Raw genomic sequence first — 72,089 nt, forward strand, 5'->3', positions numbered from 1 at the left:
TCCTCTGGGTATCTAATGAATTTTGAATGTAAGATGCAAAAATAATCTGCATAGTGAAAGCTGAAGATAAGAGTCAAAGATTATCCAGAAGGGAAGCAGATTAAAAAGAAGTTTTAAATGAGGGATGTATTCGAATACACAGTACTCACACACACACAGGGCTGAGGCAGCTGATACGATTCCATTGTCTTGTGTGCGAGTACTCTTCCCTGAAGGTGTGATGGCGTGCATTTTAAATCAAAGCGCACTGAAAGAAATAAAGCTTTTGCAGTCACAGATAAAAGCAAAAATGCTGCACATAAGAACAAAAGCGGATGGGACACATCTGTGTCTCTGGGGATTAAGTGACATATGGTAGCAACATGCTTTACATTCTCAGAAATTGGAAAAATATACAAAATAAGGCAAGTGCTTTTTAATAGCTACCAAAGCAGTGTAACTATACCATATTTGTGTAAGTGTTGTTGCCATTCCAATTATTTATGTCAATGAAGTTGCCTGTGAAACAACTTGCTTTTAATCTACTCCTGTTACTTCTCTCATAATTCATAGCTGTATGTAGTTTGTATCTTCCTGTGATAATTCTTTTTGCATTCCCGCAGGAATAGTTAAAATCCCCGAAAGCACACAGTGATAAACTATAAAGAAAATAAATACTGGTAGATTCTGGAAGAATCTGCAGTTTGTTAGGAAAATACTTGAAAATTCCAGGAGCTAGCTGTGATACTCAAGGGTTTTCCTAATGGCTTTTGCTGTATAAATGTCCCAGTCACACTCATATTTAGGTAATCATGATACAATTAAATGTAAAAATACCTACCATTATAATGACACTGGTTTTCATAAAGTCCAAAACTCCGTGAGTTTCTTTTGCAAAACAATAAAAAACAAAACTAACAGAAACACACCCCCCAAAAGGGAATGTGGCAAAAGAACAGTACACGGAGGAAAATGCTACAAAAAATGGTGGAATACCTGCAGAAAATACAAGAAAAGTGAATAAATACCACAAACACAATATTTTTGCAGTTTTGGACCTTTTCTGAAGCAGTAGGGAGCAAAATGTTTTAAAGCAACACGTAATCAGCCAGGAATACGCTGTTGATTTTAGTGGCTGTGCTTATGCAAATGCTTATTGGAATGGTTTATGAAAAATGTAAGAAAAAGGCATGTTTTGTAAGTCAGAAACACATCAGCATGCAGATGTGTCAATAAAAATGGCATAGGAAGAATATGACGTTTGAACTGAAAATACTTTAGGTATGAATAGCTCCCATAGTCCCTTATGAATGAAGTAATAGCTCAGGGCTGTGCCAAGAGAGATGAGCAACAATCAGAAGGAGTTCAGCTAGAAGCTTGCTCAGTGCAGACAAAAAAATTCAAGAGCTTATCAAAATAAATCCAGGGAACAACATTAACAAGAGGAAGAATGATCAATAAATGTAAGTAGGATTGCTCAGATCAGCTTGGAAATCCCTGTACTTCCGTCTACCCTCCTATTAATGTTTCATTATTTAGTTGCTCTGCACAGCAAGCAATTCTGTGGCCCACACCAGAGATTTTCGGTCAAGGAGTTGGCCCCTTTTGGAGCAAACCTGGGGAGCTGGCAAGGCTGGGCTGCCTTGAAGCTCAGGGAGTTCTGTGTGCCAAGCAGAGCAGTAGGATCTAGGAGCCAAGATATGACGGCGCTGCTCCTAGGAAAGGAGGGAGCATCTGACCTTCCTGGGGATAGCATAGGGGCAATCTCTCCAGAGATAGTTGTGATTGTATCAGCCTTTCTTATCGGACAACACTGAGCAGCCTGCAGACCAAACAGCCACTTTGCCAGCTCTGAAGCCAAACCCACGGAAGGTGCAAGGAGTGTTCTGTTGGCACAGTGAGAAGTCAGGATGCCACTCCAGCACAGAAGAGGCAAGCCAAGTCCAGAGAAACCAGGCAGACAGAGAGGGTAGAAGAGGTCTACCCTACGTGGTCAGCCCATAGCCACTTGTCAGGAGCCCTGTGTTTCTTCAGTAGGACAAGCAAACTGTTAGTAGAGGAAGCCAGTGCAACCCATCAAACCACACGCAGTACACAGGGTAGGGGTAGTGGCTTCACTAGTTTTGGTCAGATTAATGTCTTTTTATTTTTCTTTTTTTCCTACAGAGAGGTTTGGGGTCCTTTAAACATCTAATTTTAATTTTGTAGAGAGCACAGATACCTCAATCACACTCAGGTTAGCACGTCTTATGTCAGCTGCCAACTGAGGTGGCTCTCCTTGCCGTCACTGGCAGCAAGACATTCTGTGCTCGGACATAGGCATGCCCAGCTGCTGACTTGGAGCTGACATCTGACAACACCAGCTTGATCTAATCACGCTATCTCAGAAAATTCAAAACCCTTTATAGATTCCGTGATGGCTCGCAGTCAGTATAAGATAACATCTGTGTAAATCTTATCAGAGATGCCTCCCTCCTTCTAGCTGTTAAGCCACACTTTATCCAGATTCCTGGATGCAGTTATTAACTTGCTTCTAGACTTGCTCCAAGGAGATCTCTGCAGCTTAGCTACTAAAACTTGTCAGATGTTTATTTGATAACCAAATATTTCATGTTTCATTCCTACCGTCTCTGCCTAACCTGTTTGGGGCATAGCAACCTGTCTGTATTTAACAGTGCTGAAATCCTACATGCAAAGTGTGTGTGTGCAAAGAAAGATAGAGCCCAGACTGTGAGCTGGTAGCAAGGTGCCTTTTTTTATTTCTTGCAGAAATAACTCAAGGTGACCATGCGGTAGGTGGATGGAGGAGAAGAACAGCTCTTCAGATGCATTTTAGAAATAAGCCCATACAGAAGCCACTATCTTGTTTTTAGCTAAAGTCTTTTCATTTTCAGCCCTGCAGAGAAGGACTTGGGGGTCCTGGTGCATGATAAGCTGGACATGAGCCAGCAGTGTGCACTGGCAGCCCGGAAGGCCAACTATGTTCTGGGCTGCATTAAAAGAGGAGTGGCCAACAGGGAGAGGGAGGTGATTGTCCCCCTCTGCTCAGCTCTTGTGAGGCCCCATCTGGAGTACTGCGTCCAGGCCTGGGGCCCTCAGTACAAGAAAGATGTGGAGCTCTTGGAACAAGTTCAGAGGAGGCCACCAAGATGATCAGAGTGCTGGAGCACCTCTCCTGTGAAGAAAGGTTGAGGGAACTGGGCTTGTTTAGCTTGGAGGAGAGAAGGTTCCAGGGAGACCTCATTGTGGCCTTCCAGTACTTGAAGGAAGCGTACAAACAGGAGGGGGTACAACTGTTTACATGTGTGGATAGTGATAGGACAAGGGGGAATAGTTTTAAACTGAGACAGGGGAGGTTTAGTTTGGATATTAGGGGGAGGTTTTTCACTCAGGGTGGTGACACACTGGAACAGGTTGCGCAAGGAGGCTGTGAATGCTCCATCCGTGGACGCATTCAAGGCCAGGCTGGATGTGGCTCTGGGCAGCCTGATCTAGTGGTTGGCAACCCTGCCCACAGTGGGGGGGGTTGAAACTAGAAGATCTTTGAGGTCCTTTTCAACCCAGGCCATTCTATGATTCTATGATTCTATGATTTACATCGTAGGACTCCCTAATCCAGCACGAAGAACATCACACTGCTCCTTGTGGGGGATTTCCCTGATCTCACAGTAGTACATTTGAAGGGACACATATTTTGTTGTATTTCTTGTTGGAAGTGATGGTAGCATACTGCAATAGAGAAATAGTTCCTGGGCAGGTTACCTTGCAGAGCAGTTCTCAGCAACTCCATCCTAAAAAGATACAATTTTATTATAACGTATGTTCCCAGAAGAATTTTGTAGCTGCTTATGGGTCACGGTTTTCAACTGGTGAGCATTGCAGTGTGGATGTGTTGCAGACTTTGCACAGGCTGCTGTATGAGAGGAGATTCAGAGAGGTACAGAATACATTAACATAGCCCATGAATACACCTACTCTACATAAAGCTCTTCACAAAACCATAAGTGGACTTTATCCCTGCTGTAGGTTAATTGTCTTGTGCCTGCCAAATGTCTGCAAACTGCAGGAACAGCTTAGGGAACCAATTTAGGTTAGACAGAGTGTAAAGCTGAGTCACAACCTACTCCAAAATTCTGCCTACCTTGAGCAATTGCATTTCACTTAATAACTCCAGCCCAGCCCAGCAGCTTTTTTTTTAAAGCATATTTTCAAGAGAGAAATCCAGCAGCCCTGATGAGGACACTGAGATGAAACAGCTTCTGTTCTAGAAGCTTACAACATTCCTTGCTGGAAATCATGTTCTGTTCCCAGATTTTATTTTGCTTGTTTGTTTTTAATTTCTGGTCCCACATATAGCCAGCTTTGGTGCCTTTTCCACAAAGTAGAGACCTTCAGTGTATAGTGCACATGCCCTCAAAGTCCTCAGTACTTGTTATTCCTTCCACCAGAAACAGAACTTAGAAATCAAGTTCAATCATTTTTAAAAAAAAGGTTTTCTCTTTTTTTTTAAAAAATGGAATTCTTCTATTTCAGTCTGTTACCATTGCTACTTGTGTGTTCACTGAGAATTATTTCCTACTGTTTCCTATACAGAGAGTTCTGTACACCCCCCCTATACACAGGGGACACTGGCTGAGGCAGTGGAACATTTTCTACTCAAAGTGGGTAGCTTTTTTACTCAAAGATCCTACGTCTAGAAAACATCATTCTTAATGTCCATGCCAGTTACTTGTACTTCTCCTGTAACATACATAGCCAAGCAAATCTGGCATTACCTTTTGGAGACTGACCTGGCAACCTTAAGTTTTGACACCCAACTTTCAGCCTAATTGAAAAGATGAATCAATGTATTAGGGACCAGGGAGCTCACAGTGACTCTGCTTTGGATCAGGTTTCTGTGTCTGAGGGGTAGGCAATGGCAAAGCTCATTCTACCAATATTCCTGAGAGATCCAGACTTCCCCATCTCCAGCAAACTCTCCACTTAGAACAGAGATGTAGTGTCACAACGCATTAGCACAAGCATTTGAAGGGAAAAAAGCAGCAATCTCTCTGGAGTAGGAGACATTAAGTATTTGAAAATTACAATTTAAAGAAAATGTCTATGAAAACACAGGTCTGACTTGCCAGCCACCTCATTTCCTACTCCAAAGCAAATGTAGCAGAGAAATGGTGTTCTGATTGGACTTACCAGGTCTCTGTAATGCCAGCAGCAGCCATGGCTACATCCCAGGAGACCCCAAGATGTTCACTGCTTCTGAATCTCTGTAATTTTGTTCACTTAAGCGGGAGCACACGAACATGTGGCTATCCACACCAATTCAGCCAGGCTATGTACAGATCAGCTAAGGATACCTTAACAATTTTGGATACAAAAGGTAGCAAAGTAACAGGACCTCATTGCAGAGGGGAGAGTTGAGGATAGGACAAATAAACCAGGTGTAAGAAGAGCAGTATTATGCAGTGAAGTGCTGTAAGCTGTGCTCACAGTGTGAAGACATCTTCCTTAAATACTCAGGGTTATGCTCAAGTCTCTCTCAGTCAGACCTCTCTGAATGAGCTCTTTTAATGCACCACAACAGTGATGGTATCAGGGCACTCAGCAGCCCACCTGTCTACCAGAGCCTGGAGAAGGTACTTCTCTGTTGCAAAAGCTGAGGTAGACAGTTTAAAAGGAACACTGGAGGCAACCATTACATAAGCACTCAGGATGAGGGCAGAAGTGCAGACAGTCATTCTTTCCCTAAAGCACAGGAACATGGAGAAGGGAGCTGGGGGAGCATGCTGGGTGAGTGAAAGGACAGCAAATTTGCTCAAATCATAGAGCCTTTTTCCACTAGACAATGTGGTGTGGTTTTCACTGGTTTCCTTCTTGCAGAGGGATCTTACAAGGGAATTGGGGTGTGCTGAGGCACTGGAAAGCGAATGCCAAGAGGACCTAAATTCATGCCTTGCAGGAAAGCTTACTTAAGCTGGTGAAGCAGAGAAACTGTGGCCAGAACTGCTTGTTGCAGATGGTAAAACATGGCATCCAGTGTGTCAGCAAGGGCTATCAGAGCAGCTCTAAAGCATCTCGTCCCCTCGTACCCCATGACCACGTCATGTATTATTCAAGAGAAGAAAGGGTCCACAGAGGTGATATGTCAGTGCAGCTCACCAAATCAAACAGAAATGCTCTTCCTTCTCATTAACCTGGCACTGCCATGCTCATAAGCCACAAAACTCCCTTTAGTATCAGGAAAACAAACAGAACATGAATTCAACAGATTTATAAATTGAACCAGCTTTAAAAGGCCTGGCTCCTGTATTTGAGAGATGCCTGTTCCAGGCTTACAGGGCTTGCTGAGCACAGTAACAAGCTGAGGAAGGGGAAAGCTGACTCTTAGGGTTTGCTTGGACTGTCAAAAAGGCATTCATAGTAACTACTGTGAGAGCTGTCCTGGCCTCAGTGTGAAGAGCTCTGGTCAGGAGTTTAAAAGAGTCGTGCACACAGAGACCAGGAGCTGCAGTGGAGTAAAAATGCTTCAGTCCAAAGTAATAACAATTCAGAGTGTAGATTCCCTCTCAGGGGTTGGTTTTCCACAGATCAGGGAATACACACTCATGTTGACAGGAGTGATTTGGCCTCAGGGAGCTGCAGCCCATGACACTCACCCTGTCTGATGCACCTCTCAGTAATGCTCAGGCTGCCACCAGCCAGAGCACCAACACCTGCACCATCTGGGGGACTTGAGCTCCTGGGCAGCATGTCCCAGCAAACTGCTGGCTTTCCCAGGGAAGAGACCTGATCCATCGCTGCTACATCCATGGTAGTTGTGGCCCGGAAGCACAGCAACAACACTTACACGAACTCTCTCTGCACCCACTACAAAGCTGGGGAGTGAATACATAGGGGCATTATGCAATTTAAGCACATATTGAAGTTCTGCTAGTCATTAACAAGTTTATGCGTCTGCTCAGCATCTTCTGTGTTGAGGTTATTCCCACGGGAAGACAAGTTAAGCATCTAACACCCTAAGTTCAATATCACAATTATACATACCTATCAAATATTCTAGCCTTCATACCACCACCTCATTTGGAAAAAAGGCAAGGGAAGTAACCCAAAGCCTGGAGAGACTGCCACATAAAACTGAAGTGACTATGAAGAAGGCTTTTTACTACTTCCTGAGCACACACATAGAAATGCCTGATACATTTGCTCTAAGTAATAAGTATACCTGTTTGCTCATGCTGGCTAAACACACGGTATATCTAAGTAATACCAGTGCTGGCACCCTGCAGTCCATCACTAGGAAATAAGAACAAACAAAGAAGAAAAGCTCTCTTACTGCCTTCCATCAAGCTGTCTGGAACCACTGACCATCGTCAGGAATGAGGCCCAAATTTGAGGGACTCTTACTCTGAGCCCAAAAGACTGTTCAGTAGTTCCCAAGTGTTAGTAGATAGTTAGAGCATTAATAATTATTCTCTTTAGAAGCTCATCAGTGACATATGCAGAAAAGACATGTCTATCACAGCTATATTAGAATTTTGGGGAACTTTTGGGAAATCCTTTTGAATTACTGACGTATTAAGAAGCATTTTTTGCTAAACAGGCAAATGATGGGGACGGCATGACCAGCCTGAGTGACAGCAACCTTCTTTCTTTTTCCCTAGTCTCTCAGCAGGGTGAAAGCCAGAGACGCTTGTACAGAGATCTGCTGAGAAACTACAATCGTCTGGAGCGCCCAGTCATGAATGACTCCCAGCCCATTGTAGTTGAGCTTCAGCTTTCTTTACTGCAGATAATTGATGTGGTAAGTTGCTGGCTGTTTCCTACTGCACCCATTCAGCATAACTAATCTGACCTCTCGTGTAGGTGCCACACATTTCCTCTTAATCAGGCTGTCAGAGGTGAGAGCAGACTGGCTTTGACTGAGCATTCTCCCTAAGTGCTGGAGTACATGTTTTGACACTTTGAAAGAGTGAATATCCTCCTAGAAGCACAATCATCTCTGATACAACATAAGCTGCAAGAAGATTATGTAGTTTTTCATTTATTTTAAAGTGAAAAAAGGAATGCAGTAGTTTAGAAGCCATGTGTCATTACAAATTATTAATACATTCTTCTCAGAGCCATGCAGGATGCAATCACTGAAGACCATGTGCAGTGTTAAAAGCCAACATCACTGCAGTTACACCTGTTCTTTAAACATTATAGTGGCATTGACCTCGTCTCCCATTACGTCTTTATCATGCACTACAGTTGAAAGATTCTGCCTTGAGATGAGGTTAGAAATGCATAAAAGCAAAAGCTGGAGGCGTAGCCCTCTAATTGTCTTTACTGACCTCTCTGCAACGTATATTTCAGGTCTGGAGATTTGAGCCATGGAGGATTTCAATGTAATAAACTGAGTTCAAATCCCTTTTTCATCCTGAAGAGGATTCTATATGATGAAATATGCTATATAGAATTTATTTCACATACATGGAAAAAAAACAGTCAAGAGGACAGTTTGGGCCACTTTTAGCTTGTCAAAGCAACAAACAGCTGAACAAATTAGTGCTCCTTCCTTCATCCTATTTTTTCCATAGCCATATGGGATGGTTTCTAGTGCACTGTCACTGCTGGGGAGAGAACAATGAGGAGAGAGAAAAACTTCCAAATATTGTGCATTTGCAGACCAATTTGACAGAGGTCTCAAACATTTCAACTTTTTAAAATACCCATGACCTTTTTGAAAGTGTGTAACTCGCTAGGCGCTCTCTCTGGGGGGCCAAGCAGGCCCCTGGTGCTCTGGCCCCACAGCGTCATGCAGCACCAGTGCCAGGACCAGCCTGTTGTGGTCCTCCTGGGGCAGGCAGCAGCCACTCAGGCAGGATAAGCTGCTTTCTCTTTTGACACATTACCAAATGCACTGAGCTGGAATAGAGAGATCAGTACCCTTAGCTGAAGTCACTCATTCATGGCAAGAGCTCACAAACCTCTTCATGAACGAAAGAGCAGATAAATCCTCCAGCTACTTTCAAGTAAATTTCAGTGAGCAATTCCAGGTTTAGCAGAGGCATCTTAGCTCTAAAGATCTTGCTTCAAACATTCTTTTTCCGACAGTGTTTTCATGCGGTAATTTGAAGGTTAGGGGTAGCAGGGGGGACTTTTCAGCCTTCAGGCTGTGACTGTACATTTTCAAAGTCAGTCAGTCAGTCAGAGGGAAGAGTTACATAAAACCTTTTTTCAGCTGGGTTTCACATGCACATGTGAAATACATCTTTTCAGCAGACAACATTTCTTTAAGTACCCTATCTGTGTTATGTCAATGTCCGTTGCAACCAATTTAATTCCTCTATTGCTTTTTGGTTGCCTACAGTAGGAAAGGGGTCATCTAGATGGTCATACATACATAGAAATACAGCTTTGTTTCCCTCTGTCTCTGCACACACTACAGATGCTGTAAGTTCTTCAGCTCAGAGCATTAGTGACTTGTCCCAGGCTCACGATCTTGCAACCTGCAATCACGGTAATGTAGAGTAACCTGAAATTTGTCTTCTACACAATGTGAAAAAGGTGTCTGTCTCCTCCAGGGAGGAAAAGAAAATCCTTTGTATATGGACTAAAGTGTCCTAATTCGCACCATACAATAGCAGAAGAATCCATATCAGAGATGTGAGTTGAGCACAAGTTGCTTATCATCATAGGAGCTGCATGGGGACATCTGCATAGGAACAGATAGATACTGAACTACTCTCTGGTTGGGTGTAGGAAGTGTTCTCGTTTGGGGCTGAGGGAGAAATATTCCTCCCTTCTTTACACAAGGCATTTCAGGTGATCATTTCTCTTCTTGGCCATCCTGGGAGCTGCACCGTGTGCTACCTCCAGGAGTGGAAACATTGTCCAGGACGTCAGTGACAATGTGACTGGCACTCAAGTTCCTGCGGTAGAAGGATAGAAGGGCCACTGTGACATCAACAAGTGGCTGAACCGATCAGTTTGAAAATCCACAGAACACCGTTCCCATGGGGTCCAATACCCAAAATAGGAAGTGGTACATGAATACAATATCAGGAAGCAAGTCCTTAGTGTGGACACTGCAGCTCAGCTTCCACTGCTGGAAGAACAGATTGCAGAAACTGGATGCTCCAGGTGCTGAAGGAAACACCTGTTTAAGAGGTGGGTTGCGATGTAAAGAGCAGCAGGCAAGGTACAAAGGATCGGTAACCTCTGTTAGCTAGGTGCATCATAAGGCCAGCCAAGGAGTGTCTCACTCAGACAAGAAGCCAGTGGTGGGCAGACGCTGCATCCCCTGCTGCAGTGTGTGAGAGAAAGCAATATGAAGAGGAGAGCAATTCCCCTGTTTTGTGGTTGCATGGAAGGAGTAAGGGTTGTGTCACTGATACAGAAATTTCCCCTTTACCCTTGCCAAGGCCTGGCATCTTATCTACCACACATCTAGCAGGAACAGCCTCATGGAGTGCCTCCAGAAGTCTGTTTCCTACATGTACTGTATTATAACAAAATCAAGTCTAAATTCACCTGCAGCCAGCCTTTCAAAAACAGCGTTGATGGCTATCTACATAGATTCACCTTGCTACACAGAGAGGAAAGAAGCTCTAATATCACTGCCTATGACTGGTGACTTAAAATGACTCCTCATATTCTCTCATCTGCTCAAAGAGAATTGCACGACCCCCTTGGATTAAGTTTCCTGATGCTACCAGCTTGTATTAGCCTGCATACGATCTGTGTGAATTTTAGCACTTAAAGCCCAAAGCCAGCCACCATATTCAAAACCTTGAAGAACACATTCTCTGCTTTTCACAGAGACAAATGCAAGTGAAGGACATCCTTCTCTTACATGGCCTGGGTTGCTATGTCCAAGGATCACTCTTGCTTGAGGCCTCCACATCCCCTAGGGTGTCAGGCACTTCCCTGTGGTGGATTTGTCTGGTGAACCCTCCCAGGGATCACTGCTGGGCCCTGCTAGGCCCTGACAGCCCAAGGAAGGGTAGAGCACATCCAAGAGTACCTGGAAAAAGATTCCTCTTCTTATTTTGTCTAACAGCCCAGCCCATCAGTCAGACTAGACAAATCAAGAGATGAGACGTTTTTTACAGGGAAGAAATTGCAGGCTTTTTCACTGGGGTCTGATAGGTAGAAAATATTTGTCATCATGGATAGTGGTGTTGATTGTTCCTGCTGGCACCTGCAGGGAACCTCATCTGAGGGGATCTACATCCTTTAGGTCAGAGCATGGTGAGACATCTTAAAAAAGTACCTTTTTTTTTTTCAGCTTTCTGTCTGCTAGTGATACTATTTACCATTATCTTCAGGTCTGTGCATCAATACTACTGCAACAATTTCCTCACTGCCGTTTGTTATTCTGAGGAAAAGCTTGTTTGATTAGCTTTCTAGGACATGTTTCCTCAAAGTGCAAGTTTAAAAGTGCTATGAAAAAAAAGAAACCCAACAGCCAACTAACAGAACTGTATGATGAATAAAACTGAAGCAAGTATCACAGACTTTAAAAGAATCCATATAAAGAGCCTAATTTTAAGAAGAGTATTTCAAAGCGGCTGCACAGTGCTGCAGAGATAATAAATGACTCAAAAGCCCTTTCTGAAGTCAAACACACCTCCAAATTTCCAGGAACTGTGTTGATGCCCTTCAGGCAATACACAGCTAAACGCATTCTTTTGCCTCGGTGAGAAAGAGGGAGGGCATAGCCACCACTCTGACATTGTTGTCTCCTGCAGAGCCACCCAAAGTTCTGGCTGTGAATCTTCTCCCACATCATGGATTCCTCTACTGCCTTTCTGCCTTGTGTTCACTCTTCCATTTGCAACTGATCCAGAAAATCTTCCCAGCATTTGCCGGGTTGCCCAAGTTTGCAATGCCACCTGGTTGTTAATGCTTTTGTCACAACTTCCTCCTGTTTCTGAGAGATTGGCAGTGGGAAGAAACAAAAATACTGAGAAAAAAAACCCCACCAGCCACTGAAGAGTCATTTGGCACTTCCAGAGGCAAAAAATCCATTACTTTATTTGTAGCTACTAATCCCAAGCAAACACTATATATGGAAAATTTAGTGTGTACTGTTTTGATTTGACTGAACCACACATAGAAGGAGCGTACATTCTACAGACTGCAGGATCATCCCAATCCTGATAACGTGCTGGCAAACAATCCTACGTAAGCTGCAGATTTTGATGCTGCTTGAAGCTTCTGACTGGTTTGGAAAGAAGCAAGACAAGATCACAGAATAATTTAGTCGGGCAGTAAAGAGCAAATATTCAGATTGTCTCCTGAAAACCAGAACTGTGCATATTGTGAGTTTCTGGGGGAGGGAAATTACAGGAATCATCTGCATGAACCTTCTCTGAGCACTCGGGTGCAATTATTACTGCTATAAACAGTGGTTTTAAACTATCTTAGCAGCCCAGAACTTTTAACCTTCTCTACCACAAAGGTATCAAACTGCCAGATTCAAGCTTTAGTTCACACTGTTGTGGTTTTGTGTTGTTCTTGTTATTATTTGGTTGGTTTAGTTAGTTTGTTTAAAGAAATTGATTGGTGAAACAACAGTTCTCCATTGCAAGCAGCTCTTCATGTCAGAGGTGCCCTCATCTGCCAGCTCAGTTTCCAGGTGATCTGCTCCTCACGTACTAGGACCTTGAATTCAGCCCCTAGTGGCCGGCTGGTGTAGAGTGAGCTCTTTGCTGGAGCTTGCTCCCTTTGCATGAAAATTGCTGAAGTGAATGTCTGCCTGTCAGTAGCCTGTACCACCAGGTGAAGGTAAAAGGACATGGGGAAAGTGAAGGCCAGCTCCGTGGCACCTGCTGTCTGACACAGATCTCCCAATGTCAATTTACTCTCAAAATCTCTGTCAGTTCTGAACGTTTTAGAGGCTCATCTCCTTGCTTTTAAGTTCCTGTGTTTTGTAAGATGTAAGACAGAGAAGGGCCCTGTAAACTCAGGTGGCTTATGAAAGAAACTCTACTTTGTACTTTTTGCAAGGTTGGCAGAGGACAAGAAATGCCGAGTGGCTGTGGGTGCTGGTATTACTGGTGGTAGTACTCCTGTCAGCAGAGCCGAGAAAGATGGCAGCCCAGCTATGCTGGTTTTGCAGGTGAATTGAACAACTAGAAACCTGAACAGTTATGTTTCTATCTCTAATTCTCCTCTCCATTCCTAAATTGTCTTTAGAGCAACTAGATCATTCCCTCTCGATCCACATTCTGGCACAGTCATATGGCCAAATATCTGCACAGCAAACCCGGGTCAACTCACAAGTGATTCAACAAAATAAATATAAATACGCCAGTATACATAAGCAGCCATTGACATATTATTCCTAATATAGCATCAGAATTCACTAGATTAAACCATAATCCTGATAGTACATCCTGTACAAATCTTTTCAGGATAGATATCTTCACCAGCATAAGCATGACCTCTCAAGACTGAAACAAAGAACACATAACAGACAGAGATGTAATCAGAGATGTAATAAGAAAAGGATTATTAAATAGATATTCTGTATTTTATTTATTTTCAAAGCATCAGTAAACTAGGGAGAAAAACTCTTTCAGCCCTTCTGGATCTTTCTTTTTTTTTTTCCCTTCTCTTTTTCTGTCCTATTGTTGCCTTTCCATTTATTTGTGGGCTTTCTACATAGCCTTTCTGAGCTATATTTATTGTTTCTCCTTGTACAGACCCACTTTACAAAACAATATCTTTTTCCAGAAAGATTTTTCTCCACCAGAAGCTGCATTCTCCTTTTGCAAGAGTCAATTCACTGAGGCCAGTGCAGGGAGACTGAAGCAATTGGTGTTACTGAGGAGAAAATTTGGACGTCATTATAAAAGCTGAAAGTCTGTAATTAGTGTCATGAAAAATAGTCATTAAAATTCCAAGCAGAAAAATTACAGAAATGTTGGTAGACCAATAGATTCATTAAAGTTAAATCCCAAACTCTCTCTTCTGGTCATATAGCTCACTTACTGTGACCAATTTTGAACTCTGAGAAGAAAAATTAAGTAAATTGTCCTATTCATTAACATAGATGAAGCTTCAACAGTAGGAATGCCAGGGCTCATTGAGTCATGAGTGAGTATTTTGGCTGCCTTCTAAGAGCCAGCATTATGGAAATGCTAGTCTTACTAAGCCAATTAAACTTTTGAATTTGCTGGCACAGTGAAGTTAGGCACCATGGGAATTATGGCTTTCTGTCTGATATGTCTTTGCCCACATGCTTGCATTAAGTATTACCATGAAGGCTTAATTACCTGCCTTTTAACGTAGTGCTTTTTTCATTGCCTTCTGCCTAGCTCACTGCAAAGCCAGTGGATGAAGCTCATCTTGTAAGCAGTAATTCAACAGCACGTTTGCTCTGTTTTTCAGCATGGTTCTCCAAGCTCTGCTTGGTGGCTGCAGCTGTAGCAAGAAATTGATTTCCTTGTGGGTCTTTCTGTGATGCTGATCCATCTGTTTCACAGTAACTAACCAGTATTCCGCCTGTGTGGTGAAAAGCCCTGTTTGAAGAGGTGGGAATTTTAGCCAATGCGTACTCCTTAATCTTCTGTAAATAATTTTGAGCCATCAAGGATTTTAAAGTGTCCCTAGCACTTGTGACTGTGACTCTACGAGCTGCTAAGGAGCAAAAATTATATAACTTGAAATTTTGCCTGATTATTACTAAGGAGATTGATCGCAGTCACAAGGAAATAAACTCATCCTTTGGAGAAGCAACCAGCTGCCTGAAATGTATGGCACTTTCCACATCTCCTTCCAGTAAGGGCAGCAGAGTCCACAGAAATCAGACTTCTCCTGGCTATGCCTCACCAGGGGCTGTGGAAACTGGCAGAGGACAGGGGCACTGCAAATGGTCACCTTTCCAAGACACGAGATACAATAAGGCATTCTAATCAAGGCTGTCATCATGTCCTTGGACCCAGCATTTCTTAGTGTTTCAGTGTTTGACAGGCTTGTATCCTAACACTGTATTCTCTTAACTCCAGAGAGACTGTCACTACAGTTCCTAGGTAAAAACCTTTTCTCCCTATTTCTCTTCCCTGACCAAAGGCTTTAAGTGCTTCCTTATATTTCAGAACAGGCGTATGTCTGTCATAGCAGCATGTGAATACAGGAAGAAAATGTAAAGGCATCCTTACATGCAGCCTGGGAGTGAGATCTTGATGAGTATTCAGGGCTGGCCTACTGGGGACCTTTCTCTGCCTTTCACTGCTTTCCCTGTGATTTCAAATGCTGAAAAAGGCTATTAATAATGAATAGCTTGGAATAACAATTCCTGTCTAGTCCTGTTTATTGGAACATATGCCAACAGAGCACAAAACACATGGAGGCTATTTCAGGATGAGAAACCCACCCTGGAGAATATGCAGAACACCTACATACTGTATGTGGATGGCTTGGGATTTCAGTGGAGGACTGTCTGCTTTTAGGCTGTGACATAACATACTTTCCCCCAGGAACTGGGCATGCACATCAGTTTATCCAAGTAGTCAATTCGAGAGCAACCCTGTACTGGAAAGACACGTGAAACCTGTTGTCCTAGCTCTTGGAGCTTCTGAGGGAGACAGAAAAATAGAATCATTTGAGTTGGAAGAGACCCATTAAAGCCATCTAGCCCAACTCCCCTGCAGTGAACAGGGACACTAACAGCTCAATCAGGTGCTCAGAGCTCCATCCAGCCTGAGCTTGAATGTCTCCAGGGATGGAGCATCTACCACCTCTCTGGGCAACCTCTGCCAGTGCCTCACCACCCTTACTGTAAAAAACTTCTTCCTTATGTCCAATCTAAATCTTCTCTCTGTTAGTTAGTTTGAAACCATTCCCCCTTGTCCTATCACAACAGGCCCTCCTAAAGAGTCTGTCCTCTTCCTTCTTATAGCCCCCCTTTAGATACTGAAAGGCTGCTACTGGATCTTCCTGTAGCCTTCTCTTCTCCAGGCTGAACAGCCCCAGCTGTTCTGGACATGCTCCAACAGGTCCACATCTCTCCAATACTGAAGACTCCACATCTGGATGCAGTACTGCAGGTGAGGTCTCACCAGCACAAAGAGGGGCAGGATCACCTCCCTCACCCTGCTGTCCACACCATTTTTGATACAGCCCGGGATACAAATGGAATATTGCTGGCTCATGTCCAGCTGCCATCCGTCACTACCCTCAGGTCCTTTTCACCAGGATTGTGCTCCTTCCTGACATCCCCCAGCTTGTACTCACAGTGTGGGTTGCCACAACTCAGGTGCAGACCTTGCACTGGGATTTGCTGAATCTCATGAGGTTCTCCTGAGTCCACAGCTTGAGCCTGTCTGGATCTCTCTGAATGGCATCCCATCTGTCAGGTATGTTGACCGCACCACACAGCTTGGTGTCATCCACAAACGTGCTGCGGGTGCACTCGATCCCACTGTTGATGTCAGTGAAGAAGATGTTAAAGATCACTTATCCCAGTACATACCCCTGAAGGAACATCTGTGAAACAGTGGGACAAAGCTCCTCCCAGCATGGGGATGTGGTGCCTGGAATGTGCAGGTCTGTGCTGAAGGGCTTGAGGCCAAACAGGGTCAAAAAGAGTGCTGGAGACGATTACATGGCACACTTCCCAGTTGTTCTGGTCTTCAGGTGCTGCTGAGTGGCTGCATTGAAGAAAAAATTAAGTTTCCCAAGGTATGCACCTACAGCCACAGTCTGTAGCTGAAGGCCATGCTGCATGTACGATGCAAGCAAGCTTGCATTACATGGCCATTCTTCACTGCAGCAGCAGTATGAATTGGTAACAATGGGAAAGAAAGCTAGTATTGCATGGATCTGTGGGACTCAGTCACCAACAGTGTGAGCCACAACTCCTCAGTGTTTCCTCCTCACTGAGTGGAGCATCGTGGACCTCTTCTTCTGGGGAAGAAAATACTGCAGGAGTGTGGCCAGAGGCCACAAGACTGTACAGCCCCTTACTGCTACCCAGGACAAAGGCCAAAGGCAGGCTGGGCTAGTTGCTCCAGGGGAATGACATGTACCTCATCAAGGCAGGAGAAGAGACCAGGAAAACTGTCACCTCAAGGAAAGACCAGTGGAAAGAGATAGAAATATGGCTCAGCCTTAGGGGAAATATACTTATGAGAAATAACATCTAATCTTTCAAAGAAGTGAAGGCCCACACCAATAAAATGAGAAAAGAAGGAGGGAGTGTGTGTTCAGTTATGAGCTCTTAAATACAGGGGCTGCTCCAAAAGTAATGCTTCCTATTTTATTATGTCAGCCCGTTACATCAGAGGCAGATGTTGGTGGTATGGCAGTAGAGGTTGAACCTTCCAGTAACGTGCCAATATCCAGTTACATTTTGTTGCTGTCTGACAAAATGATGTCTGACATGGGAGTGCACATGAAGCAAAGGTGTGACATTGAGTTCCTTATGTGGAAAAAAATGACACCCATTGACATTTGCTGACACTTACTGAATGTTTATGGAGATCAGACAGTGGATGTGAGCACAGTGAGGCAGTGGGTGATGCGTTTCAGCAGTGGTGACAACAACAGGGGCCACCTCTGCTGGTGCAAATTGTTACAAGTGCAGCATGCAGGCTCTTGCTCATCACTGGTGGAAGTGCAAAAGCTAATGGTGGTGACTGTGTTAAAAAGGAGAGTTTTGAGGAAAATACTCCAGCTGGTAGGTTTTGAGTGTTTTCATTCATGCAACACGTTAAAGCTTTTTTAATTAGTCATCTGAAGGTTTTGGGCAGATGGGTATTTCAGCAGTTTAAAGGACTGACAGCTGCAGACACAGGCAGAACCTACAAGCTTTTGAAGGCCATCCCATTTCCTTTTGATTTTCTTGATCAAAATCCAGTGTAGAGAATGATACCACTGCTAACAAAACTTTCCAACTCTCCAAGTCAGTGGAATTCTTTCTTGACTAGATCCCTCCTACAAATTCAAGAACATAAGCAGTATTAAAAAAAAAACCCTTCTATCACCTCTAAGAATTACCTGTTCGATTTGGGATTTTTCTGCTCAATATCTTGCAGTAAATCAATGGCAGAATCAGTACTTTCTGTGAGAGGGAGAGGATTAATGATGTCAGTCAGTCACCTCTTAACAAAGGCCTTGTTGCAGAGATGACACATCACTGTATGATGTGATTACTGAACCAGGAAGGCCTTTGGATTTTTTTGTCCATGTGTTATGACCTAGATAATTGTATGGCTGAGGGCAATCATATTTTGTCTGGATGTTGGTCTGGCAAGGGTGAGTCTACTGACAGGCACTGGTGCAAAAGAAAAGCAGACCTACACATATTGTAAGCTTTAAATTGACAGCAGTGAAAACAAAACCAAACTAAAACATTCATGTATCCTAGCACATGTACTGAAACAAACCTCTGAGGCTGAAGGAGTAATCAAATGTCCAAAACAGAAGGCTAACTGGGCTGCAGCTGAATATAGAAAATACAACCCAGATAAAGAAAGGAAGGATTTAGAGGAAAACGTTGTACTGGCCAGTGACCACAGAACTAGTTTTTCAAGTATTTTTAAATACCAGGAGCAAACTGATTTGCCTGAGCTGAGCATTTGCAGCCTGGGAGAATACCCAGAGGAGTGCTGGAAGGCATCTCTGGGGGCTTGTCATCTCGTCCCTCACCTGGGATCTTGGCAGGGCTGCTTTCATTCCTTTGCTGTAGGGAGAGCTGAGAGCTGAGAGTCTGTCAAAAACAGAGGGAAGGTCATCTCCAGGGCTGACAGTGCCAAGTGAGGCATGGACCATGCAAAGCAAAAGCAGTGCTGGGTTATTCAAGTTTTCTTTTAACAGGAAGGCACTTTCATGACTAATCTTAAATTCCTTTGCACAAATCCATGACACATCTGAGAGAGCTGTTTCCAGCGCTTCCCAAGTTGGAGAATTAGCTTTTATCTAGGCCAAATAGTACCTGACAGTGACCTCCTGAGACAACATAAGGCATACGCACTCTCATGATTATCTGTATGTATCTTTGTAGTAGAGAAGTATGGTCCCTCCCATGCTTAAGACTCTCAAACATGTACACACTCCACAGCTCCTAATTCCTGGGCAACCAGCCCAGAAACACCTCCTACCTTAAGAACCCCTTGCACTTAAGGTAAGGATTCAGACTTCCACAGCCTGGGCAGCCTGAGGATATACTCTTTGCATGGCCTGGCTCCTCAGAGTTCTTATTTGGAAGGGTCTTACCAAGAGAGCTACGTCTGGACAAATAGGAACCTGAACTTCAACATATGCCTACCCAGTGTAAAATGATGCCTTTATGCTCCTTTGGAACTGGCTGCTGCATTTTTTTTTTATTATTTTGCAAACTCAGATGCTTGTTTAGAAAACTTTTTGTTCTATCCTGTGATAAGAAGGACCTGTCAGGTTGCATCTTTTGCTGAATACATATATAGCATTTTCTGGGATTTGCTTTCCATAAAGCCTTTGAGAACGTAGAGGCCTGAAGGCGAAGATGAGAATAGATTCTGAATGGCCATGAAAACAGCCTGAAGTGACACTTCTCTCCCCCAAGTCTGAAAGAGACATAAGTAGTCCAAAGCTCTGGTTAGACTTTGTGCTCTTGCTGACTGTGATATCAAAAAGCAAGAAAGGAAGACCATGCAGGATGCAGTTATACTCCAGGTAAACATGTGAAAACTCTAATAGGCAAGTTCCTCTTTGACTATAAAATAAACCTGGCAAGTAGGACAAACATAGTTGTCAGAGTAGCCTTATGAAAAGTGGACAAAATGTACCCAAAGTAATGTGTTTAAGGCTAACTGAAATACCAATATGATGTGCAGTCGGTAATAAACTGCTTTAAGTCAAAGCTACTTACCAAAGTCATTAGCATCTGAATAAGGCTGCAGCCCCCTAAGGAGGCTTCTTCATTTCTGTCATGAGATAGAGCTGCTTCCCTATAGCCTCTACATGCTGGTATGTGAACATACAGAGCCCTGCTCTGCGCAGGCACCTCATGAGCTCCCTTTCAGTTGCCTGTGGCTTGCTGTCACATGCTCGCATTTCCTCAAGCCCAGTCCTTCCAATTCAGCCTGAGCTAAGCGATAGATTGCCAAGACTACAAAGAAAGAGTGCTCCCGCTGTTTTGCAGCAGCAGTAAATGTGATATAAACTCACTCAAGTTACCACATGTTGTATAGTACCAGAAATACCTTGCTTTGCCCAACTAGACAAAAGGAAAATTATGTGTATTTGGTAAGCAATCCAGTTGTCTCCAGCAAAATAACAGTCATTGCCTATTTTCTTAACTTCTGATGTTGATTAATTATGATAAATTCAGGAGGTCTGTCCTTTTAAAAGATAGAAAGAGCCATTATTGTCTCAGTCATGTAATGCAGTTGAATAATTTTGCACTGAGCTCACAATCTACTCCAGAAAGTTTGTATTTAAGCCAAGAATGTGGGTTTTCAAAGGAACTCTTCCACCTGTAGTTCACGAGTCTCATCTCTTTTTCTCTCTTTCTTTTCCTTCTCTAAGGATGAGAAGAATCAGGTGTTGATTACAAATGCTTGGCTGCAAATGGTGAGTAACCTGTGTAAGTAAAGAATAAATCCTTTCTCATAGCAAACTATTGAATGTGATTTCTTAGCTGGAAAGAGAGATTGCTGCCTTTTAACTTGTCTGTAATGTGAAATAAGCAAGCACTCAGAGTTCTCTGACATTTTTCTAGTGTTCCTTTTAGTAGTGGAAACAAGAAGATACTGCATTCATCCTTTGGGCAGATCTTAGGAAGTAATACCAACCACATTTTTAGGCCAGTGGGCCTAGGGATCTTGTAACAGACAGCTCAAAGCAATGCTCCCATCATAGCTGAAGGAGACTCAAGAGACTTCAAGAGGCTCAAGGCACCTCCAACAGTAGAGCTGGGCACTTGTAATAAAGGAACCAGGCACCTCATTAGACATGGCTGTCCTGCTCTCCTGGCTTCTGGAAAAATCTCCATGTCTGTCCAAAATTGGGAGCTAGGGTATCCCTTGGAAGTGCAGGGCACTCTAGCATGCACCCCAAATGCAGAGAACTGGATTCAGCCATGCACTGGTTTGCCATCAGCAGTGCCCACGCTCATCGGTGGGACAGCTTCCTGCATAAATGCACCCCCTCCCTCTCCTGCAACTCGCTCCTACTGAAGAGTGAGCTGCCCCAGTCATGCAGGATAAGCAAAACTGATCTTCACTTAGGGCTTTGGTGGAGGGAACTTCCTACCACATCTGCTGCTGGCTGTGTGTGGTGAGAGATATGATCTACTTTTATGGATCATAAACCGATCTCCTTAATGGCTTGTGCTCAGCAAAGATGCAGCTCTGCAGGGAAAAACCTGTGGGAGACTTGAATGATTGAGCTGATTCTGCTTTGACTTGAGCAGCTAAATACTATGTCAAGTTTATGGGTGCAACTGAGTAGGCTGTTTATTCCACAGATATCTGCTGGGATTGGAAGCAGGAATGAGTTTTTTCTGTTGCAGAAACTAACCAAAACCAACATATGGGACTATGGTATCATCACAGCAGAGCCTGCATATATCTTGTTCTTTGCAGAGCGTGTCTTCAGCTATAGCACCAGTAATACTCTTGCAGCCCTCCCATAGGGTTTTTCTGTACGTCACTTTCAGCACAAAAGTTGTGCCTGAGCCTTTCTTAAATTGTTTGAGATGTCTGGCTTCATGTCTCAGAGTGGAGGGGCTAGGCACTACATTAAATAGAGCAGCTAACAACACTGAATCATCAACCTGCAAATTCCTCTCTATATGCCAACCTTTCTTAATAATTAAAGCCTATAATTAAACTATAACTATTATCATACTACTGCTGTCACTACTGGTAATATCTGTTCTGCTCCCATAATATTCCAACTATTTTAAAAGACTTTTACCAGCTTGTATTATCTGATGTATGTATTTTCCAACAGTACTGGGTTGATATTTACTTGTCTTGGGATCAGTATGAATACCCGGGCGTGCAGAACTTGCGATTTCCAGCCGACCAGATTTGGGTACCAGATATTCTTCTCTATAACAGGTAAGCAAGATGCACAATAGACAGTTGCAGCCTAGAACTGGTGCACTAGGTGCTGGTAAACAACAACACTTCATTGATATTCTGGGGTTTTGTCTTCTACTCCTGAAAAAATTAAAATAAAAGTGAACAAATGCAAGTTAACAGATTTTCTTGTAATCAGTCTAAGTCACACTTTCTGTAGTTTTATAGATGTCTTCTTTCTCTTTTCCCAGTGAATGTGAAAACAATCCGTACTCTCCTTGTAATTACCATACCTCTGCTGGAAAATTTGTTGTGCCATAGTCTTCCTGCTTGAACAAAATAATCTGTTTCTTCGCATATTCTCCATTACCCACATTTTATGAATACCTTTCCATCATTCCTTATCTCCTTTAAACCCTCTAGAATCTTTTTTTTTTCTTTTCCATTACGAAGTCCAGCACTCTGGTCAGCACTTCTGCAGTGCTGGGTGGAAGTTTTCCGTAATGACTTTTCTTTATTGTAGTTTTTATATTAAGGGGTTCTACTTTTGCTCTAATATCTTATTTTTGGACTTATTTCGTCCTTTGTCCTAGCAAGATTTTCGCTGACTTGTCCTTCTCTGTCAGTTTTAAGCATAATGCTCTCTAGTTATCTGGGTTGGATTTCCTTCTTCTGGTTTCTGCTATTTTCCCTTCCTAGCACCCTCTATAAGATATCAGAAAGAGGCTTGGAGTGACTAATTCCAGGAGTGACCTGAAAATTGTTTAAGTTCTATTCTTTACTGCAGCTTTACTACTTACAGTCTCTTCACTGATTTTCAGTCTCCAAAAATGATGCATATTATCTGGTCCATATTATTCTAGTTTATTTATAAGAACATGTCACAGGAAGGGCTTTCTGAAGTTCAGATATATCTTCTACTTCCTCTTATTGAATTAGTCAGTAAGAAAATTAGATTGATTTCATGCAGTTGGCCCTTGACAAATCCATGCCAGCTGTTTTTACCTCATTATCTTTGAAGTTAGGATAATGTGTCTATAATTTCACCTTTTTACAAAAAAAAAAAAAAAAGAAAAAAAAGAAATCAGAATTCTCTTTGAACTTCTTTAATTCACTGAGCCCTTTCCTGTACTCCCCAAACTCTCACAAATAGTTGTTAATACTTCAGAGAGCATTTCGGACACCTTCAGTACTTGAGAGTAAATTTCATCAGCGCTGCTGACTGGAGCCTGTCTTTTCTACACTTTTTAATGCATTCCTCCCCTCTCCTGCCTTGGACTGTGACCACTCTATGAGAATTAGTTGTGGTAAGCCACAGTTCATGAAGAGTGAAGCACAAAAGGTACAGGATACTGCAGTTCCCTGTACCATGTTGTTTCCTTTCCTTTCACATCAAGCAGCAGGTCTATCTCATCCTTTATCTTTTCCTTGTTTTCTTCTATTAATGAAAGCCTTTCTTGTTGCCTTTTATGTTATCACTCATTCTGCACCTTAGTCTTTTCACTTTTTTCCCTACTGATTTCTTCTGATTTTAATGTTCTTCCTGAGTCACATGTTCCTGCTCCCATGTTTTCAATATTCAGTCCTTGATTTTCAAGCCCTGATATAGAGGATCCTGATGCAGAGGACATTGTACTTCACTCTTTGACATCAGAGCAGGTTGCGAGTGTGTTCTGTTTCTGGACTTCTTCAGCATTTGTTTCCCCCCCCCCGTTATATCAGGAACTCCCATACCAGCAAGTTACTTTCAGCTTTCTGGCACTGTGTCCACCCTCCTCAGACCTGAACAAGGAGCAGGTCAAAGGAGGAATGGAGATCAGAATTTTCCATGTTTGGTTGCAAGACAGGGTGTGTAAGATGGGAGAGTTACGCAACATGGACCTGCACGTAGCTGTGATAGGCAAGGGACCAGTATGGGAATCCTTCCGTATTTAAACTGGAACACTCCCCCATGCCTCCTTCTTTGAACAATATTCTTGCTCAGGTCATTATTCCCTTCTTTTTCTCAGAATCACTGGAATTCTAAATAAATTCTCTTTTCTTGGTCCCTTTCACAAGGTTTCTACTCTTGAAGTCTCAATCAATACCCTCCTACAATCCCCAGGTCTGAAACAGCTTCTCTCCAGTGCCTTCCTCCATTGCCTGAAGCAAACTTTTGGCCCTTATGCATCCTAAGAGACAGAAGAATTGCTGCCTCAGGGCACCATTGCTCTTACAAGAGATATTTAGGTAAAAAATTACTTGAGTTACACTGTAAGCTGCCTGGTTTTGACAGCAGCCCTAGAAAAGCCTAGTCCTGCCAACAACTCAGTCTCTGGAACTTTCTTAAAGCTTCAAAAACTGTAATACTTCTGCTCCTTTCCCTTCTGCCTTTGCCCCAAGACATCTAACAGCCCCACTTCTTGCTTCTCTGAGGGCACTACAGTAAGCCACCAGCATGTCTGGGTGCAGGCCTGTAGTGTTTATTAGAAAGCAAGGTGCTGGGCTCTTCACCTGGGCATAAGCCAGACCTTGATTCAGACATTTTGTGCATTGAATTCTCACAAAAGATTTTTATTTTTTTTCTGTTGGAAGTTGCTGTATCTTAAACATCAGCTTGCTTTTTCTTTCCTTTGTTTTGTTTGTACTGTGCTGTAGTGCGGATGAAAGATTCGATGCAACATTTCACACAAATGTGCTGGTGAATTACTCTGGATCCTGTCAATATATTCCTCCAGGTAGGATGCGGACTGTGTCTGTTTGCTCAGTGCATAGCTTTGAATAACTACAGGCAGTTTACCTTCATAAAAGAAATCAAAGCATTTAGATGCAGTCCACAGCAATTTTGCAGGATATATAACTTAATTATGAGACAGACTCACTAAGTAATTTAGCTCCATGACTAGTAGCATATTTCCACTTCATAAATCTGCTGAGTAGTTAGATCATTCAGAGGCTCATCTGGGGTATTATCTAAAGCAAGGTGTTGGGTACCTCACATCATGTTATCACAGAGGAAAGTTTCTTATGCAAACCAGTTAGCTCTTTCTTGAGACTGAAGAGAAGTGTGACAACGGGAGGTAACCAGGAGCAGCAATCCCTCTGCAGTGCACTTCACCCTGTGAGGCTGAACCTCCATCTCCAAATGAAAAGACAAACTGAGACCAGACCTGCTGAACCAGACCCAGACCACATTCCGCTTTCCATCTGTATTGCTGATTCAGTGTCCATAAGGCCAAGCAGCCAGGATTACAGCAAACACACAAGCTATCCCCATCATCACTGGCTCTGATGGACAAGATATGTCCAACTCTTGTGCCATGGTGCTGGAATACTGATGCCAAACACATCCGTAAGGGCCACCAGGAAACAAGCGGGTATTTCCTGATGGCTGATCCTCTGTTGATTCCTACCTTTTTTTTTCATGGACAGACCCATAGGAATGGTTGCTCTCCAGACAGCAACAGTTGACAGGAATAAAATCAGCCATGCACCAGAACAGAGCCCTCTCCATCTTTTTTGTTTCTGTACGGGTAGGCGATAGAGAATGTGCCTTTATAGGCTGATTTGGTACTCTGCTAGTTTATTTTCAACTAAGAGAGCGGAAGGTATACCGCACATGCAGAGTACATCTGCAGTGAGCTACAAACTCCATGGTGAAGAATTGGAAGTAGAAAAGAGAGAATATGGAGCAAAGGAAATGTCTCATGAAAAGCATAGAAAATAATTTCTTAGAGGAGTTTTAACTGCTGCTAAATGGCTTTGCCCAATCCATTTTAGAAGGCAAATGTTGATAATCAGCCTACTTAATGCAACAAGCACTCACAGAAGCAGCTAGATTAATCAGGACGTTGGAAAACGCAGTTGAGGCAAAAAGATGGTGTTTTCAGGGCTTCATTAAAGTTTTATTTCCCGTGACTCTGCGAGCAGGCTGTGCTCACTGATGCTCTCCATTAGAGAAACAAGCTCTTCTGGACATGGCTCAGTGGAGGAGCAGAGAGAGAGAGGACGAGGAGGGGACAGCTGTCTGTTGTGAAAGAAGGTAGCAGAGCCAAGATTCAGGAGAAGCTGTGAGAAAACATCCAATGTAACCCACCCAAAAATAGCCGTGACAGTGGGAGGCAGATCTACCAGAAGGTAACAGAGCAAATGGAGGGAATCCAGCTGCTACGGAGCATCAGTATTTGTGCAGGGAAATGCACATACCACATGATTAAGCCACAATGCCCCCAGCTTTTGCAGCAACGGAAAGAAACTGAAACATCTCAGTTTGGAAGATTTTATCTTCAAAAGGCACAACTTGAGCACCTACAGCAAAACACCAAATTGGTTAGGTGACTCAGAGCTAGGATTCACATTAGCTGGTATTTTATGGAGCACACAGAAACAATTACTGCAAGCGGGTCATCTTGGTGAGGCATTGGAGATAACTTTCTATTGAATCAGAAGCTGCTTCTCCATCACACAGTGCCTTTGAGCTGGCCAGCTCAGGGAAGTTGGAGAGCTAAAGTGATAGCTGTATAGCCTCAGGCCTGCAGAGGTGAAGGTTTGTAGGGATGACCTCTGCTTTGCTACCAGCTGCTGGTGATGTGGTCTGTGTAGATAGATCATCTTCCCCCTGCTCTACACTCTCTGTTCTCCTGGACAGCTGGGAAAATCCTGCAACTGCAGCTTGGGGTCCCAAGAATAAATTTTGGAGCAATCCCTAGCTTAATCTCTTCTGTCAGCTGAATAAGAATAAATAAATAAATACATAAATAAAGTGAAATTACACAGTAGCTTTATGGTATGCAACAGTATGCAACAAATCCTAACATCTTCCATTACTTAAAATGAAATAAAGACAGTGGATTAGACACATCCAGAGTAAAATCTGGGTGTGGACCATGGACCAACCAGCCCAAGAGACAGGGAGAGCAGTTCTCATGTGGCTACTGCGTTCTGGACAACCTACCTCAAGGATGCAGTGAAGAAGGGAGGGATCTTCACCAGTGTCCTGGGAGGGGATGATATTGCATTTATGCTGGCATCTTCCACCTGTGCTTCCTGTTTCATTACACCATGACTATGTCATACAAAGTTTTGGAAGGGAAAGTTGCTCACAGTCAATTTAAAAGTTAGGGGTGGAGGTGAACCCTGCACACATTTGATTCTGGTTGATTTTTATCCACAGGCATTTTGAAGAGCACATGTTACATTGATGTCCGCTGGTTCCCTTTTGATGTGCAGAAGTGTGATTTGAAGTTTGGCTCTTGGACTCACAGCGGTTGGCTGATTGACCTGCAGATGCTTGAGGCTGATATTTCCAACTACATCTCAAATGGAGAGTGGGATTTAGTGGGTAAATTGACTTGCCTCTAATTTTCAAAGGCAGAACCCAAATATATAGAAATTATTAATTCTATCAAGACATTTGAAATACAGATATGAAAAGTTTTCATGTAAAAGGCAGCATGAAAAAAGAAGAAAATATCATGGGTGAGAAACAACTTTTCAAGTGCATTCTTTGAAATGTGCCTGAAAACACTGTGTTCTGAAGCAACTGCCTAAATCTAAGTGCATAAATGAAATCTAGTGGTGCTGATGCATCTGAGCAGTTTGTCAGAACTGCACTTAGATGTGTCTTATGTAGACACACTGAACGCTACTGTCACATCTACTCAAACACATCAGTCAAGAATTGATTGGTGTAAAAAACAGTATTTCAGCAAAACTGGAATTAGCTTTTACAGAGATTAATCCTGTTCACCCTGAAAACCATCAAAGAGTCTAGCAGTTTGTAATATCTGCAAATAACTGCAGCATAGTATGTCTCCTGTTCTGTGTTTCAGGATGTACTTGCATTTTTAAAAGAGGAACCTGTGTCCAGAATTAGTTATTCATAGCTAGCTCCTAGTGAGTTATTTTGAACTCATTTAAGTAGGTGTAAATCAGAAGTCATGCTATGGAAATGGACAGAGTTTAGACAACTTTAATAATAACTTGCAGCCGTTTTATTTTCTAATCCAGATATTTGACCAAGGAAATAACTTACCCAGAGCAGCTGAATATGCCATTCAGGGCATCTGAGAAAAAATTAAGAAACATAATCAGTATTCAGGAGTGCTGAAGGACTCCATAGGAAAGTCCTCCTAAAGTCAGTTCATTCCAGAGCATTTCTAACTTGCCAGTGCTTCATTACAGTAGGCACTTCTGTCCAATAAATTTGCCTATCTGGTTAATAAATTGGCCTGTGTTTTACTTGCCTTTGGACAGAACTGGTCCTTAATTAGCTCATTTGGTGAAAGTGTTAGGTAATACCTCAGGCAACTCCCCGCCGTACCCTTTATGGAGACTTGCTGTTCTCCTGTCAACATTTACACATCACAGTACCTTCTGTCATGTGTACAGTAACACAAAAAAAGAAGTAAGCAGTGGTGGCATGAAACATGCAAGGTGCTAAGCTCTGCCAGCTGCCCATGACACATGTCCTGCTGCAGTCCCTGCCATACAGCCTCTTGGACAGTCTACTGCAACTAGGTCAGCATTGCTAAGCCTACAGTACAGCTATGTTGTATAACAATGTATCTTAACTTTACTACATGACAGAATATAAGATTGATCTGACTACTTTGGAAAATCTGAACTGGTGACATTTGTCCTATCTGATGCATGGGCTAGTGTGCACGACATCAAAAGTTAGCCATCATTCTCTAAGTGCAGGAAGGCAGAAGTCATCTTTGTATTAGACTAGCCTTTGGCCTCTGTTTGCACATTTTCCCTTTTGGAGGCTGGGTTGCTGAGACTGGTTTTGAACTGGACCGGATGAGCTCCTTTAGCTGAGCCAGGTTCTAATGACGCAGAAAGTATGAAAGTAAATGCTAGAAAACACAGAAGGTGGATTAGGAACAGCAGGCAGCTTGCACTGTCAATTCAGATGTTTCTGAAGACACTAAGTTCTTAAGAGTCAGCCTTGGCTGATTTAACCCTGTTATGATTTATTTCAGCTTTAAAACGGCATTGAGCTGAGACATGTTGTCCCTGGTCTCATTAAATCTATTCAAGCATATGTGCATTATTGGCTACAAGTGTTAGAAAATGACTTTTGCCTTGTAGCTGATTTAGGTATTTCTTTTCTCCATACTTTCTCCTTTCAGCAGACAGCTGTAGGAGCCAGACAAGTTGACAATTTGAGCCTTGGTTGCCTGGAGGTAGAGCCAGCTGGCCTCCACCCCACACTAGCTCCTCTGTGAGGAAAGCAGCAGTTTGAAGCCAGTACAGGAGATACCTTGTTTCTTTTTCCTCATCCCTCTACTTGCCTTAAGCCTAAGAGGGAAAACACAGGAGCAATAGGGTGGTAGCAGGGGTTGGATCTGCTGGTGGCAGAGCAGTAGGCTAGAGGATCTCTGGAGGTCCTTTCAGTGCCAGTGAGAGGCCATCTGGGCAAAAATGCCAATGCTTATAAGCCATCAGGACTTGGCCCCTTCCAAGGGGATGCTGAGCAGTCCTGCGCCGCTGCCCACTACTCTGATCTCCCTCTCTGCAGGTGTCCCAGGAAAGAGGAATGAGTTGTACTATGAATGCTGTAAAGAACCATATCCAGATGTGACGTACACCATCACCATGCGCCGACGCACTCTCTACTATGGCTTGAACCTATTGATTCCCTGTGTTCTCATATCTGGCTTGGCACTGCTTGTTTTCCTTTTGCCTGCTGATTCAGGAGAGAAGATTTCTTTAGGTAATTGCTAAAGATTTCACTTATTTCTTATGTACTTCCCACAAAAATGGCAAATAATACCTCATGGTTCTTAATGAAGATTTCCCTGGAGGAGCAACAGAAGCACTTGTTGCAGAAACAGGAGTAAGAGTTTCTGTATGGCATTCACACATACAGTTCTAAAAACTTTGGATTCTCCCTGGGATGAAGCAGAACTTGTCACTGGCAGAGGAAGCAGTGGTAGTTCTCCATCTCCTCTGTCATTCTGTTCCTTAGCACATCTCAGTGCATTTCACAGCTGATTAAGTCCCTTTTTCAGTTAGGACATAGTAAGAAACAGAGAGTGAAGGATCTTGAGAAGCGACTGGGCATTGAATTTTCACCTTACAAGTGCAACTCTCAAACCTCCAAGCTACGAGTTCCCCATGAATGCAAAGTAATGACAGTCAAGGAAGAGCTAAATAATATTTACTGTCATGTGTATCAGTATAGACAGGAGGGGTGCTTCCAAGAGAAAGTTGGAAATATATGAGAATGACCCAGGTGAGACTTTTAGAATCAGTTGTGCACAAATCTGATCAGGACAGAGATATTGAAATAGTACCAAATGTACATGATTAGTGGAAACACCAGAGCACTGAACAGCCAGTCTTTCAAGAAGCAAAACATGGGCTATGAGGGATGTGACTGCTGACTGTGAAAAATAGGGTGCAGGCAAGGAGAAGAACTGTTTGAGCTAAAGCACAAAAAGAGGGTGTAATATTCATGCTAACACATGAAATGGAAGGCAATTTCTCAGCACAGGGCAGCCTTTCCAGAGAGAACAAAATAACACAGAGCTACTTTTGTAACAAGCTGCAGCTCTACGGAGGGTGTTATGTAACATGTAACAGTCAAAACAAGTCTCCTCATCTTGAGCAGTTGTCCGGGTTTTGTGTGTTCTCTGCTTTGCAAGAACAGTGTATTTTATCAATTCTGCAGGTTCCATTTCACTGAGGAGCAAAGAAACTCCCTTACTTTGAGAGAAGCAAAGGTTTGGGTGCAACTGAAAAGTGGAAAGAGAACAGATAGAGACATATCCAAAGATGCTCTCAGTTGGTAGAAGTTCTCACCTGCCCTGACAAGCGTGAATTCATGGATTTGGCTTAGTTGTAGATGAGGACTAGGTTATATTTAACAGCAAAGACATCAGAGGAGAAGCTGCAGCAATCATGTTCCTGATATTTCCTCTCCATGTTCATTCCCTGCAGGTATCACTGTTCTGCTTTCCCTGACTGTATTCATGCTGCTTGTGGCTGAGATCATGCCTGCAACTTCTGATTCAGTCCCACTAATAGGTAGGTTGATTTTCTTTGCTCTGTGCAAAAAGTACAATGTTTCTCAAGAGTTGTTCAAAGCCTGTTGGAGCTTTGACTCTTAATAAATAGTTTTGCATTTGAGCAATGTTAGGAGTAGACCTCTGGGCTTTACTGTTTGTGTAGATGCAGAAAAAAACTTGCATGAGGGATACAAAGTGACTTTGGAAATATCAGATGAGCTGGTAATTGTAATAATTAAAGGGACACCAAATCAGTGTAGCTTGGAGGTTTGGGCAGGCAAAGCACAAAGGACAGCACAACCAGTGCATGGGAACAACTGGGATCGCAGAATAATACTCAGACTTGGCTCTGAGTTCACTGAATCTGGGTTCACTGAGTTACTTTGACAGCTCTCTGGATGAAGCTATGCCCACAGAAAGCTTTTGAAGATGTTTTTGATGCTGTCTGAAGATAAGTTTTTCCTCTTCCACATCACCTGCCCCCCATTCTGTTATATATTGTTGATGATTTTTTATTGTACTACTGGAAGCAAGTTAACATGTTTTTGCATAAATATAAAAAGTTTTAACGCACAGTGCATTGGAGAGTCCTGCTACCATAAATGGATCCACAGAGAGTTGGAAAATATATCTCTTGAGCCTTTAAACAACACTGAAGCCTCAGTTTCTGCTGGTGGTCATCCCCTCCAAGCTATACAAAGAACTCACATTAGTGCAACTGCATGTTGTTCTTTTGAAATAAACAGTGTGTTAAATCACCATGCTGTCACAGTGGAGTTTGTCCCTACCAAGGGATGAAGATGAGAGCAGAGTGGTGAGTCTTGCACAAATCACTCAAGAAATTCCCATCACTGTCTGAAGAGCAAGATTCAACCGACAGCTACAGAAGTGAATACAATGACAAAACTTATGGGAGCTCATACTTTGGGGGAAATGCTTTTAGGAATGCACAGCCTATACTGTGAACAAAACAGTTGTTATGACTGGCTTAAAAATCTCTAAAGCTAGAAATAGCCTTGTAAAATCCAAACCAGGAACTGTCTAGTCAATTCTCTTTCTGGCCAGTGTTAAATAACTATGAAGACAATACAAGAAATCCAAAGGAGTTGAGAAGCTATGAAGGATTAAATGATTTTCACAAGGTCATGCAAGAATGACAGAGGGATTTAATAATTTTTTTCATGAATTTCTTCTTTCTGAAGTGTCAAATAACAAGGCAGGTGAGGGATTCACTGTTGTTCTATAAGGTGAATTGAAATGAAAGGAGAGGTTGCTTTTTTGTTATGGGACCATCCTATCAATGAGCTGGCACAGTAAGACACTGACTGAACGTTATGAACTTTAGCACAAAAAATGAGAACAGTGGTCTTGACAGTGTGTTATTTCTGAGGTTGAGTGTGACAGAAGCAACAGGGAGGGAAAGTTGCCTCTGTGTCTTGTACCTTTCTCCACCAACTGCTTGGTCACTAGCAGCATGACAGGGGTAGAAGGAGCTCTCAGACTAGGATCCAGTGGGCCATGCATGGCAAAGACTCCAGCCTCTGCCAGGTGAACCCCCTGAAGCTGCCCTTTGAGAAGCAGAGGCAGAAGGGAAGACACTGAAGCTGGTCAGCCTGCCAGCAGATTCAGGTGCCTCCATCTCTGTTGGCTTGAAGATGCAGAAACCCAGCAGAGTTGTGAAAGCTCAACTGAATGGGAGAGGCAGAAGGCTGGGTAGCAGTTTGTGATCATTAAAGGCACAGGTTTGTATGTTGCCTTTCTGTTGCATCCACATGCATTCATGGGCAGGGCCTGAGTTAATACTGGCATCTGCCAAAGGAGAAGTTACTGTTAGTAATCCCATGGGGATGGGCAAAGCAGCCAGTAGTTGTCTCTTTCTCTGGAACAAGTAAGCTGTGTAGTGCAGTCCTGCGTTTCCTGGTCCTCCTTTTGCAAAATTTAGATAAGCCTTTAAAAGGGAGAAAATGAGGCTGGAACTGTGCTTTTCTGCAAGACCCAGGTAACAAGACATGCCACGTGGCCATTTGAGTCATTTCTGTCATGAGATCAGTTTGGGTGGGCCATACAGTCATCATTATTTTTTTTTTCATAGGATAATCCCTCTATCTTGAGCTCATGAAGCCTCAATTTTCCCAGTGGAAACTGGGTAAAGCATCATTTCCAGACCTCAGCAGGGTAGGGAAAACAAACCTGTTTTGGTTCATAAAATAAAGAATTATGAACACCACAGGAAAACTCAGAAAATGTTAAAACATCATCTCTTGAGCTAAGGTCAATATATGCATGCAAATCATGATTAAAGTACACATTCCAGGCAACTGAAATAAATAAAATATCCAACAATATATCTTGGTGCTGACAGAAGATGCACTTCATCATTGTAAAATTAAAGCCTAGCACAAATTGTATCGTAAAAAGAGCAAAAGAACATTTACTCAGACATCTTAATATTTAACTTCATGAGAAAAAACGCAGACCTACCTGTGGGGAAGGAAGGTGACAATGAAACAGTAAGGGTAGTGACACCTACCGGCAAGAGTTCCTGAAAGCTTCCAAATAACATGGAAATCTTACCGAGTGAGATTCTAGCCACTGAGTCACACAGGAGCTTCCAAAATAACTAACAAAACCCTTGTCTGTATGTATACCTAGGACTCCACAAAGGTAGGTAGAAGACATTGAGAGATAGTGAAAGCATAGACTTGTATATGCTCCGTGCACTAGCTTTAACTAGATCAGTTTCTACTGATACAATTCCCTACTAGAGAAAATAAGATGTATAAGGAAAAAAAAACCTATAGAAATTTATGTATTACTATGGATTTAGGTACTAGAACAACGGACTAATTACTACGTAATCCAGCGTAGATATAGCGAGCATCACATACTGATAGGGGGTGAGGGATGGTGGTAATGGTGGTGGGGTAACCTATTTGGTCAAGTCCCTTGCTCCTTGTGAATGTTGTCTCAATTATTAGGATCACTCACATCTGTTTATCCCTTTTAGAGCACAAAGTCAAGGAGATGATAAAGAAGTCTCTTCTCACAACTAGTATACCAAATAAGCGTCGTTGGAAGTATATATTACTATAAGTTTTTAAAAAATACCTAAATAGTTAGAGCACTTCAAATGTATTTGAAATGCACCTCTTAAAGTTGTCATATCAGTCAAACACAGTCTGTTTCTTTCGTCTGTACATTAGACAAATTTTGTATTGTGGAATATAGTAAAAGAATAATCCTAGCATATAAGTGTTTTGTAAGACCCTGGAGACTGACTTCAGATATCCAGATAAGGGACTCCTAAACCAGTCTCATGTCTACAGTTATCTGATGCTTCCTTGTTACAGCCCAAAAGAAAATTAACCTTGACATCCTGGAGTGCTCTCAAGCACGATGCTCTCAAAGACTACCGTTCCCATGCAATGGAAGCTTCTTATTTCATGGGGTGACAGGACGATTCAGATTGGAAAGGACTTTGTGATGTTTCTAGCCCAGGCCTTGCTTGGAGCACATTCAAATCTGGGGTTAGATGAGGCTGCTGAGGATTTTCTAGTTGTGTCTTGGAGCCTCCAAGGACAGAGATGACTCAGCCACCTCTCTGGGCAACCTATTCCACTGTGCAGCTGCACTCAGGAGGAAGAAGTCTGAGCATCTTGTTTCAGTTTATGCCTGCTCTCACCGTCTAACTAGACACTGCTGTGAGGAACCTCTCCTTGCCATCCCTTTCCTGAAGGGAACATGGTGTTGTCAGGTACCCCAGAGCTCCAGCCTGAAATGGTGTTGTCAGGTACCCCAGAGCTCCAGCCTGAAAGCTATGGCCATGCAACCCCTCCTCAGGGGGCCTTACTGAGCCCAGTGGTTTGCTGACATAGTTCAGTTTTCTACTGCTTGTGTAATGGTAGAAAGTCTTCCTGATGTTCTTAACTCCCTTGTCAGTCTCAGCTGCTTAGCTTTAGCTTTCCTAGCACCAGCTGTGAATGCCTAAATAGTGATTACAGATCTTGCCTTTGTAGCCTGTCCTTGCTCCCTGCCCTGCAAGGTATGTTGACCTTTTGCACTGAAGCACCATCATGGGTTCCATGCTGGTCTTCTGATGCATTTCCTTATTTCTCTGAGTAATGGTGGGAGCTTTTATTGCACTTGAAGGCTTCTATCCTGTAAGCCCTCACTGTTTTCATGTGTTGCTTTACCCTTCTGAGCTTTCTCTGGCGCAATCTGTTTCCCTTCATGCATTTGTTTACATACTATGGAGGTGAGACCTTCCAAGTTGTTTCACCATTCCTGAGATCTTTCATATTCTGGCCACTCTGCATCATTTTCATTCTGTGACTTCTCAAATGAAGTTTGGGTTCCTCTGTTCCATAGTGTTCCAGGTTTAAAGCCCTGCTCCTAACTCCTAGCTCGACTCCAAACAAACAGGGAAAGACTGTTCACCCTTCTGGCTTCTGTACCCAAATACCCTTTATTCAGCAGGTACTGAGCTGGGCTGAGTTACATAGCATGATCCTGAGATCAGAAAATCCTATCCCCACTCCAACAATGCCCAACCTCTCCACAGTGGTCTTGTAGTAGGTAATAATTGGGACATTTAGTTGCTAAATTGTATTTACCACATAATGATCATGTTTCTTCACTGTTGTCTTTGGTTTGCCTAAAAGCCCTCTTGGATTGATTGGGAGGAAAAGGGGGATGCTTGGACAGTTTGGTCAATTCCTGGAGAATCATAATAGTTAGTGTCAAGTTGCAGGAACCGAGAACTCAGAGAATGCTTAAAATGGTTGCAAGTAATTTGATCTTGAAGAAAAAAAATCCACTGCTAATCCGCAGAAAAGTTACTGTTGCTGTTCTTCTGTTCTTCATGCATGTAGGTGACATGCTCTGAAAAGATGACCTCACACACCTTGGAAAATCTGCATTGTATTCTTACATTTTGTTTTTTGTAAAAACCTTGCTTCTAATGCTACCTGGACATAGCTGAATGCTTCTGACTTTCACTAGTGTGAAAACATTTGACTGAAAAATGCTTTACATCTTACTTTTCTCCATTGTTTGACCTCAGCTTTAACTAGCTAACTAAGAAGAGGTAGTAATGTCAGAAATTCTTGCGGATGCTGTTTGGAGTGCCTCTGTTGAGAAAAAGAAATGCTGCTCTAATTTGACACCTAGAAAATAACTCACTTCTCGGGTCTGGACTATTTGCAAGGAAATGTGGAAATTATATAATGACTCTTTTTAGCTGAGGCCATATTACCTTGTCCTCAGTTTACACTTAGAATAAACAAAGCACCACTCAGCCTAAAAAATCACAAGGGCAAGATACTTGCTTATTTCTGCCTCTCTGCAAAGCGTCCCTCTGCTTCCTTGGTGTGTCCTTTTGCATTCTCTGTCAGTTTGTAAAGCTGCCCAGGGGCTCTCTTAATCCATCATTTGCAGCTTCCCCTCACAGTGGACTCACATTTCTAAACAGTTCACTAAATGCTGTGTTAATGCACATTAAAAACAAGCTGACTTCTTTTCTGCAAAGAGCAGGTGACAAAATTTGAGCTAGAAATCAGCAGCAGGCTGGTTAGCAGCTTCCAACATCTGGACCCTGATGCTCCACTGCACTGCTGAGTGAGGTGTGCTGGAGCTTTCTTTTCCACAAGACAGTCCCTTTCTCTGACAGAAGTGTTCCAGCTTCGTAGGTGGCTGATGACATTGGGACTCTGCTCTTTCCTGGCTGTCTCTGGGGCTCGCATGCAGAACTGCTTCCATCCTTCTCCACAGTAGCCTCCATGTTTAGGGGCAAAAGCTATTTCCAAAACCCAGTTTTCAGCAGCATGTGTGTGTGCCAAGTAAGTCACCAAGATCATTCAATGCTTGCACACTGCTTTTCTCCAAATTCATCTGTGATGCCAACTCTGGGAACCAGAGTGAGGGCGCCTCTGTTTCTTTTTAAAAAAACTACCCATAGCAACAGAAACCAGCTTAGCGTTTTGGATTAAGAGCAACCAAGTCCCATGGCGTCTACAAACAGTGGTTTGGCCAGAGTCCAACACAAGTCGATTGTATGCACAAGGCTTGTTTCAATTCTGCATCCTGGAGCACCCTCCTGGCACTAAAAGCTCTGGATTGTAGCTCCTTAAAAAACTTTCAGGCCATCACTATACATCAGTAGCTGTGTCCTAAACTTACCCTCCCTGTTATAGCTTCATCATTCCTCATAGGCAGTGTGTCTGGCTGCACACATGCTTTGACTTGCTTATAATTTCTCTCTAAAAATATTTTATAAAGAATCTAGTTATGTAGAGAGCAGGATTTCATTACTTGAGGAAGGAATATATAAATAAATGCAGAGAACTCCAGATGTGATGCACACGTGAAATTACTGCCTGAGTGCACTGGTCACTGGCTTAAATCCTGAAGCCTGTGGAGTACTGCTCAGGTATGACAACTGCTCTTTCTGCTTCTAAAAACCTATGCAGTTGTGCACAGATGTGTCTCGCATGATAAAAGCCAGCAATCTCAAGTGAATTTCATGCATCTTCCAGCCCTTTCCACTCAGGATCATGGCATCTAGCCTAGCGCATTATATAAGAAGGGATATCTACATGGATGTGCATCACACTGTGCTGATTTTCCAGTTCAGTGACGAAGTCAAAATTAAGCAAATACTCTTATTTCAATTAAAACTTTCATACAAAGTCAGGACCTGTCCACTGAAACTCAAGGATTAAGTAATTTCCTTGAGAACTACTTTTGAGGCTTTCAGATGTAAACTGTTAGTGATGTTTCTCTGTTCTTTTTTTTTGTTGTTTTGTTTAATTGTTTGTTTTTAAAATTCTATAAAGGCAATCATATGCAGGCTAATAGGGCTGGATAATCAAATCCATTTTTATGACCGTATCTGAGGATCAGATTTCTTCTTAAGGCAATAGACATATGCCTTCATTCTTCTTTTTAAAAAGCATTACAACTCTCTGCTTACAGTCTCCATATCTCTGGCTTGCTTCATTAAGTTGTATTTCCCACTTGAAAGCAACCCTCTTCCCTCTTCCTCTGTGATGCTGACTTCTTCCATCACCACATCAATCACCTACTTCAGAAAGTATCTTCTTCACCTGTCTACATCCACTTGGCACCCACCTCTGTTTTACTGTGCTGGTGTCCCACTTCTTGCTCATCTGGCTGCTTACTCTCCTGTCGGTACAAAGCTCACAGAAAACCACCAGTCTTTGAGGTCAGACCCCAGGTGGCAGAGAAGTACAGTCCTGCAGAAAAGCAGCTAGGGGATGGCTTCAGCTTGAGACCAAAGCTGCCGTAAGCTGTGATCTGGCTGCTCTCTTCCAGCCCAGCACTCTGCAGAAGTCAGATTAGATTGCTTAAAAGCCAAATTCCCAAATGAAACATTCAGCCTTCTGAAACCAGTCAGACGGTTTATTTCTTCCCATGAAGACTTTTCATCTCTGGGAATTCATGGCATCCTCTTAACAGAAGTCCTCAGTAATTTCAGATTTTTTTCTTCAATATCTCCAAAACACTGCAAACCTCAGAAGAATATTAGGAAACATTTCTTCTCAGAAAGAATGGTGCTACACTGGCATGGGCTGCCCATGGAGGTGGTGGAGTCACTGTCCCTGGAAGTGTTCAAGAACCGTGTGGATGTGGCACTGAGGGATGTGCTCAATGGGCACGGTGAGGATGTGCTGATGGTTAAATTAGATGATCTTGCTGCTTTTTTCCAGCCTTAATTGTTCTGCGATTCTACGATTTTTTCTTTGCAGCTCTCTCCAGAATAGGAATCGTGTTGCAGAAAGTGTGTAACACCCAAAACCTGTGCAGAGAGAGTGGTTGAAAGTGGACGGTGTTTGGGGGCGGGGGGTGAATATAGGGAATGGTCATTTCCTATGGTCAGTATCTACATGATGCATGACATCTTGGCTGGACTTATCAAATGCTGCACAAAAAACTCAAGTTAGCTTAAATCTAGGTAACATTACTGCATTTTCCTCTGTCTCCTTCATCTGCTTGCTTATTCTAAATCCACAAAACTTAATTTGCTGCTCAGGGCCCTACTACACTGATTTGTTTTCAGTCTTCTCCCCTCCTCACTGTTCATTATCGTGCCAATGTTATTTCGATACAAATGAAGGTCATGAGCTGTGAGTAAGTACGTTTGCAGCAGATGCTTGGGGTGATTTCTTGCAGTTAGTCATACAGGAAACGAGATGGCAAATTGCTAAGACAAGGAAGCAGTGTGGTGCTTTTGCCACCTCCAGGAGTTACAGATTGTTTTAAGCTATGAGCATAAGACATTAGTAGTTCTGACTAGAGAGAGAAAATGAGATTAATCTATTGCAGTTTCTGTCATCTGCCTGTATGTCCTCAGCCACTGCCGTTTCATTTTTCTCTGTGTCTTTTCAGTTTTTTTTGAGTGTTTTTCTCCCCTCCCTTTCATGGTCCTGACAGGAGCTTTGCTGATGGCAGGCCTTCTCTCAGCATCTTCCATCCAATACAAGGCAGCAGTTCTTTACAGTGATCTTTGGTGTTTTTCCCAAAGTTAAATATCTTGTATGCACTTTATTTAAAACAGAGAAAAGAAGAGTTTTATTTCTCAAACATCTGGTCCTATACTTCAATAGCATGTGGGGAGGAGAAGAGATTGAAAATACTGCTCCATGACCCCTGCAGTTACCATAACCAAGAAATAAACATGAGATCTAACCCTGAATTCTCTGCCTTTAAAGGCATTTTATGTTTGTGAAAAACCAGCTGGACTGTGGCAATGTTCTTTGCTTTTTGCTGCTGGTGAGAGCTAATGGAATGCACAGTGTATCCCAGCAAGTCTGCCTATGAGCAACCATTACCTGCTGCAGACTGTGATGGTGTCTGCCCAGCATGAGTCCTACTTCCTGCCATGGGAGAAAAGGATAGCTGGAATTCCTTATGCTGGGATCTGAGGTTTCCTGCACCCTCCGCAGATTCAGTTCATGAACCTGGAGCATTTTCAGAGGGAACAATATATCTCATACTGAGAATGTACTGGGTCATTTCTGTCATTTCATGAGCGTTTACCAGAAGCCCTCAGCACTAAATGATTGAAATGACTTAGACCAGCTCTGAAACAGTCCAGAATGTCAGATGCAAAAACTGATGCTTCCAGCAAAGAAAGAATAGCAGTGGGAGGCACCCAGCCTCACCATTGTAAATACCTGATTATGACACTCACCTTCATCCCCCAGTATTCCACAGTACCAGCAACACTGCAGTTGGTCACAAAGGAAAAGCTCTGCTTTTCCTATGATTAGCTGTTTTAATAAATCTGGATAATGTACTGCCTTCTCAGTCAGTGTTCAGTGATAAAATCAACAAAGCAAAGCATCCATCTGGAATCATATCTCCCCTCAGGGTTTTATTTACCCTGTTCCTAATCAGCCCGTAAAGTTTATCCGGTTCCACTCAAGCAGCAGATCTTACAAATAACTTCTAGAATAAATCACGTTGCATCTCTGACATAGGATAATGTCACTAAAGGTCCATAAAAGGTGCTGGAAGCTCCTCTATTTCTGAACTGCAAGTCAGTGCCATTATTTTGATTTAGGCAATGTCAGAGTATGTCTGCAGGATCAAGTAGTTGTCACTGATTTTTTGAAGAGCTTCTGGGTCTCTGTGGCTGTATGAGATCTGTATCTGCTATGACAGCAGCACCTGATCTTCTTCTGACAGTGATGAGTCAGAGGTTGACAACTGCAGATGTTAAAACAGCTGTCCAGGTAGCATGTTACATCATGTCTCCTTTGGCAAAAGGAAGAAAATCAGCTGTAGAAGAGCACATACTTCATGTTTGAGAGGGATCAACTGAGAGTCTGGAACAACTCTTCACACACAACTGCTAAAGAGAACAGCTTTGAAATCACATGAAGAGCATCTAGTGGTGTCCAGAGCAGACCTTGGTATTCCTGTGAAATGTCACTGTATACATCAGGTACACCAAGGGACTGAAAACACAGATCTGGTCCCTTCTCCTGGCCTGTGGCAGCTGTCCAGGGCAGAGAGTATAAGCAAGCCAGCTGCCTTTTACACTGGGTCAGAAACTTCCCCGGTGTGCCTCAGAGCAGCTGGCCTGCACTGCCACATCCCATACTCTTTCAGATGCACTCTGATCTGGGATTGCTTTTTCTTAATCTGAGAGCTGACACTGCAATCGGTGAGGTGATTTGTTAAAGCCTCCAGAGTGACCTCTATGTGTGAGGGAAGATCTTAGCAACCAGGAACTCTTAAGAAGAATACAGAAAGATGCTTAGTGAGAGATGCTGAACATTTTCCTTCTGCTGTATAAATGAAAGAGGATGAGCTTCTCTTTGTGAAATTGTATTCACATTTATCTCCACCAAGAGACACACATGGGAGCAGGACTTTCTGAGACCAGTGGCTTCAAAGCCCTAAGTGCATAACTGCTGTATGCTTATGGATGGACCCTAAAATACTGGGGGAAAAAATGTCTAGTGGGTGGACTGTGGCTCAGTTGCTATGACACTGCTTTTTTCATGTGCTGCATATCGTGGGAGAGCATCTCTATTTTTCTGTGGCAGTGCTCAGCAAATTCAGTGAGGACCCAGGAATAGAGTTCACTAATTCCTGCTTGTGTGGGCCTAGGGTAGGGTGAGAGGAGACTGCAGCCTACAGGGAGTGCCACAGTTCCCAGTCTGTTCCTGAAAGAACTGTTTTCCCTGCTTACTAGCTGATATCCTTAGCAATTTTCTGACCTCAGTTCCCAAGTTTACTGCATACAAAGTTAAAACTGTGAATTCATTTGCTAATCATTGCCTGGTATCTTAGGAACGTCAGGTAATACAAAGTTCTTTTCAGATTCAACAAAGTATGTAATTTTATGAGGTTCTATAAAAAATACAAACCAAAGCCCTTCTAAATTGAACATTTCAGGCTTGGAAGTCTTATTGAAGGCACTAAAATGCATGGAATTTACTGCAGCATTTAGTATTTTATAACAGTAATTAGACCAGTGATATCAGCACTTCTATGTTTCTGTGGTATGGGGCATGCTGGAGTCAGTTCAGCCAGCTCCTCTCAAGCCTGAGTTCATGGTTTGCTGTGCTTCTGCCTGGCTATTGGCTCTGTTCTCTGATAAGTAGATGCAACAGAGACCCCTCAATTCACATCACCCACAGGAGCATCCTGCTAATTCAGCTGTGAAATGTATTGTATCGTGGAGAGCTCATAGAAACCAAGAGGGGGTAGCCTTAAGGACTGAGGAGGGTGCTGAGTAGTCCACCCTTGTGGGCAGCAACGAGGTGAGGGAGCAGAAAGTGGTGCCACAACCACACTTTCTGGGGGTCCACTGACACCAGTGTGGAATATCAGAGAAGAGGATGTTCGGATGAGATTCAGCACTTCTTAAATGTAGCTCAAGGTCAAGGAATGTTATTTGCCTTTTGCTTTTCTCCTCTCCTGACCAAATCCTCCTTTTACATGCAGCTCAGTATTTCGCTAGCATCATGGTCATTGTTGGTCTGTCTGTGGTTGTAACGGTGCTGGTTCTGCAGTTTCACCATCATGACCCACAAGCAGGAAAGATGCCCAGATGGGTGAGTAGATTTCGTAGTAAATATTCAACATCATTTGATGAAAAAACCTGAATGTTATGGCAAACTGACAAGGGACAGATGTTGTTCCCCATTAATCTCAAACGACAACTATGGGCAGTATGTTTTACACAGTTATGCTTGATATTAGAGAGAGAGAACAAACATAATAAATTTGGATTTCCCTTAGAAACAGCACAGTTGTTTGAGTTTTCTATTTAAACCTTTAAACAGGGGTAGGTTGAGCCATGGCAGAGTAATCTTTCTCTGCACCTGCTTGCAAGGGCTGACCCTGTGAGCAAAACCTTTGATTTCTTATCCAGCAGACACTGCACAAACATTTACTAGACTCTGTTGGGCAGTTTGTCCGCTCTGTTCCCTTAAAGAAAAGGGCACAGCATTATGCTTTGTATTTAATGGCAGAGCTGTGATATCCCCAGAAGAAAGGAAGGAGGGGAAGCTGATTTGCTTATCCTGTCTTACAAATGTCCCAGTTATGGGCTGACGCCCAGAGATGCCAGAAAACCAGGAACTCCAGTGCTTTTGTGCTGAATACTGAACCCAGCTATGGTTCTCACAGCTTGGAGCTGGTTCCTGTTGCACCATCAGCAGAAACAGAAAGGCAACACTGTTGGGCTCAGTCTGACTGCACTGACATCACTTATTCAGAAACTGCCATTTGCTGAGGCTACATCCAATGGTCTGGGTGGAAAATCAATTTTGTCTGCTTCCATCTGATCACTTCTTAGTGCAATTAACATGTGGACACTCTTTTCTCTACAGCAGAAAACTCTGTTATCCCAGTGAGGTCTGGCACCTCTCCCAGATGCCTTTCAGGGGAATGTATTTACTTTATATTTTCAAGTTAAAACAATTTTTTTTTCTCTCTATTTACTAAGAATAGGTTTAGAATAAGCAGGATATGCTTTGCTGTTAAAAAAAGAAAAGCAATGAAGGCATAAGCAGATACAAATAGTCATCTGCATATCCTGGTTTCACAAATGTGTCTGTTTCTACAGCATCCTGTAGTATCTCATTTGCCACAGTTGTCACGCTAGACAGTTATCCTGACATGATGTTAAACGTCACATGATTACCAGTGTCAGCCTGAGAACAGAAATGCTTTCTAATTTAGCTTCTCTAAAAATAAACTGCAGCATCAGAGCAAAATAAAAAAATAAAAAAGGAAGTCCAATACCTATTTAGCTTACAAGTGAGAAGAATGGGAGAATGTGGGTCTAGACCTGTGTCTTGAGGTACATTGTCTGGGACTTGTTTACCCACTACTGACCTGCTGCTAAGTTTTGGGACTACCTTTTGGTCTGCGTTTGTCAACATCAGGATCAAAGAACGCGAAGATAAAACTACAGAGAAAAAAGACCTGGATGTGTACTCTGGGTTTTTGTCACAAAGCTGAGGTCCACTGTCAGTTGGCTGAGAAGACAGAGTGCAATGAGTTCTCACTCCTGAGGAACCTGACTCAGTGCCCTGACTGCTGAACTGTCATACATTAAAAAAAAACACAAAAACAAACAAACAAAACAAACAAAACAAAGAACACCACCACAGTTGTGAAGTAAAATCTCTGGAAGGAACTATAAGGAAGATCAAATGATAGGCTGTGAAAGCTGTAGACCAGGAAAGCTGACAGGGCTGTGGGATCTCAAGAGAAAAAAGGTAAATGCCAAATTTGTAGGGAAGAGTTTGACACCACAGAAGCGATGCTATTCCTCCACAATAAAATACCATGGCTCAGTCATTTGGATTCACAGCACATTTTCCATTTTTATTTTTTCCTGTGAACCTAGTTCAGGGCAGATTACATTTTTAGTTTAGAGACATCCTTACAGACTTTTGCTTAATAAAATACAGGAATTTGAGATAACTATCTGCAGAAAATAGGAAATAGCTTACCTGAATTTTTTCTCTGCAGTTCTGGTCTCAGCAGATATCCCTACCATCCAATTATTCTCCACTGACTGGATGTTGTTACAGGATTATTTTTACTTCCTGTTCAAATGCAATTAGCATTTGGGGAAAGTGTCAGGGAAAGTCACTAGGTTTGTGTGGGAGCAACTCCAAAACTAGAGAGTTTGACTGCATTACCTACACACCTCATTTATAAACTTTTCCCAATTGAGCAGTTTTGTTTCCCTGCTTGTCTCTCATCTCCCAAGATCTCTGTTTGGCCTTTGGATCAGAAAAGGTAGGAGGTAGGAGTGTTAGCATTTAGCCTTTCTGTAGGTTCTTGCTTCTTCCCTTACTTCACAGATGATAATTTTGCCCTCTTCTCTATTAATCTTTGACAGCTTAATATAGCCAACTTTTTTCCTAGAGAGGAGCTTAAATCCACAGCATTCAGACATGGTATTTCTTAGTTACTCTGTTGAGAAGTGGGAGCTGCCATCTACTTGGTACTCCACTCACTGTGGAGCAGAGCACTAATGACAGTCCAGCTAATTAGCACTTTGAGAGTAGATAATATCAGGCATGAGTTACAGCTCCATCGCTGTGCCTCTGCTGACAACCAAAATACTGCACTGTACATGAGAAAAACAGGAAGACCAAGCACAGAGAGCAGGAAGGGGGCTGCGGGAAAAGGCAAGAGCTCTCCGGCTCTTTGCTGCACTTAAATCAGGTTCATTGAGTTTCAGTTTTTTCTTTGTATATACTTGTATCTGGACCAGCTGATGCCATTGAACCAGCAGGCATAATTAGCGCAGGTGCTTACCTTCACTCCTCACAAGAGGTGTATGTAGCTGGAGACCAAAGTTCTGGATTTTCTGTGATTGGAACTGAGAATAGATCTAAGGCCGAACAGTGTCGTGCTTAGGGGAGGACCCTGGTGGTCACAACAGTGATAGGCTGTTTACCTTTGAGGTGGCCTTGCCTGTGTCCTTCCTTCACAGAAACCCAAAATGCAAGTGAGAATGTATATTCATCCTACTCTGGCTGTTTTCTGACAACCCCGGTGCTGCATCTGACTCCTGAATTAATCGGCACGGCAAGAGATGGCTGATGCCTGAATGTCTGTGTTCTCAAGGAAATACGGAATTTGGAAGTTCCAGTAAATTTAAAGGCTATTTTGCTTACTTGCTCATATTTATTTTTTCTATAGGAAATAGACTTGGCTGTACTTATAAATTTAATTCCCCAAAGGAGTAAGCACTTCATCTTGAAAGGAAAAGTAACGTTCCTATAGAGTAAAGGTTTTGCACCTTACATCTTCCAGAGCTAACAGACATCTTAACATTTTTGAGTAAGAAAGTTTGCCTAGCCCAGTATTTTGACAGTTAATGCTTCTGGACAATGAATTTCTTGCTCTTTCCCTTGCCACTAACACTGTTAAAATATTGTTAGCAATTAACACCTTATTTTGCTCCATGATGTTTCATCTTGTGTCCATAAGATGTCAGATGACACTGTAATTAAGTTTAATTAAATCCAATATGGATTTTTAAGCTGCTGCATTACAGTTTTCTCTTTATCTTTGGTGACCATGTAGGAAATAATGAAAGATTTAAAGCCCTCAAGAAAAGCAGAATAATTGGAAACAGGAAATAGCCTTTGAGGATGAAGAATAAATGATTCATTAGCAGGGGGGAAGCAGAAAGGCTCACAGAAAATGGCGTGAGTCTGCAAACCAGAAGAACTCTCACTGTAGAATTTTAAAGCTGTGTAAACATCTTCCAGTAGCCATTGCTTTTGCTCTTTATTATTGTAATTCCCACTTGTGGTAATTAATGCCTTCTCTTTTCTGAAATTGTGCTTGTCATTATAGTTGCAGCTCAAAGTGTTAGCTGCAGTTTCCCCATCCCTGCATCTGCACTGTGCAAACACAGCTCAACTTGTATCTGAAACAACCATAGAGGCAAAAGGGGGTGATGATTTCTGCAAGGCTGAAGCAACTGAAGCAGAGTCACAGAGGGAGTCCTAGTCTTCATTAAACAAGCAGTTGCTTCTGTTCTTTCCTGAACAGAAGGCTGACTTCCAGCCACGACAAAGTCACTGAAGAGGCCTTCTGCCTTTCTGGAGTGACTCTCGCAAGCACCTTGCAGGCAGTATGCATGTACACATACTGCTTGAATGACTTAACAGTTACAGGATCTACTGATTTAGTTTGCATTCTTTGGCAGCAATTGATGTTAACCACAGAATTATAGTGGGCTTATGTTTGAGGCAAGATGTCTGAAGACCAATTAACAAGGGAAAACGCTACATACTCTGTGGTTGGCTCATCTGATGGTCTTGACAAGAAATGTATACTCCACACTTCAAGCGCTTTTGAGCACTTTTGAGAGTGCTCAAAAAAACTGTACACCAGACAATATCAGCTCACATCAGCATTCAGATTTTGAAGTGCCCAGTTTAATTGATTTGCTGTTATTCTTCAGAAAAAAAAGCCTTCTGTATTATGTGGCAGAACTCTTCACAAGACTATTTAGATTTCTCAAGCGAAAAAACAAGGTTGTTTTTTAAATTTAAACAACAGGAGTTGGGGAGTATGCTAAAAACAGCCATTAATCTGTTGTGGAGTTTTTTCAGCAGAATCCAAACCTTTGTTCCTCAGGTCTGTAAGTGTTGCTCCTTCCACACTATCTGAGAAGTGGATGGCAAAGAATGCAGCCAGCTTTGTGCACTGTGCTCATTTGCAGAGGTCCAGGATTGTTTGCAAAATATAGGACTTCAAGAACTGTTTTGTAATGTAAAATTTCACATCCCTTATGCTTCGCACCCTAAGTGGACACTGAACATCTGTTTGCTCAAGATATATCCATAAAAGGTCTATCTCAGGAAGAAGCCAGACCCAAAACCACTACATCTGAAAGCAGATAGCTGGTGAAGCAGGCAGTCCTTCTAGTAGCACATACAGACTGACTGTAATGGTGACTAAATGTTTCAAAAACTGCTAAAATTCACAAAATTTCCCTTTCCTTATACAATGTTCACTTTCTTTCAGGTCCGTGTCATTCTGCTGAACTGGTGTGCTTGGTTTTTACGTATGAAAAAACCTGGGGAAAATATAAAGCCGCTCTCCTGCAAATATAGCTATTCTAAGCACCATCCAAGCGTGAAAAATACAGAGATGAATGTCCTACCTGGGCACCAGCCCAGCAATGGCAGCATGATTTATAGCTACCACACAATGGAAAATCCATGCTGCCCCCAGAACAATGATCTAGGTAGCAAGAGCGGAAAGATTACTTGCCCCTTGCCAGAAGATAATGAGCATGTTCAAAAGAAAGCTTTGATGGATACCATCCCAGTGATTGTGAAGATACTGGAGGAAGTTCAGTTCATTGCAATGCGCTTCAGGAAGCAAGATGAGGGTGAAGAGATCTGCAGTGAGTGGAAGTTTGCAGCTGCTGTCGTAGACAGATTATGCCTGGTTGCGTTTACCCTTTTTGCCATCATTTGCACATTTACAATACTCATGTCTGCTCCCAATTTTATAGAAGCTGTTTCAAAGGATTTTACATAAGGATTTCAAATATAAACAGAATGAGCTGAAAGGTAACTTAAAAGCGAATATCGTCAGTACTATTGCTAGATAATTTAACTCAAAACAGAGAAGTGTACTTTTATGTGCTAACATATGCAGAAGGGGATAAAATTAATTTCAGGAGATAATTATTTCTGATGTTAGTAATAGCATTTATTGAATAGTATACATACTAGCCTCTTACTTATTTCCTAGACAACTTCCACACATAATTATGTTGTCATCTGCTACAAAAAATAGAAAAGAATCCAAATCCACAGTGTATTTATTAGAAGTTAACACCAGTGAAAATGTGTAACTGTATGTTTGTGAACTTTTAAATATTGTAATAATTTAAATGATAGATTAATGACTAGAAGCAGCATTTCGTTGTTTTCAATATCCTAATGTTTTATCATATTTGTTTAATGTGGCTGTGACATTTATTTCTCAGATTTGACAGGCATCTCTCTGCAGTTTTATGATGCTGCACATTGCATATAAGAAAATAAACTGTTATCATGTTAACTCCTACTACTGCAGTGTCTCAAATTACTTCCTTTGTTAGTTTGTTTCTAATATAGGAAATGTTGACTGTTGAGTTTGGAAAGAAAATTCATTCTCCACAATGACAATCATATGTATCATTAATGGTACCCTCCCCCCCACTCACCATCCCTTCTTAACACCTTGATTTGAAATATTTCTGATCTCATGTGTTACAGTTGCCAACCTAAAGTGATTAATCCATGTAATTGGTGCAAAGTCTTAGCTTCACATCCTCTGTAGAAAATCTACTAAGTCAGTTGGGGTCATATTCCATACTTATTCCCCATTATCTACACCACCCCTAAACAACAATTTTTTACAAATTCTTTTTCTACAGTCCATTTTCAAAGAATTGTGTAAAAGATTTTTTTTTTTTTGCTAATTTTTCTTGCAGCAATTTTTAGTATCAATTAAAAAAAAAAGTGCTAATACGTCACTTGCCTGGAAGATAATTGCAATAAAGCACTCCTCTCAATACTTTCATTCCCTTCATTCACTATGCTGAGTGGCAATAACACCTCTCTTGGTGTGATTTTGATTTGCTATCTGATCACCACAGGCCTGCAGAAGGATATGGTCTGATGTAGACACCTTCCATCTCTGGGATAACAGCACTTTTCTGAAAGTTCATTGAAATAAAAAACAACTTATTACTGTCTTTGGCTGACTTGCATCTCCCTTTTCTTCCAAGTGTTAGTTCAGCAAAATTTCCTGTACCTATGTGATGGTTTGTTTCCACCATCTGTATTGAAGAAAAAGAAGCAAATCAGGGATAAGTATTTCCATTTAAAAGGTGATAGTGAAGCTGGCCTGTTTTATATTTTACATAGCTTTTGTGCTCTGTATTTCTTGCAGTTTCTTTCATTCTGGATGCAGCTCAGAAGGGTAACAATGACTTATGGTAAAAGCCTCGTTAAGAATTTTTTCCATATTTCTGAGATCTTGTTCTCCTTTGCAGGAGAATTTGTTCTCTAAGTAGCTCTTCCTGTGCCAGCAGGACGGAACTCCCATGATCTTTCCTTCTTCCTCCTGTCCATCTTACTGCTTCTACTAAGGAAATTGGCCTTGCAGAGCAGTTTGCCTAACAGAAATATCTTAACTGAACTGCAGTATTAGTCTAGGGCTTTGATTTAGTCTTATATCAGTAAATTACTGCTTTACTTACAGGGACAACAGATAAATAAAAAGTCTAAATATTCATTTACTTCTGCAGCTGATGATGCAGGATTCTAAATGACCTTTAGAACACTTGCTCAAGGACCACTAATATTTTTTCATGAAAATCTCCATTTTTGAAACTAATCTCCAGTGACAGGAGAAAAAGATAAAAGCTAATGTTAAAGCACACAGTCAGAATAGCTTAGTGTTCTAATGCAAAGCATGTTCTTTACATGAAACACAGTTTTGCTGGATAAGTCTACTTTTAACTGAATGTGTGTATCTTAGGATTGGAAAGAGGACAGAAGCTGTCTGAAAACAGCAATGGAAAATTAATTTTAATCACTTTTGTTTGATAAACTCCAGTGCAAATAAAAATCTCAATCTACAGAGTACTATCTAATACTACTCTATAGCCAGGCTATTAAAAAATGTCCTAAAATTCAATTTATGTTAGCTGTATGAAGTTTATAAATCCTTATACTGGACTGATACTGCTTTCTGCTTATTTGTTCAGACAACAAAGTAAGGCAGATCTTTTTGACATCCAGCAGTCACTTAGCCTTCTGGAAAGTAAGAGGACCATCAGCACAGAGTTTGTAGTATGGCCTAGTTTAAAATGGTGCAGCAAATAGTTGCTGTGCATACAGAACAATGCAGTGTATGTGCATTTAGGATTTTCCTGAGGACCACAGCACGCTTGGAAGAGTTGATGCATCATCTGTGTCTACTGGTTCACAGCCCTTCATGACATTTCTAGATAGTGTCACAGTGCACCTGTCAAAGTATTACATAATTCTAAGAGAAGGAAAAATTGGATAAATAGCGACAAGAAACTACCCCACAATACTTCTTGCAAAGTCCGGGCACTTACACAAATGTTACATAAAAAATGATGATCATAACCTCCACAGGAAACACAGGGACAGGGCAGGCAAGGTTCTTGTGCATTTTCTCTCACAGAAGGTGTGGAAGGTTTCTGGTGCAGAGGTATTCAGCATAAGAAGATGAGAATCTGCCCTGATTTATTCATGAAGCATAAAAAATAATAGATGTCACCAATATATAATTTTCACTTCAACTCATGAATGGCCAGGTTTTCTCAAGTGTCTTAGTTATCTTAACTCAAATACCTAGACATATGCATATATCTGAAAAAATGTGGTTTTCTATCTTAGAGTATTGGTAATCACTCTTAAAAGTCCGCTATTTTATACCTGCCACCATGAAAAGTAAGGCTGTACAACTTCTATCAGTGAATATCAAGAATTTATTTACTACAGTAAAACCATATAGTTCCTTTGGATCAAAATTAACTTTTTAGTAGTAATAAAACTTTTTAGTAGTAATAAAATGATGGTGGTAGGTGGATGGTTGGACTAGGTGATCTTGTAGGTCTTTTCCAACATATCTAATTCTATGATTCTATGATTCTATGATTCTATGAATAATAATAAAGAAGTTGAGGATTTTGAGATAAAAATATTTTCTTATACCAAGTTACCACATGCCCAGGATAAGAATGTAGTATAAGCCAGAAGAATTTTTTTGAAGAACAGGATTAATCTGGAGTTTTGTACTGTAGGAGTGTCAAATATTATGAAATCACCACTGTCTCCTCTTGGTGGAATTTGGAATAATATGTTGGATCTCTGTAAAATACTCAGTGGGATTATTAAGAGGCTGTACTGAGAAAAGCTAATCTGACTGGAAGACCTCTCCTTCCCAGAATTACACATCCAGTTCGGAATTATAAAGCAAAACAAGGGTTTCTTAGTCCTTCCTCCCCCTTGATGATATGCAGAAGGAAGAAAGGACACAAAATTTACAAAACTCCCAATTTCAACTTAGTAAAAATGTATATGCTCAGAAAGCAAGCTCCTGTTCTCTCATACTGAACAAGCTGAAGGCTGCAAAGGGTCTGCTTATGCAGGTTTTGCAAAGACAACAGCAGATAAGTCTCTTGGGTTTATATATGACACTGCAGCTTTTAAAGCTAGATTCCATCTCAACTGCTTTCCATCACCATTCAAGACTGTCTTCAGATCTCTAGCTCTGACTCCTTATCAAGGATGTTCAGTTATGCAAGTCATTCACACAGTCCTTCTCTCCAGTATGGGAGCAACAGCAGCTATGCTTCAACTGTGCTGAACATGCCTTATCTCAAATCTCCAATAACAAAGTTTTGAGTTTCCCACATACATCACTGACATATTTTACCATCGCTTGGTAATATCTAGCACATAATTAGATCTACTAAACTTGGATGCTTTAAAATACACTTTCTATATGGAATGAGACCGATTAAGGGAATGACCTTTTCTCAGAGATTGGTGCTGTGCAATGACAGTGAAGGCTGAAGCTGTGAAGGTACTGGACACACCATGTCAGCTGCACTGCAAGGGCAGTTCTGCGACACCTCCCTCCCACTGCCTTGAATCTTGAATGCCCTGAAGACCAGCAGTAGGTAAAAAGAAGTGTCCAGAAACAGACTCAACTGACTTTGTTAGCGACAAATAGCAGCTGTTCTGTGGGGATTTTACATTTAATTCTAAATGACCATTGGACATTACACAGCAAATTGCACACTACACAGCAAATCTGGGTCAGCCTCTACTTCCAATTCTCAGAGCAGTTCACGCTGTTAAAGCTGAAAGACATCAGGTTCATCATTAAATTCCCAAATCCTTAACAAATAAAGTGAGATACTTGCATCTACTTCTGTACTGAGAACAAGACCTTGTACCCAGACCCTAAAAGCTTCAAAAAATTACCTTCTGCTTTGGCTCACACTGTTTCTTTATAAAACTGCAGTAGATTTTTTCTATCCATCAACAACAGGACCAGCAATAGTTTTTTGACTGTTTCCAAAGATGCTCAGAACAAGATTTTAAAGTATTTTTACAGAATCAGAAGAGAACCACATATCCCTTATTTAAAGTTGTATTTTTGTAACATGAGCATGTTCACCCTTTTGGTGCCTGGGCTGCACTGAGTGAAGAGGAATTGTCTTGGGCTGCACATAAAATATATAAGTTTCTCCAAAAGTAATGCCTCCTATTTATTTCAAAGGGAAACCACAACAGATACAAAGAACATAATAACACTACTTGATAGAGCAAATTCTCAGCTACAGAACATTATTTTTCAACATAGTCACCCCCATTAGCTCTGCATTTTCATCAGCAATGAACGAGAGCCTGCATGCCGTGCTTGTAAATACCTGCACCAGCGGAGGTGACACACTGTCACCACTGCTGAAACACACCACCGACCACCTCACTGTCTACCAATGAGGGAGCCAATTGAAAGGAAAATAAAAACAACAAAGTAGAACTTGTAGGTTGAGATAAAACAATTTAGTAAGATAGAGAAAGGGAAAAGGATAATAATTATGACAAAGACATATATATATATATATATATGAATATATATACCAGGTGATGCACAAGCAATTGCTCACCACTGACTAATGCCCAGCTAGGCCCAGAGCAGTGGAAGAGAGAGAGACAAGCTCCCACCATCTTCAAAACTCTCCTGCCATGTGATATCACATGGTATGGAGTATCTTTTTTGCTAGTTTAAGACAGCAGTTCTAATTCTGTCCTCTCCCAGTCCTTCGTTAGTATGAGCTGAGAAACTGGAATGGCCCTGGCTCTGTACAACACTGCGTAGCAATAACTATAACCATGAGTGTGTAATCAACATTGTTTTTCTCCTAGAACAAAAACATAGGATTACACGAGACACCCTGAAGAAAACAATTCCATCCCAGCTGAAACTAAGACAATAACCACCCCTCATTCCATACCATTTATATCATGCTGAGATCTCACAATTTCTACACATCCTAACTAATGACCATCACTTTTTTTACTTTTTGATGCATACACACACGCATATTATCCCTATAGTCTATTGGCCACTCATGTAAATTGTCCATGGTATTTGTTGAGATCATACAATTAACTTAGAATATTCCATGAGTAATTGTAAAGTAAAGTGAAGAGATCTATGTATTACACAAGCAGTTGGCTGAAAATTGTTGCACTCACTATGGAGAGAGCACTTTTGGTATATGCTGCACGTTGAATTTGCTAAGATAATGGGTTCAAATCACTATCTGTAGCAGAATGCTGTGTATAATGCCAGAAAAAATTGTGACAGTACCTTTCATTTTCCATTTTGTTTTACGCTTATTTCAAAGACACAGTAAAAGTAACAGATATCCCAAATATTCAGATAATTCTTTTAAAGAGGGGAATTGTGATTTTTATTGTACTGCATCATACATTTCTAAAATGAGGATTTAATGAAAAACACTATGTCTGTGAAGAAGGTCAGCTGGGCATAACTGCATTTAACAGTCAATATATGCATATCAAAACCAGAATGTCCAGAGTATGACATCTATACCAATCATAAAATCATAGAATAACCTGTGTTGGAAAAGACCTTCAAGATCATCAAGTCCAGCCATCAAGCTGATCTACAGAGTCCCATCACTAAACTATGTCCCTTAGTGCATGTTCACACATCTGATAAGTAACTCCAGTATCAAGCTGTCCACATCCCACCTTCACTCTGCCTCCACAGTCTCTCTGGGCAACCAGTGACAGTGCTCAGTCAGCTGCACAGCACAGAAGCACTTCCTGATATTCAGATGGAACATCTTGTTTTCCAGTTTGTGGCCATTGCCACTCTTGCTGTCCCTGTGTACCACTGAAAAAAAACCTAGCTCCATCCTCTTTGCATCCTTCCTTCTGGAGTTTGTTAAAACTGATGAGACCCCATTTTCAGCCTGATAGTCTCCAGGCTGAATAGTCCCAGTTCTCTCAGCCTCTCCTTATATGCGTATCATGCGTAATTAGACAAAAAAGTACTCAAACCAGATCTCTCAGGCTGTGTCTTCCAAACACACAGAAACTAATGGGATTATACCTGGATATGTCAGCAGAGGATCTATCTACTCTTAGAATGCATTTATCTCTTCACAGCTTATACAGTGGCTATAGCATTTTTTTTTGTCTCATAATAAAAGTAACTGTGTGATAATTCTATTTCCTAAAGGTGTTTTAAAATCACTGTTCTTTTTTCATGTTCTAAATAGAAAACGCTGAATAATAGTTCAAGTAAAATTACAGTATTTCAGACCTATCACAAAACAGAAATGAATTAAACAGCTTCAAAATTACAATGAGGCTAGTAATTGCCCATAGGCAAATAGGGACAGGCATTCATGAGGAGAACATGGTGTAAGATTGGCTGTATCTGACTTGTTTGCATAGTAGCTGCACCGAAGTGTCTGCCTGGGAAAACAAGGTAGCATTTCTAAATGGATTTGGAAGTCTTAGGTGATTAGACAGATCATCTACTTAAATAGATTTTTATCATGAAACATCATAGCAAAAATATACATCTTTTCTTCCACTTGGGAAAATAACATCCTTTTCTAGCAAACAGCTTTTATTACTTATTCCCTTAGCCCTTATTTTCATTTATTTGCTAGAGGGTATTTTTAACACTTCCATCACCTGCTATACATAAATCTCATAGCAGTTTATATGTTTACCAAGCAGTCACAACTGCACTGGTAAAACTGAACTGCACAGCAGCTGTTTTGATTTCCACCGATGTGTTGAAGAGGTGTGGCACTTGTCACTGAACTCATCTCACTGAATTCAGTGGGAATTCAGTGCTTGCCTGAATGCAGCACTGGGGCTTTTACTGTTGCACCAGAGAATGTCTAGTGCTCTCTCTGGCACTGCAAGTATGCTCCCCCTTCTCTCTTCCCGTAGGATTACAGAATCACCAAGGTTGGAAAAGACCACCAAGATCATCCAGTCCATCTGTAGGCCTATGAAAGAGTAGCTTCTGGATGAAGCATGGAAGATGTGGGAAGAACTCAACTGGAAACGGAGTTGAAATGGAGTTAACTGCACTTTTCCTGTATTTTGCTTTATGAAAACTCTTTTGTCAGAGTTTTCTTTTCATAAGAGTTTTGGCAAGGAGGCTTTTCTTATTAAGGAAAAAGAGAAAGTCACCAAAGTAGGTGCTTAACAAACTGAATTAGCCATGCACTGAAATTCTCTCCTGATGCTTTCCTAAGCTGTGAACTGTTGCTCATTACAAGTTTCTCACTGTGTCTCCAAAAACAGCAGAGCAGGAGGAGCTGACACACTGGTTTTCCACACCCAACTGTTTTGTCATTTCCATCTAGCCAGGTGCCATTTACATCACTAGCCATTTACATTGCTAGGGGAGTAATTTGACAGTGACTGTCAACAGCATAGTTTGTCTCTGTAATACACTTTTAATCATCTTCTGATTCACTGAATTACAGAATCACAGAATCATAGGGGTGGAAGGGACCTCTGGAGGTCATCCAATCCAACCTCCCGTTAAAGCAGGTTCCCTACAGCAGGTCAGACAGGAAAGGGTCCAGGTGAGTTCTGAATATCTCCAGATAAGGAGACTCCACAGCCTCTCTGGGCAGCCTGTTCCACTGCTCTCTTACCCTTCCAGTAAAGAAGCTTTTCCTTGCATTCAGATGGAACTTCCTGTGTTCCAATTTGTGCCCTCTGCCCCTTGCTCTGTCACTGCACACCACTGAAAACAGCCTGACCCCATCCACTTGACAGCTGCTCTTTAGATGTAGGTAAGCATTGATAACATCCCCCCTCAGACTTCTCCAGGGTGAACAGTCCCAGATCTCTCAGCCTTACCTCACACACAAGATGCTCCAGGCCCCTAGCCACCTTTGTGGCCCTCCACTGGGCTCTCTTCAGCAGTTCCCTGTTTCTTGAACTGAGGAGCCCAGAAATGGACATAGTACTACAGATGTGGTTTTCAGTTGTTAATCAAAGGGTCTTACTTCTTGAAGCATTTGTACTGTTACTCCCAAATGCTTATGCTGTCTCGCACTTGTTAATATTTAGCAAATAAATGTTTTCATCTTTAAAAAATCTGTTATGATTACTTTAAAATATTTTATATTCACTAGTCAAAATACCTTTTTGAAGATATTCAAAGCACAAATGAGAATTTACTGCTTAACGATGTTTTATGCAACATTTTCCATGCACTAACCATGAGGTATAATCAGGCGTTTTCCCTCTCTTTAACAATCAAAGTGCAGCAATTTTTTGTGCATATTAGAAACTTTGGCTTTTTATATATTGTTATTTACTATTTTTTTTATTTAAAACCGGTGTCTCCACAAGTACATTTCTGTTAGAAGTGAGTTTATTAAAGAATGAATCAATTTTCACTTTTTAACAGTCAGTCTTCACGATAAAAAATGGCAGAAAGGTATGTGACACTGTCATACCAGAGAGTTCCGACGAGGTGTTGATACCAAGCACTTCAACAACTTTGTCACTGCTTTTTCCTCATCCTTGTGTTGTTGGCCATGGATGTAACTCAGAGATTACTGCAACTAAAGTATTCATCTCTTTACAATGGATAAAGGGGAGAAAACAGAAACTGGAATCCTTCAGGGCATTTTCCACTGAAGTATCATGTTTTCTATCCTTTTCTTTCCTTTTCTTCCCCTCCCCCTCATAGGAAATATTTCCATGCAGTATTTGGGTTGATGGTCCTATTTAAGTGGCTCCCTTCAAAATTTACTTCTGCTGTTCTACACCAAATTTCTACTTGTTCTCAGCTATTTAGTAAAAGACCAACTGTGCAGGAAAAATTTCATTGCAAGGAATTAATATACAGTACATTTTTTAATTCTACACATCATCTATTCCTTTGCACTGAATTGTAGACCAGGAATGCTACTTAAATGCAAATTAAATGCTCAAAGTTGGATTTAAGTATTTATTAATATTTTATGCTGACCATTCTATGTACCATTTTCATTGTACGTTCCATAAATAAATTTATTCTCCTCAGTATGTTCCTAATTTTGCCATTAAAATTCTTAGATGAGACTTTAAATATAAGGAAACCAATTAAAATTTTAATACTTTGACTTAATTATCTTAGTACAGCCTGTTACTGAATTTATTTTCAATACTAGAGAAATAATGTTTCTTAAATATCATGTCCTTTATCTTCCTTGTTTTCCAGGAGGTGCACCCTCCTATATTGTGCTAGGACATCAGTTTATTGCTATTAAAGTCTATTTTTATAATTAATATTATTCAATAGGCACAAAATGAAGCTTTTCTCCCTAATGGAGTGTTCTAATGTAACTAAATACAATTAGTTCAAAAAAATGAAGTTGATACCAACTTCCCAAAAGGACTGGTACATGTTTTGATGGATTTAGAATAGAAAAGTAAGGCATTAGAATTGTAGAAACTGGCACCTAAGTGGTAACAGTGGAATCTGCAGACCAGGTTTGTCAGAAAAATACAGGAAACATTCACATGTCTTTCTCAATTCATGGGTTGTCATTATTTGTGTATTCAGAAGCACTTGGATAAAACAACCAAAATTAGTTTCCCATGTGCTTGGTTCTATACAGTCAATATGAAGTGCTTTCAGATTAGATAAACAAGACGTACAAAGGTAGACAAGAAGTGTTCCATTTCTGTTCTGGTGACAAAAAAAGCACAAAGATTTAAAGACAGCAAATGACTTACCTGGGAATGTGTGGCATGATTAGAAACTGTGCAAAATCACAACAGTTCTATCCCAAGCCCTTTAAGCATAAACTACAATCTTTTTTTCCTTCTTGTTTATTCATAATTAACTTGTACTGCAAGTGTTAAACTCCCTTATCCGGAGTGTTTGTAAACATATCATATTATCAGCTGTTATAAATGTCCTGTCTAAGCAAATTTTAGAGGATTACTAGAGCTGCTTTAGGAAAAAATGAAAAATATTTAACTAATGCAATATTGAGAACTTAGTATGAACAACTTCTTAGTATTGCTTTAGAATGTTTCTTCGTGAAATCAGAAAACATAAAACCACTAGCCCACAAAAATGGACTTATTTTTGCAAAACCGTGGATAATATATATGTTAGTATATAACATGTAATTTATGAATAATAAGAGATAATTCATTAAATGACTTGATAGGGAATGGGTTGAAGAAAGCATCCAAGAATGATCTGTTTCATACCTATGTTTAAGAAGCCAAATCTAACGAGTGATGCAGCCACTCCTTGTTATTTCTGCTTAACAAACTGTGATTGTTAAATCCGATTTGCTCTTTAAGCTACAAAGTATAATTCACGTAACATAATTAGCTTAGAAATGTTTTTAAGAAAAACCTACAAACCTGAAAAACTAAATAGGCATTTTCATGCATTCTGAAGATTTCTGAATCATCAGCCAGTGGAATGTTTTCACTGATTCTTAAAACATTGGAAAATGTCATCCAAATGAAAAAACATACAGTTGCTACAAATACGTATATACATATGAAATGCATATTGAGATGTTTTATTGTGAATTACCAGTAGATATCAAGCTTTAAATATTACATATTACCAATATAAAACAAAGGCTGTCTTTAAAGTATCTGAAGATGTACACAATTCAACAAAAGAAAACATCTGCAGGAAGATGTTTGCAACTGCACATAGTTTGCTGAGTTTTCCGTGGGCAGTGGTACATTCATATCAGCTTTTGATATTTTCACATTCCTAAAAGCAGCATTTAAAAATATTTTATAGTTTTAACTTTCACACGCATTGCATTTATGTGCATTATCACTTGAAGAAAAAACAAAACAAAACAAATAATATTTCATCTGTCTTTTTACACTTTGGAACAGCAATACTAATCTTGTTGCTTTAGGGAACAATGTAAAAATAGTAGTTGGCTGCAAGGTGCGGCTTGTGATACTATGTAGACAAAACAAATCGTATATGAATAATACAGCTTTCCAACGTATCACTGCTAAGCCTGGCAAGAATCAGCTTGTACCTTGGTCATCCCCACGTAGTGGGAAACTGCAGGTGAGCTACTACATCATTTGAGTATTCACAAGGCTGTGGGGCCAGATGAGATTAACCGGTGGTGCTGCTGGAAGTGCTCACCATGCCACTCTCAGTACTTTACCAGCAGTTCTGGCTAACTGGAGAAGTTTCAGTTGGCTAGAGGCAGGCAAATGTGACTCCAGTCTACAAGTAGGGCAGGAAGGAGGATCCAGGGAATTACAGGCCTAGGAGTCTGACCTCAGTAGTGATGGAGGTTATGGAGCAGATCATCCCAACTGCTGTGTGTTTTTGTAAAGCAAATCCTATTTGATTAAACTGATGTCCTCCTGTGACAAGATGACCATCTTAGTAGATGGCAGAAAGGCTTTGAATGTTGACTGCCTGGATTTCAGTAAAGCTTTTGACACCAATTTCCCACAGAATTCTCCTGAAGAAACTGGCTGCTCATGGCTTAAGCAAGTGCACAGTTCACTGGATAAAATGGCTGGATGGCTGGACTCAGAGTCATAGAGATGAATGGAGTTCAATTCAGTTGGCAGACAGCCACTAGTGGCATGTGGGAGGGTTCAAGACTAGAGGCCACTTTTCTGTAACTTTTTTTTATCAGTTATCTGGATGAGGGGATTAAGCGCACGCTCAGTAAAATTGCAGGCAGTACTGTATTGGGCCTATGCAGCCAGGTTTTGGCAGCAGGGTCTGCAGGAGGGCTGTGCTCACAGAGCCCAGCAGCACCCCATGTCAGAGCAGTGCCCTCCAGCTGGGCCCCGCCACTGCCCCAGGAGTGGGCCCTGCACTACAGAGCCATGTCGGAACAAAGGGACTGGGGATGGGCGGCAGAGACAGAGCACTACGGACTGAGCGCAGCGCCCATTGCACATTCCCATGCGCTGCCTTGGGGGGAAGTACGAAAGGGTGAGAAGGGGAAAGGTGATTTTAGTTTGCTTTTAGTTTTTGCTGCTCTTGTCGGTTACTAATTGGCAATAAATTTCATTAACTTCTCTACACTGAGTCTTTTTTCCTCCAGCAGTAACTGGTGAGTGGTTTCCCTGTCCTTATCTCAACCCATGAGCCTTTTTCCATTGTATTTGCTCTCCCTGTTCTGTTGAGAAGTGGGAGAGTGGTGTGATTAATCTAAACTACCTATTGATATGCACCACCATCGACACAAGTTGGGTGGGATTGTTGATTTGCTTAGGGTAGGAAGGCTTTGCAGAGGGATCTAGATAGGCTAGATCAATGAGCCAAGTCCAATCTCATGACATTCAACAAGGCCAAGTGCTGGGTGCTGCACTTGGGTCACAACAACTGTATGCAGCAGTATAGACTTGAGAACATGACTGGAAAGTTACCTGGCAGCAAAAACCTGCCAGCTGCTTGACAGCTGGCCAAACATGAGCCAGCAGTGTGCTCAGGTAGCCAAGAAGCTTTACTCTGTAAAACTATCAGTGACGTATTACACGTGCCCAAACCCATCAGAGCTAGCTAGAACAGTTATTTTCAGAATCAGCCTGAATGAAGAGGTTTGTCCACCCACATTCCTCATACCATCATTCTGGAATATTTGGCCTTGAGTATAGAGCACGGCACATCTACTAAATATTCTGCAGATAAAACACCTGCCATTAAGGAAATAGAAATCCTAGGATCTGTTTCAAGTTGTACCACTAAAAATGAAATTCCACAATGCAAATGAGCCAAATCAATCATCTGCTGCCACTGAAAGGAAGGAGGCTTGTTTATTCCTCTTCTACTCTCTGACATGAAGAAAGGATTAAGTAAAATAATTAGGTCTGTTTAGCTGTTTGCAGACAATGCTTTATGAAGTAATCCTCAAATAATCTACAAGCAAGATGTACAATAGGAGATCACTAAATAATACAGAGATTGAGTCAAGTGCCTCTTTGCAACTCTACCAACTGATCAGAAAGCTTTGTATGTGGGGAAAAGAGGACACCACCAATATTGCTCACCATAGAGAATGACAGTTTTCTGCCCAAAGATGTATGAAGACTTAATTTTAATGTATTGCTTAAATTCATAGAATGAACTCAACCCTAATGAAAGGTTATAGTGTTTCTTCACATTATACAAATATGAAAATGCATGAATTCATGAAAGAGAAATGTAATACCAGACTTTGAATGCATACTTCTATTTTCACCTATTTGAAACATCTTCATCCTTCTCTTGGCGTACACTTCGGTAACTCTCTATCTTGTTTGTAGTCATCTTTCAATGCATCAGCAAAAAAAAAAAAAAAATCACTTTAAGACTGTTCAAAGACTATCGGTAACTTGCCCTCCATAAGTAATTTCGGCTACAGTATTGACAGACTTCTACTGAATATTAAGATGCACAAAGAAATAGTACTTCACATTTCCAAGACTCTCCTGTTTTCAAGAATATAGAAGCCATTGATTTTTTTTTGTTTGTCCAGAAGTGGTAGTGCTGGTATATCATAGTTAGTTGCTGAAATTAAAAAATAAGGTAAAATAGTAATAATAGAAAATATCTCAAGCTGTAAAATAATGAAAATATTGAAGTTTTAAGATCATATATAAGCAGTTGCATAGTGATTTCACTATAGTCATTGCTGCAGCTGCAGATGTGTACTCTATATCCTTTCTCTGCATAATTATCCATCTGAATGGACCACTAATTTCACTGATCTATAAACACAAGTGTTCAGTTTGCTATGCAAACAGATCACTGTATAAGCAAGACAAGCAATTGCCCTCATATTTTTCTCCTATAACCTTAAACTGTGGTCTTCAACGTGATCACTAAAATTGTTGAACTAATTTTGTCTTAATTTCTGATACAGATAAAAAAGAAATTGAAATTATATGCATAAAAAAACAGTTTCTTACTAGGAGATAAATTGAAAGTAGACATAAAAAATTTCAAAACTAGTATTATATTTATCACTGTAAATGTAAAACTATCCATCAAAGAAATCAAAAAACATTTTTTTTGACTTGACAAATGGGAAGAAGAGAGATTCTCAGGGGAGAAAGAAAAAAGAAGACAAGTATTGTACTGTGCTCTGACTTTGCTTCAAAGTGCAGATATATGTGACATAAACAAAAAGGAACAGTTAATAAAGAAACAGTTAAAAGAAGGTTAAAGGAATATTACATCCCCTAAATTTGATGAAATTAATGAGTTTTCATTCTGTAAGAAGTTGAATGAAAAACAAAGTTTTATATGGCTTGCAGTGAATGAATACGCAGATGCTTTGCAGAGTTTGTCTACAGGGTCAAGAGTTAATTCTGCAGGTTTTTTTACGGCTTTTCTTTACCAGAGAAGCATTGCTTTTTCCAGTATTAGTAGCTTTTATTTTTTGAAGGTCTGGCATTCACCATAAAAGCAGATTGACAGAATTAATATACTCATGGAGGGAGAACCTTTAATATTTGAACTAAGGCAGCAATTCGTTCTGCACAGAAAATACAATTAGAAGAATCAAATATTTGTGCATATACACTCTCTAGCATAGCACTGAAGGCTGTCAAAGGAACTGTAACATTGCTGTAAAAATAAAATTAGTCATCTGTAAGCAAGATTTTACTGCATGATGGCAAATGAATAAATCTTTACAATCCTATTGGGCTACATTTTGCAAAACAAGAAGTATTTCACTTGGAAGGAATGCATGTGTTTTCATTTTAGCAAGTATATGAGAGTTTTAATCTTCAGCTTTACAAAATAGCCCTGAACAATGTTATTTTCTTAATTTGTTTTGCACTATAATTTCTCAGTGTACAGGGAAAGGAAGTAATAAGATAAATACAAGATTGAGCAGAAATAGAACCTTAAGTACTGTATTTGATTATCTACTTTTTAAAATATTTGCTATATGGAAAAAAGTAATTTCAATAAAATGGAGTATTACGGATAAGTCATAGGGCTTCTAATAAATAGAAGATTATCTTCAAAAGTATAAAGCACAACGAAGTGGACTTGATGACTACGATTTTTTTTTCAACATAAATCCAGGAGACATGTTTGAATTAGAATATCCACCTCATCAGGTAAATGTGCATTGCCCTACATCATTGCAGCTGGCTTTGTCTGCTGCAGTAAATTCCTTTATACAGCATGCCATTCTCCTTTTGCTATCACAAATTTCCATATTTGTCTCCTGTGTGTATAACAATGCAAAGCAAAATCTATTAGTTACAGTTAATCAAAATAGTAAAAGACTACCTTTTCACAATTAAAAATAAGTAACTTAAAATTACAATTAAATAAAAATGTAATAAGTTGAAAATCTAGAAAAATTGAGGGGGCTAACCATAACTGTGGTACTTCATTTTCATGCTGTAATGGCTGTATGACTGGCATAGATAAATTCAGAACCGTACGAATTACTAAAAACTTCTCATAAGTAGAAAGAATATCATTGCAGAGCTCATTTATAGCTATATTAGGTATTTTGTATGTTAACAAATAGTAGTGATTTGAAAACCATTATTTCAGTATACAAACCTTTACCTCAATATATAACAACGCATAAAATTATGCCAAAAGAAATAGGGCAGTAACTAGCAATGTTGTCTGCAATTAATTTTATATGTGATAAATGAGGGAAAAATTCTTCTACACATTCATCAAGGCTCCATAATGAATAAAAATAAAAGGAAAATCATTATTTCTGCTAGGAAAAAATTGCAACACTTTGCAGTTTAATAATTAATCGATTAAAAATACCTGTAGGGATCATTTTGAAAGAATACTAAATAATGAGAACACAGAAACTTAAACAGAACTGTTCTGAAAAGAAGTATAATTTATTCATGCAGAAAGAAAAATGCACAGAAACACTCAAGAAGATAAAAAGAGCAGAACAGGCCTTGGCCATGTACAATGACAGAAGATGCATGGAAGGCTGCGGAAGAAAAAGCGTCAGGTATCTTTACTTCTCTCAGATGGGAAATAAGAGAAATGAGTGGGGTGAAGGCCTTGCAATGTCTATTTTTAAACTTATTTCAGGTATCACAAGGAACACTAATTATCATTCAAGGGAAGGAATCAGACTATTCAGAAATCACTAAAAATATTCTCGGTGGAATTGCTGCAGTTTGAAATGAATAAATAATATGAACCTGGACAATCAGCACCTTACACGCTCCATGCACTCCTGTTGAAAATATCACAGAAAGGTTGTAATTGGTTATTGCTGGAGGAGAAACAGTTAAAAGCTTACAGATTTGAACTTAGAAGCTAGGCAAATGTAATGGAATTACAAATCCACCTAGCCATAAGTAAAAAAATAGTAAGCAATGGCTGTATCAAAAATAAATTAGACTAGAGTAAAAAAACATACAGTAAATGACGACATGTCAAAATGGAGCTCTTTTAAAGGTGGTATGACTAAAGTAGGAGGCAAGACAGCTACCTTGGACTGTGTGGTTCACTTATCGGTGCTACTGTAGGTGGAAGCCATGACTACAATGGAATATTGGAAAGTAATGATGCAGGGCTGACCAGCTTGAATTTGGTGTGAATGCTGGCAAGTACAAAAACTCTGACAGCTGAGGTGAGTACTACCCACCAATTCTAAAGCAGAATGTAGGCAAGGTGTTTAGAGGCATGAAGAACTACAATAATCTTGCAGAAATTACTGCTGTACTGGAATGCCTTCTGCAGTAACTCATGATACTCAGTCATTGTGCGGGTACAGAAGTATAACACAGATTATGTCTCCAGAGTGGAAAAACTGATGAAATAAATAGTGCACATCTGCGCATTGACTTAGTCAATATGTGGAACAGATGCTTGGTCAGCCATGAGGGAAAAAAGCTTCAGGTACACAAGTAAGTGGATAGCATTTCATTGCCAGCAAATGCAGTCAAGGTATAAAGTCAACTGTTGTTTTTGTTGCAGAGAGTGAGAGCAGCTAATAGCTGCTCTGCAAAAATATTAAGGTTCTACTGTACGATGGGTCTTTCTGTGACTGCAAAAAGAAGATAATTAGCTGGAGATGGCTAAACCAGTCCATGGATGAGATAGTAGTGAAGTTCAAAGAGGACAGCAGCTTGGACTGCAACTGAAAGTTGTGGCCGATGAAAGTTAATGGGTTGTGAAAGCTACTTACTGTAAGAAAGAAAAGATCTGGCATTTTGTGCTTGACTGAAGAAATCTACTTTCGATCTCGGAAAGGAGATGGATATTGTATAATCTGAAAAATACTATCTATTAGTGTGTGAAATTAATCGCTTTTTGTATATTTATTTTTTTGATGGGAGACTTCAAGAAGAGTACCTATGAGTTGGCATGCAGCCAACAAAAGAAAACAACAACAACAATAACAACAACAAAATCCTTGAATGATACTAAGAATATATATAAACCACACAATTTTTGCCCGTTAATTTATGATTCTGAGGTCAATTTTGATCACAGCTATTAGTCTTCATCATTTCACTAGGTTCATCATCTTTAGAGAACAGGTGGAATTGACCCCACCTAATTTTATTGTGCAAAGTGCCTCCTATTAGTCTGTTACTTTGAATCCTCCCCAGTCAATGGAGTGGGAAGAGCACCTCACTAAAATCATCATCTGGTAATAATTGTGGAATCATAGGATTGTAGAATCACAGAATAGCTTAGACTGGGAAGGGCCTCAAAGACCATCTAGTTCCAATCCCCCTGCTGCAGGCTGGGTTGTCAATCACTAAATCAAGCGCCTAAAATAAAACGTACCTAAGACGAATGGAATAATATCATGCCTTCCTGTCTTTTTCTCCTTCACCTGCCTCTCCCTCCTCTTACAACGGTTCCTAGACATACAGTTCAGGAACAAGATCTATAAATGACTGCATCAAAGTGAAACAATTCCACTCACCAGTGACTGACACTCATACTACCCTGCTCTGTAAATAACGGTATTCCATGGCATCTTGCCTCTTTAAAGTAACAGTTTCAATTACGTGATGCTTCCTCTCTATAACTATCTCTAAATTCACACCTCATGTTTAGAACATCTCCTTATTTGGAGTGTCCTCCCCTCCTTCAACATTTGGTATAAAAATAGTAAGCTGATCTGTGGATTTGTTTTCATACACTTCTAAAAAATATACATCGACAGGAGGTTAATCATGCCTTGCCCCTTGAATGGTATATCTGATCATCTCTTTACGTGCGTAGGCTGAGAGCACTATTACTCAAAACCGTTACTCCAAGTTGTGGAGAAAGCTGAAGCTAACAGGTCAGCATTAGCAAAATTGCTTACTAAAAGAGGCCATAACCTCTGGAATGCTCAAATCTCTACCTGCATATGGGTCACTTGGATTGAATTCTGAGATAATTATTTAGCATTCTTAATGTGTTTTTCCTCACAGTTTCTCATAATCCATACTGAAAATGTTCTGTAAGTCTATAAAACTGAAATATAATACTATAGCTCTATAAAAACTAACAACTACTTGTTAAAATTCTATCTTCCTATGTGCTTCAGAGATGTAAGATGTACCTGGATAACAGCATGGAAGAAAAAAAAAAACGACAAAATTATTTTTCTCTATGTTTTGTCAAGGATATTTTCTTAAAAAAATGTAGCTATCATTTCTGTGGATGCACATTTGATATTTTCACAAAGTGAATTAAAAGAAAAAAAACATTGCTGGTTACATGTTTAAATTTGTGGATTGTTTTTTGTTTTTGTTTTTACTGCAGTGATGTGAAGTTCACAGATGGGCTCTAGGCTTGGAAACTGTATTTTCTACATGAAGGAAATTCATCTACGATAGGTATTAGTGTTTAGTCAGATGAACAGGCTGATTACATAATGTAGGGAAATGAAATCTTTCTGAAAATAACTATGAAAAGGAAGATTTTTGGAGCAGGAAAAAAGGTAAAAAAAGTGAACTTGAGAAGTGGTCTAACTGTGGAATAATGTAACTGAAATCTAATGGAGTACTCCCTATTGAAATTTAACTGGCTTTGAAGCTTTTATAATATTGCAAGGGCAAGAGGACAATCACTCCTCCAGAACTCCTGGCTACATTATTATTGATATAAGTCAGGATGCCATTGGCCTTCTTGGCAACCTGGGCACACTGCTGGCTCATGTTCAGCCATGAGGCTGTGGACTAACAGCCTCAGATCCTTTTCCACTGTGAAGCTTGCAAGCCACTCTGCCCCAAGCCTGTGGCGGTGCATGGGCTTGCTGTGACCAAAATGTAGGATCCAGCACTTGGTCTTGCGGTAGCTCATACAATTAACCTCAACCCATCGATCCAGCCTACCCAGATCCTTCTGCAGGTCCTTCCTACCTCAGGATGAACACTTCCTCCCAACTTGATGTATCTGCAAACTTAGGGCATGCTCAATTCCCTCATCCAGATCATCAGTAAAGACGCTGATGATCAGGATGAGGACTAGCCCTGATACTGACTCCTGAGGAACACCACTCATGATGGATCACCAGCTGGATTTATCTCCATTCACCACCATGCTCTGGGCCCGGCCATCCAGCCAGTTTTGTGGGTCGCAATGGCTGCTTATTAAGCAATAGCCGCTTATTAGTACTCGATGCCGCTACGCAAGAATAGCTATTGCATGTGCATGCATGACCGAATGAACCCGGAAGCTCCTAAAGTTAGGAAAGTACGGATGTGGTCAAAGAAGGATGTAGAAGACGGAAGAACCGACCAGAAGGAGGGCGGGCAGTCCATGAAACAGAGCCTCATGCATGGTGCGTGACCGAGGCTGCAGTTGGACACAGAGCCTCGTGCACAGTGCGTGACTGAGGCTGTGATTGGACAGAAGTTATGAAACCAGTGCGTGTTGCGGGTGCAGCCGGGTGTACGGGTATAATACCGGGAGCATCCCGGGGAATAAACGAGATCTGCTTCCGCCGCATCGGTGACTGAGAGACTCTGTCCGAGCAAGCACGGACAGCCTCAGGTCAGGAGAATGGGCAGCTGTGGGAGGGGATAGCAATGCAGCTTTTTACCCCATGAAGAGTACACCACCCTCGGCCATGAGCTGCCAGCTTCTCCGGGAGAATGCTGTGGGGAAGACAGTGTCCAAGGCTTTACTAAAATCTAGACATCCCTCATCCACCAAGGCGGGTCACCTGGTCAGGTTGGTCAGGCAGGACCTGCCTTTCATGAACTTGCTGGCTGGGCCTGATCCCCTGGTTGCCCTGCATGTGCCGTGTGATCCCACTCCAGATCGTAGAATCATGGAATCATAGAATTATCTAGGTTGGAAAAGACCTACAAGATCATCCAGTCCAACCAGCCACCAGCCACAAATAACCCCACTAAACTGTGTCTCTCAACACAACATCTGAACGTTTCTTGAACACTTTCAGGGATGGTGACTCCACCACCTCCCTGGGCAGCCCATTCCAGTGCCTGACCACTTTTTCAGAAAAGTAGTATTTCCTAACACCTAGCCTGGATCTCCCCTGGCACAGCTTGAGGACATTCCCCCTCGTCCTGTCACTAGTTATAAGAGACAAGAGGCCAACACCCAGCTCACTACAACTTCCCTTCAGGTAGTTACAGAGATTACCTGCTCCATGACCTTCCCTTCACACCAAGGTCAGACTGACAGGCCTGCAGTTCCCCAGATCTTCCTTCCAACCCTTTTTTCAGATGGGCATCACATTTACAAGTCACCAGCCACCTGGGACCTCCCCAGTTGACCAGGACTGCTGATAACTGATGGAAAGTGGCTTGGTGAGCACTTCTGCTGGCTCCCTCAGTACCCTCAAGTGGATTCCACCTGACCCCATGGACTTGTGACAGTCCAGGTGGTGTAGCAGATCACTAACTGTTTTCCCATGGTTTGTGGGGTGGGTTTATTCTGCTCCCCATCTGTCTTCCAACTCAGGCGGGTGAGTACTCTGAAGATAACTGTTCTCACTAATGAAGACTGATGCAAAGAAGGCATTGAGTACCTCAGCTTTTTCCTCATCCTTGGTAGCAACATTCCCCACCACATCCAATAAAGGATGATTATTCTCTTCAGCCTTCCTTTTGTTGTTAGTTTATTTGTAAAAACGTTTTTTGGTATATTTTAAAGCAGTGGCCAGATTAAGTTCTTGCTGGGCTTTTGCCCCTTTAATTTTCTCTCTGTGTATCCTAGCAACATTCTTGTGCTCTTCCCAAGTTGCCTGCCCCTTCATCCAAAGGTGGTAAACTCTTTTTTATTCCCTGAGTCTCAGCAAAAGTTCCCCGTTCAACCAGGTCGGTCTTCCTCTCCACCAGTTCATCATAACAGCACATGGGGGCAGCCTGTTTCTGTGCCTTTAAGATTCCCTTCTTGAGGAATGTCCAGCCTTCCTGGACACCTTTGTCATTCAGGACTGTCCCAACCCAAGGGACTCTCCAGACCAATGTCCTAAAAAGTCCAAAGTCTGCTCTCTGGAAGTCCAAGGTAGCGGTTTTATTGCCCCCTCTCCTGACTTCACCAAGAATCAATCTAGAACTATCATTCTGGAGTCACTATGCCCAAGACAGCTTATGACTACTGTGTCTCTCGCCAGTCCTTTTCTGTTTGTAAACAGTGGATTAGTGGGGCACTTTCCCAGTAGGTTCCCTCACCAGCTGTGTCAGGAAATTATTTTCCACACACTCCAGGAACCTCCTAGACTTCTTCCTCCCTGCTGTATAGTATTTCCAGCAAACATCTGATAATTTGAAGTCCCCCACAAAAACAAAGGCTATGGAATGAAACTAGAAAGCTATCTATTACATCAGTAGCAGTAAACAAATGTTTGACCCTGCTCTGACCAAGAGAGTTTTAGTGAATAATTGCTGTATGCCTCTACCAACATCAATTCTTTGATATATTCTTCTTCCTGTAATTATGATGAGGTTATTGTAAGAGTGAACCAAATATACGTGCTTTAAATAGTATTACTGAAATAGTAACCCACCCTTCTGATCTAAGGAAGTCATGGTCATATTGTCACCTGATTGATCGAACTAACCAAACTCCTGCTGGAGACAATTTTGTTTCTGTGGACATAGTACTACAGCAGGCATAATTACTGATATGAACTGAGTTCAGAAGGAATGGGGACATGTGGAAAGTAGGAAGTAGGGAAGAAGTCTTCCCAGAGCTCTTCCATATTCTTTCTCTGGAGACAGATGGCAAGTCTCAGACTGCCCTATCACAGGGAGTAGCAAGAGCCTTTAACCCAAATAGGAAATAGAGAATAACCTTTGAGAAGCCACCTACAGACAGAGCCAAGTCACTGTTGTTGAAAAGATTCATAAGAGATTCAATGAAATGAAGCATTATTAGTCTAAAAAAGTTACTTTGAAACAATAAATTGCCAATCATGAGAGGATCTTTCCATCTAACTTCCAATTTCTCCTGTTACTTAATTAAATGAATATAGGTGTACAAATCACATTCTTTTAAATCCCACTGAAAGCTGGGAGTGCTTTGTCTAAGTAATACCACATAAAGCAGATGGTATTTTCAGGCCATAGCCAGTGAATAGAGAAAAGAGTTAGTGAAAATAAAATCAGAAGAATGCAAAGAAGGTTTCAAGAAGCATATGATGTTCAGTGGCAAACATAAGTGATGTAAAACGCCACTATTACTAGAATTAATAGCTAAACTGAAGATAGCATTTAGATATATCTATAAATATGCTCTTAAATTCCACTCAGTAGGTTATGGTTTAAACTAAAGATCTCACAGATCTTCAGAACTTCCCACTAACTTCCTTTACTTTCTCTGCACAATTGACAGGGTATCAGATGACAAATACATGCGACAAGGTATTGAGGGAGGCAAGAAAATAAGAAAATTAGCTTGTATGGGGAAAGCTGTAGTCATATATCATTTTTGTTTGTTTTGATGGAGAAGACTCACTATCACAACACAGAGAAACACCATGAAATACTGAGAAAAATAAGAGCTGAAGAATCAGGTCCCTTCTACAGGCTTCTTGGCCAACCTTGGAAAAAGTTGATTTAGTAAAATATTGCTTGATACTCAGTTGCTTAAATTCAATCACCTCACAGTATAAATGACCTGATTTTAAAGGTGATGAATATTAATCAGGATGGCAATGGATGGTATAAGGACTAGTAGAATTTCTGTCACTGAAGATAGCTATTAGCAGCTTAAGCAAATGCCTGCAGGGAGAAAGATAGGTATCATCAGCCCTTCTTTGGAGCAGAGAAGTCGTTCTCAATGTCCAAGAATATTTTGTAGGATTTATTTAAGTAGCATGACCTTAAAAAGTAAATTTACACACACATATATATATCTATATATAAGTATGCTTTGGAAATTAGATTTTTTCTCTGTCATCTAAAGTAACACAATACAGAATCTGCAACTGGAATGAAGCATAATTTTTAAAAAACTTTCTCACAACATATTTACAAATAGAATGAATGGTCTCATGAGGTATGAAACAATGAAACGTGATCTAGAAAAAAAAATCAGGGCAACT

The 72,089-nt window shown here is 41.1% G+C and overlaps 1 protein-coding gene across 3 annotated transcripts; it reads left to right on the top strand.

The window, feature by feature from the left end:
* On the top strand, positions 7,656-48,544 carry LOC110390224 (neuronal acetylcholine receptor subunit alpha-7-like). Of its 3 annotated transcripts, XM_021381459.1 has the most exons (9): positions 8,036-10,128; positions 20,479-20,523; positions 21,907-22,016; positions 24,615-24,694; positions 27,130-27,297; positions 29,482-29,676; positions 30,906-30,992; positions 42,452-42,561; positions 47,519-48,544. In XM_021381459.1, the coding sequence occupies exons 2-9, from the start codon at positions 20,521-20,523 to the stop codon at positions 48,038-48,040; spliced, it is 1,275 nt and encodes a 424-aa protein (XP_021237134.1). In that variant the 5' UTR covers positions 8,036-10,128; positions 20,479-20,520; the 3' UTR covers positions 48,041-48,544. The 3 variants fall into 3 exon arrangements, with proteins under 3 accessions (XP_021237136.1, XP_021237134.1, XP_021237135.1); XM_021381461.1 differs by lacking the exons at positions 8,036-10,128; positions 24,615-24,694 and adding an exon at positions 7,656-7,777; XM_021381460.1 differs by lacking the exon at positions 24,615-24,694.

Source organism: Numida meleagris, chromosome Z (assembly GCF_002078875.1).
Source record: "Numida meleagris isolate 19003 breed g44 Domestic line chromosome Z, NumMel1.0, whole genome shotgun sequence".
Lineage (NCBI taxonomy): Eukaryota > Metazoa > Chordata > Aves > Galliformes > Numididae > Numida > Numida meleagris.

What these genes read in the sequence shown, in the direction of transcription:
- LOC110390224 (XM_021381459.1), top strand. An exon ending in GATATTCTTCTCTATAACAG is followed by an intron (nt 22,017 to 24,614) that starts GTAAGCAAGATG and finishes ACTGTGCTGTAG; the next exon opens with TGCGGATGAAAGATTCGATG. An exon ending in AGGAGAGAAGATTTCTTTAG is followed by an intron (nt 29,677 to 30,905) that starts GTAATTGCTAAA and finishes CATTCCCTGCAG; the next exon opens with GTATCACTGTTCTGCTTTCC.